Source organism: Nomascus leucogenys, chromosome 22a (assembly GCF_006542625.1).
Source record: "Nomascus leucogenys isolate Asia chromosome 22a, Asia_NLE_v1, whole genome shotgun sequence".
In the NCBI taxonomy this organism is placed as follows: domain Eukaryota; kingdom Metazoa; phylum Chordata; class Mammalia; order Primates; family Hylobatidae; genus Nomascus; species Nomascus leucogenys.
Window position 1 is genome coordinate 120,234,534 of NC_044402.1, and position 68,595 is coordinate 120,303,128.

The 68,595-nt window shown below is 51.9% G+C and overlaps 2 protein-coding genes and 1 long non-coding RNA gene across 6 annotated transcripts; 2 read left to right on the plus strand and 1 right to left on the minus strand.

Annotated features, from left to right (window-relative positions):
- Positions 1-5,503: 5,503 nt before the first annotated feature.
- On the minus strand, positions 5,504-19,177 carry LOC115832434. The gene is made up of 2 exons (XR_004027932.1): positions 19,132-19,177; positions 5,504-5,597 (listed from the first exon to the last, which is right to left on the minus strand). It is a non-coding gene; the product is annotated as an uncharacterized LOC115832434 (long non-coding RNA).
- Positions 13,243-32,507, plus strand: STK11IP (serine/threonine kinase 11 interacting protein). 3 transcript variants are annotated; one of them, XM_030803414.1, is made up of 25 exons: positions 13,243-13,315; positions 13,484-13,571; positions 16,598-16,803; positions 17,005-17,079; positions 17,352-17,447; positions 17,832-17,939; positions 18,069-18,140; positions 20,974-21,100; positions 21,322-21,425; positions 21,560-21,655; positions 21,846-21,887; positions 22,082-22,228; positions 22,423-22,507; positions 23,414-23,797; positions 23,950-24,155; positions 24,463-24,579; positions 24,729-24,906; positions 26,970-27,200; positions 27,321-27,424; positions 28,498-28,595; positions 29,827-30,005; positions 30,220-30,301; positions 30,534-30,604; positions 31,147-31,394; positions 32,100-32,507. In XM_030803414.1, exons 2-25 carry the CDS (start codon positions 13,511-13,513, stop codon positions 32,247-32,249), a joined length of 3,267 nt encoding a protein of 1,088 aa, XP_030659274.1. In that variant the 5' UTR covers positions 13,243-13,315; positions 13,484-13,510; the 3' UTR covers positions 32,250-32,507. The 3 variants fall into 3 exon arrangements, 2 of the variants coding, with proteins under 2 accessions (XP_030659274.1, XP_030659275.1); XM_030803415.1 differs by having other exon boundaries at positions 13,269-13,289; XR_004027931.1 differs by lacking the exon at positions 30,220-30,301 and having other exon boundaries at positions 32,100-32,505.
- Positions 32,508-42,790: 10,283 nt separating this feature from the next.
- On the plus strand, positions 42,791-57,011 carry SLC4A3 (solute carrier family 4 member 3). Of its 2 annotated transcripts, XM_030803368.1 has the most exons (23): positions 42,791-43,007; positions 43,162-43,305; positions 43,667-43,832; positions 44,406-44,683; positions 44,842-44,957; positions 45,412-45,611; positions 47,233-47,381; positions 47,526-47,706; positions 48,129-48,264; positions 48,529-48,712; positions 49,123-49,222; positions 49,663-49,847; positions 50,516-50,741; positions 50,918-51,136; positions 51,547-51,695; positions 52,008-52,202; positions 52,887-53,117; positions 53,470-53,559; positions 53,999-54,165; positions 54,775-55,028; positions 55,477-55,646; positions 55,832-56,005; positions 56,693-57,011. In XM_030803368.1, exons 2-23 carry the CDS (start codon positions 43,255-43,257, stop codon positions 56,768-56,770), a joined length of 3,699 nt encoding a protein of 1,232 aa, XP_030659228.1. In that variant the 5' UTR covers positions 42,791-43,007; positions 43,162-43,254; the 3' UTR covers positions 56,771-57,011. The 2 variants fall into 2 exon arrangements, with proteins under 2 accessions (XP_030659228.1, XP_030659229.1); XM_030803369.1 differs by lacking the exons at positions 42,791-43,007; positions 43,162-43,305; positions 43,667-43,832 and adding an exon at positions 43,869-44,028 and having other exon boundaries at positions 56,693-57,006.
- The last annotated feature ends 11,584 nt before the right edge of the window (positions 57,012-68,595 follow it).

The following is a 68,595-nucleotide window of genomic DNA, read 5'->3' on the forward strand; positions in this document are numbered from 1 at the left end:
TACTTAGGATGGCTTAAAAAATTGTCTCCACAAAGTTCAACCTCCTTCATGTGGTCGGAAAGCCCTTGATAACCAACTCTAACCCTTTCCTTGCAGCCTGATCTACCCAGTCCTCCTTTCCTCTCCCCACCCAACCACATCACCCAAACTCTGGTGACACAAATTCCAGATACATAATGTTCTTCTCAAGTGCCCATGTCTTTAGCAACACCTCCTTTTTTTGCTGTTTTGTTTTGTTTCAAGACAGGGTCTGGCTCTGTCACCTAGGCTGCAATGCAGTGGCATGATCTGGGCTCACTGCAGCCCTGACCTCCTGGAACTCAAGCAATCTTCACACCTCGACTCCCGAAGCACTGGGATTACAGGCATGAGCAGCTGTGCCCCTACCTCAGTGCTTCCTTTAAGATCCAATTCTGATGTCATGTTTTCTGTCATCCTCCCCTTCACTCCCAGATGGCAAAGCTCTTCACCCCTTCTTCACTACTTCCTGGGCACTTTGTTTTTTAATTTTTTTTTTTTGAGACAGAGTCTCACTCTGTCACCCAGGCTGGAGTACAATGGCACAATCGTGGCTCACTGCAACCTCCGCTTCCCAGGTCAAGTGATTTTCCTGCCTCAGCCCCTTGAGTAGCTGGGATTACAGGTGTGTGACATCACGCCCGGCTAAGTTTTGTATTTTTAATAGAGATGAGGTTTCACCATGTTGGTCAGGCTGGTCTCGAACTCCTGACCTCGTGATCCGCCCGCCTCGGCCTCCCAAAGTGCTGGGATTACAGATCTGAGCCACCGCACCTGGCCTGTTTAAAAATTTGTATTTTAAAAAATTAGTTGTTCTTGATTTCATAAGCCACAAAGAGATACATTCTCACAGTAGATATTCAAATATTAAATATAAAACTGAAGTTCCCCTTGATCGTTATTCCCAATTCTAGTCCCCTCCACAGAGGCAGGTATCCTTCTAGACACATTTCCATGAGTTGACACACATGAGCGTATCTGGTAGAAAAAGTCTATTTTCCCCCCACAAATTGTGTTATGCCATGTGTAGGGGGTTGCCACTATTTTACTTTATATTCTACAAGTTTGTTTTGACCTTATTTTCCAGTCTATTAGCTTTATTTTCTTAGCAACTATATTCCTCCCCTTGAAAGAAATAAGATTCTATTATTTAATTTTATTTATTATTTTTATTTTTTTTGTAGAGATGGGCTTGTTACATTGCCCAGGCTGGTCTTGAATTCATAGTCTCAAATGATGCTCCTTCCTTGACCTCCCAAAGTTCTGAGATTACAGGCGTGAGTCACCAAACCCAGCCAAAAATAAGACCCTTTTGTTAATTTTATTATTATTATTATTATTATTATTATTATTATTTGAGATGGAGTCTCACTCTGTCATGCAGGCTGGAGTGCAGTGGCGCGAGCTCGGCTCACTGCAACCTCCGCCTCCCAGGTTCAAGTGATTCTCCTGCCTCAGCTTCCTGAGTAGCTGGGATTACAGGCACGCGCCACCAGGCCCGGCTAATTTTTGTAGTTTTAGTAGAGACAGGGTTTCGCCATATTGGTCAGGCTGGTCTCGATCTCCTGACCTCGTGATCTGCCTGCCTCGGCCTCCCAAAGTGCTGGGATTACAGGTGTGAGCCACCGTGCCCAGCAGTTTTATTATTTATATACTGAACACTTATACAGCACTATGTGCCTCATACATGTTAGAACTAAAAGCTCATGCAATCTTTGTAACAACCATTTGAGGTAGGCACTCATATTATACCTATTGCACAGTAGAGGAAACTGAGGCACAGAGAGATAAAATAACTCAGCTGGGCGCGGTGGCTCACTCCTATAATCCCAGCACTTTGGGAGGCTGAGGTGGGCAGATCATGAGGTCAGGAGATCGAGACCATCCTGGCCAACATGGTGAACCTTGTCTCTACTAAAAATACAAAAATTAGCTGGGCATGGTGTCACGTGCCTGTAATCCCAGCTACTCAGGAGGTTGAGGCAGGAGAATAGCTTGGACCAGGGAGTCAGAGGTTGCAGTGAGCCAAGATCGCACCATTGCACTCCAGCCTGGGCGACAGGGCGAGACTCCATCTCAAAAACAAAAACGAAAACAAAAAAACCTATCCAGAGTCACATCCCTAGTAAGTGATGGAGCCAGGATTTGGACTCCAGAAGTCTGGTATAAGAATCCATGTATCCACCACTATATCATATTACCTCTCTTCCACTCCTCAAGCATACTTCCTGAGGAGACAAAATTATTTCTGTTGGCCAAGTGCAGTAGCTCACACCTATAATCCCAGCATTTGGGGGAGGCTAAGGAGAGAGGTTTGCTTGAGCCCAGGAGTTCAAGACCAGTCTGGGCAACCTGCCAAGATCTTGTTTCTACAAAAAAAATTTGGAAAATTAGCCAGGCATGGTGGTCCATGCCTGTAGTCCCAGTTACTTGGGAGGCTGAGGTGGGATGATTGCTTGAGCCAGGGAGGTTGAGACTACAATGAGCCTTATGGCACCACTGCACTCCAGCCTGATTACATTGTTGAGGTGGCAGCCATCCTGTATCATGGGTTCCAGTCTGGTGGTGACTATTACTGCACCTTTCAAAACATAGAGGCATGGCTGGGTGCGGTGGCTCATGCCTGTAATCCCAGCACTTTGGGAGGCTGAGGCAGGTGGATCATGAGGTCAGGAGATCAAGACCATCCTGGCTAACACGGCGAAACCCTGTCTCTACTGAAAATACAAAAAATTAGCCGGGTGTGGTGGCATGCGCCTGTAGTTCCAGCTACTTGGGAGGCTGAGGCAGGAGAATGGCTTGAACCCAGGAGGTGGAGGTTGCAGTGAGCCAAGATCGTGCCACTGCACTCCAGCCTGGGCGACAGAGTGAAACTCTATCTCAAAAACAAACAAACAAACAAACAAACAAAAAACACATAGGCACTTTGCCCAATACCTGTACTTGAACAGCTGTCATTTGCCCAAGTTCATCATGTATAGCATAACCTAAAGTTGGGATGGAGTTTAGCTGTTTTCTAATTAGATTAAAAAGGTGCCTTCTTGTCTCTCCACAGGAGGGGAAGGGGCTACGGCCTGTGTGGCTATGATACATGGGAAAAGAGGGACTACGTTTATAATATTCAGTTTCCCAATCATAATAAAATCTCCATAAATTTTGGTTGGCCGGTTGAATATGCCAGGGCAATCTGGAAGCGGAGGGAAGTGGCAATTCTCCACGTACCCAACAGTTGGTCTGATTATGTAGAGGCTAAAGCCTGTGCCCACTCAATAAATAAGTTACTCTGCATGATTCCAACTTGTACTCAAAAGCAGAATGCCAGTCCATATCCTTACGTTACCCAGCCCTTTCTTTTCTTCTGAACAGGAGCCAGAGGTCACTGGTTGGCTCACGGGAATAAGTGGGATCAGTGTCTTGTGTTCTGTCAGCCTGTGGGACTTTATAAGAGACAGGTTTAATTTGAGATAAATGGCCCCAGCTGTTTATTCCCAGAAATTCAACTGCAGTAGGGGTACTGAGGAGAACTTGATAGGGTCCCTTCCATTTTGGGAAAAGTTGATCTGCTGGGGAGCCTTCCTTCCAAGGGTTTATAGAACCCAATCTCCCGGCTGGGTTGTAACCAGATTATCTTCCTTAGTGGGGGAAGGGAGTCTTTGATTTCCATATTCAAGGAGTGCATTTTGCACTTGTCCTAAGTTGATTACATAATTTTGTAGCTTTAAAGTATCTATGTCTATTAGGAGGTCTGTAGTTAAGAAAGGCCTTCTATACATTATTTCAACATGGCTGAGCTGCAGCTTTCCCTTGGGGGCTGCTGGAATCTGTAACAAGGCTACGGGCAATAAAGATAGCCAGGTTTATGATATTTCTTGGCATAGTTTAGGAAGAGTCCTTTTTAGAGTTTGATTGGCTCTTTCTACTGTCCCTGAAGATTGCAGCCTCCATGCCAAGTGAAGGTGGTACTGAATTACTAGGGCTGAAGATATGTTTTGGGTAATCGTTGCTGTGAAAGATGGGTCATTATCCCTCTGCAAGCTCTTAGGCAGCCCAAATCTAGGAATTATTTCCTTTAATAGGAATTTAGAACCCTCAATTGCCTTTTTGGACCCCATAGGAAAAGCCTCGATCCAACCAGTAAAGGTGTCAACGAATACTAATAAATATTTAAACCTTTTACATGGGGGTGTCTGAGTATAATCTATTTGCCAATCTTCACCAGGGTACCTTCCCTTATGCTGAACAGGCCTTACTAAAGAAGGAGGTAAAGATTTGTTATTTGGGTTATTCCAGGCATATAGTTCGCATGCCTCAGTTACCTGCTTTACTGTTTTAAGTAAGCCTTTTCCAGGGGTATGGGACACCAGGCCTAAGTTGGATGTAAACTGGGGGAACATTTAACGTTTTGCCTGGAATCTTATTGTCTCATACTATAGGATTTACTTGGGAGGTTACTTCAATAGGTAAAGTAGGTAAGTCCCCTATTGCTTTTCCTCCTTTATCACAGGAAAGGAGGATAGGGTTAGGGTTAGGGTCAGGGTTAGGGTTAGGGTGGTGTCTGCCTGGTGGTTTCCAAAAGATACCACTGTGGCTGGGCATGGTGGCTCATGCCTGTAATCCCAGCACTTTGGGAGGCCGAGGTGGGTGGATCACCTGAGGTCAGGAGTTTGAGACCAGCTTGGCCAACATGGTGAAACCCTGCCTCTACTAAAAGTATAAAAATTAGCCAGACATGGTGGTGCTCACCTGTAGTCCCAGCTACTTGGGTGGCCTAGGCAGGCGGATCACTTGAGGTCAGGAATTCAAGACCAGCCTGGCTAACATGGTGAAGCCCCATCTCTACTAAAAATCCAAAATTAGCCGGGCGTGGTGGTGCACGCCTGTAATCCCAGCTACTCAGGAGGCTGAGGCAGGAGAATTGCTTGAACCCGGGAGGCACTCCAGCCTGGGCAACAGAGTGACACTGTGTGTCCAAAAAAAAAAAAAAACCAGAGAAATTTTTTTTAAAGTTCATCAATTATTGTTAGTGTATTTTATGTGTGGCCCAAGACAATTCTTCTTTCAATGTGGCCCAGGGAAGCCAAAAGATTGGACACCTTGGTGTAGGGAAAACATGGTATATAGAGAGTTTGGTAATATCTGCGGTTTCAGGCACCAACTGGCGGTGGAGGAGGTCTTAGAAAGTAACCCTCTGAGGGTAAGGTGGGACTACTATTTCTAGGCATTTGGGATGGGAGGGAGAGGCTCTGACAGGTATTCAGCTTGCAGTCTTGGACTGGAACCATCTCCTATAGTGCTATCTCTACCATAACTTGCCCCATGTTTGTGATAGGCAGGAAAATGGCTCCCCTCCCAAAGATGCCTATATCCACATCTCCAGAGCCTTTGAATATGTTATGTTACTTGGCAATGGAGAATTACAGATGGAATTAGGGCTGCTAATCAGCTGACCTTAAAATCATTTTCTTTCTTTCTTTTTTTTTTCGTTAGATAAGGTCTTACTCTGTTGCCCAGGTTGGATGCAATGGTGCAGTCGTGGCTCACTTTAGCCTCGACCTCCCAGGCTCAAGCCATCCTTCCACCTCAGCCTCCCAAGTAGCTGGGACTGTAGGTGCATACCACCATGCTTGGCTAATTTTTGTAGTTTTCGTAGAGATGGGGTTTCCCCATGTTGCCCAGGCCGGTCTCAAACTCCTGGGCTCAGGTGATCCACCTGCCTTGGCCTCCCAAAGCACTGAGATTACAGACCTGAGCTGCTGCACCTGGCCTGACCGTAAACTAGGGACATTATCCTGGATTATCCAGGTGGGTCCAGTGTAATCACAAGGGTCCTTAAATGTTGAGCGGGGCAAGAGAGTTAGTGTCAGAGTGATGTGATGTGAGAAAGACTCAGGCAGCCATTGCTGGCTTTGGAGATGGAAGGGGGTCACAGGCAAGGGAAGACGGCAGCCTCTTGAAGCTGGAAAAGACAAGAATACAGATTCTCTGGCCAGGCATGGTGGCTCACACCTGTAATCTCAGCACTTTGAAAGCCTGAGACAGGTGGATCACTTGAGGCCAGGAGTTCAACACCAGCATAGGCAGCATAGCAAGAATTCATCTCTACAAAAGATCAAAGGATAAAAAATTAGCTGGGCATGGTGGTGCACACCTGTAGTTCTAGCTACTTGGGAGCTTGTTTGGAGGTTCTAGCAGGGGTGCACAGTACTCGTATACCCTTGACCAAAGACCAGTCCTCCTCTATCAGGGATGGTCATCTTCTTCAACTGAGCACACAGCTTCAGGAGGGACACACATGGAGAGGTGAGGGAGGAAGGAGACACCCGCCTAGCCAGCCAGATTAGCCGAATCAACCTTGGTGATCAATGGGGTGACAGAAGTTGCAGTCATATCACCCTTACATCCAGTCCTAGCTGCTTGGGAGGCTGAGGCAGGAGGATCTCTTGAGACTGGGAGACTGGGGCTGCAGTGGGCGGTGATCACACTACTGCACTCTAGCCTAGCCAACAAAACGAGACCCTGTCTTAAAAAAAAAAAAGAGTACAGGTTCTCCCCTGGCAAGAAAGGAACACTGCCCTGCTGACACCTTAATTTTAACCCAGTGCGACCCATTTTGGACTTCTGACCTTCAGAACTGTAAAGATAATAAATTTTGTCATTTTAAGCAACCAAATCTGGGGTACCCTGTTGCAGCAGCAGAAGGAAGCTGATACAATGTAACGTGACTGGTGGTGTCTGCTCTTCCACCACTTGGCTAGCTTCTTAAGAACGAGAACACCTTTGTATCCTGTATTTACCTCGAATCCTTTTTTTTTTTTTTTTGAGACAGAATTTCGCTTTTGTCACCCAGGCTGCAGTGTAATGGCGTGATCTCGGCTCACTGCAACCTCCACCTCCTGGGATGAAGTGATTCTCCTGCCTCAGCCTCCTGAGTAGCTGGGATTACAGGCGTGCACCACCATGTCCGGCTAATTTTGTATTTTTAGTAGAGATGGGCTTTCATCACGTTGGCCAGGCTGGACTCGAACTCCTGACCTCAGGTGATCTGCCCTCCTTGACCTCCCAAAAGTGCTGGGATTACAGGCATGAGCCACCACACCTGGCCTCTTCACCCAGAATCTAACACAGGATCTGGCACACAGTCAAGGCTTAGTAAATACCTGTTGAATGAACAAAAGAACGAAATACAGCTCCAGCTTTGTGGTTCTCCAGAGGTTGTGAGAGTCCAAAGCAGCCTCTACGCTTACCCTAGTCCTGGAGACCCTAAGCCATGTGATCTCAGTTTTCTCGTTTCCTTTTCCCCATTGGCCCATGCTTAACACTGCAAGGCTGGCTGCTATTCTTCTGTTTGTTTGTTCTGAGACAGAGTCTTGCTCTGTCGCCAGGCTGGAGTGCAGTGGCATGATCTCAGCTCACTGCAACATCTGCCTCCCGGGTTCAAGTGATTCTCCTGCGTCAGCCTCCCAAGTAGCTGGGACTACAGGCGTGCACCACCATGCCCAGCTAATTTTTGTATTTTTAGTAGAGACGGAGTTTCACCATGTTGGCCAGGATGGTCTCAATCTCTTGACCTTGTGATCTGCCCACCTTGGCCTCCCAAAGTGCTGGGATTATAGGCGTGAGCCACTGCGCTCTGCTAACTGCTATTCTATGTGCAGTTTCCTACCTTGCTGTGGATCATTCCCCTCCTCTTTCTGGCCATGTGTGTAGGGAGCACTGAGATGGAAGACACTTGTCACATACTATAGGTGATTTTGCCAACCAGCCTTCTGCGAGTTATGCCTGAAACAGCAGGTTGCGTTTTCCTTCCTGTCTCGGATTCTTTCCGCTTTCCTCTCTTCTCCATATCCACCTCTATCCATATTTTCTATCAGGTTTCTGTCCTTTGAAGACCATTTTTTTTTTTTTTTTTACTTATTTACATATTCTTGGGGTCTTCATCTCTCCATTTCCTGTGTCCCGAATGAAGCGCATAGTTCTGGTCTTTCTTATAGCCCTTCTTAACCCCCTTCTCAAATGGTTCCATGGCTTTCCGGGATAGACAATGAATATAATTAAAGGCACTCTCATATAACCTCGAGTTTACTGCAGAGCTCCTCATGGAAGCACTCAGTTTATTTTGTGCAGAATGGTCAAGTCCTCTCATGAGGGGAGAGCGGAGCGGCTGCCGGGTCACTGGAATATTGTTATTCTGTTGCTTTCTTTTCAGTCAGTCATTCTCAGGCCCCAGCTTCTCTGATTTCTCAGTGAGCTTAGTTTCTGCCTCCCCAGCTTTCCCTCTGTGTGCCTCAAATTAAATCTCTTCCGGAACCAGGCTCTGATGAGCGTGCCTGGTCACGGTCTAACTCGGAGTTCTCATGCCAGACCTCCTCCAGTGTGGCTGATGTGTCCTGTATGTTTTTGACTTTGGTAACTGAGTTAATTCCTGGGCCAGTCTTTTGTGGCCAAGTCTAGTAGCAGAGCCAAGGTTACTTATAGAAAGAACTACCTCCGGCCACTCAATCCTGGGGCTGTGGCTACTAGGCATACGGATTCCTCTCTGGTACTCTTTTAACCAAAGCTATATTTGGAGGTAATAGTCATACCTTTTCATTCTCTTCCATCCTTCCCCCTTTCCTACTCCACAAAGATAGCAAGTTTTTTCACCCTGTTGCCCAGGCTGGAGTGCAGTGGTGTGATCACAACTCACTGCAACCTTGAACTCCTGGGCTCAAGCAATCCTCTCGCCTCAGCCTCCGGAATAGCTGGGACTACATACACACACCACCATGCCCAGCTAAAGATACCAAGTTGATGAAACAGATAGATCATCCAATTGCACCCCCCTTCACCCCCAACCCAAGTATAACATTTTCATTTTGGTGGAACCTGTAGGTCTCAGTTATCTGATCTTCTGTTGGAGGCTGCAGCATCAAAGCAGGGAGGTCTAGACCCAGGACAATGGCGTGTATCCTAAAGGTGAACTATGACTTCTGTTCCCCTGTAGGCAAGGATCCTGGGTCTCGCATGGTTCAAGGTATCAGAAATTAGCAGGATCTGAGATCTGTATTATGTGGCTGGCTGTCATTCTTCATTCTTGTATGAAGATACTCTCTTCTCCCTTCTTTTCTTTTCTTTTTCTTTCTTTTTTTTTTTTGAGATGGAGTCTCACTCTGTCTCCCAGGCTGGAGTGCAGTGGTGTGATCTCAGCTCACTGCAACCTCCACCTCCTGGGTTCAAGCGATTCTCCTGCCTCAGCCTCCTAAATAGCTGGGACTACAGGTGCACACTACCATGCCTGGCTAATTTTTGTAGAGATAGGGTTTTGCCAGGTTGGCCAGGCTGGTCTTGAGCTCCTGACCTCAAGTGATCCACCCGCCTTGGCCTCTCAAAGTGCTGGGATTAGAGCCATGAGCCATCACGCCCGGCCTTCTCCCTTCTTTTCATCCCCGAAACCTAAGCTAGTAACCAGCACACCTTTCCTTACCCTCTCTAATCATCAGCACTTTGCAGAGCCTACACCAGGAAACTCAGGGGTGGCAGGGAAGCTACCAGCAGCAGCTCTCTCTCCACACAATAACATGGGGGTGGAGCCCCAGGCAGATGAGTAGTGCCTCTCTAGTACCAGAGTGCTAGGAGTTCTTTGTCATGTGCGGCTGGTGTTGGTGCTTGGAAGAACCAACTAGACATTTCTGATTTTAGGTGGAGTACTAGTCCTGGGGACTAAAACTTAGAAGAGTGTTTGCAAGTTAACAGAGTGATATCATCGCATGTCTTTGAGAAACGCAGACTCATTGATGATAGTATGAAATTATGTAATAGCAGCCCATACATGTTATGCTACTTTCCAGCAACATGAATTTTTGAAATGGCATTGCAACTTTTTTTTTTTTTTTTTTTGAGACGGGGTCTTGCTCTGTCACCCAGGCTGGAGTGCAGTGGTGCGATCTCGGCTCACTGCAAGCTCCGCTTCCTGGGTTCACACCATTCTCCTGTCTCAGCCTCCCGAGTAGCTGGGACTACAGGTGCCCGCCACCACACCTGGCTAAATTTTTGTATTTTTAGTAGAGACGGGGTTTCACCGTGTTAGCCAGGATGGTCTTGATCTCCTGACCTTGTGATCTGCCCGCCTTGGCCTTCCAAAGTACTGGGATTACAGGCGTGAGCCACCGTGCCAGGCCACACGTCATTTTAATAAAGAGATTTTTTTTTTTTTTTTTTTTTTTGAGAAGGAGTTTTGATTTTGCTGCCCGGGCTGGAGTGCAATGGCGCCATCTCAGTTCACTGCAACCTCCGCCTCCCGGATTCAAGTGATTCTCCTGCTTCAGCCTCCAGAGTAGCTGCGATTACAGGCGCCTGCGACCACGCCTGGCTAATTTTTGTACTTTTAGTAGAAACAGGGTTTCACCATGATGGCCAGGCTGATCTCGAACTCCTAACCTCAAGTGATTCACTTGCCTTGGCCTCCCAAAGTGCTGGGATTTTGGGTGTGAGCCACTGTGCCTGGCTGGGTCATTTTTAACGTCCTAAAGTTCTCTTGTTCTCTTCACATAGATCTGGCATATTTCTCAAAATATTATAAGCATGTATTTGTATTTATATCTATAATTTTTTTTTTTTTTTTGCCTGCTATGATGAATAGGAATTTTTTTCCCTTTTAGACTTCGTTTTGTAAAGGTTTTGTCTTAGTTGAGGTTCTTATGGTAGCAATTTACAGAAATACATTCAGATTAACTTAGGCCAAAAAAAAAAAAAAGAAAAGAAAAAGCAGGGGAGAATTCTCTGGAAGGCAGCCAAGGCCTCCCCTACAGGCCAAGGGCAGAAAGGAGAGTGGGCCTCACAAGGGGGAGGGAAACAAGAACTACTGAGTCTCCTGTTGCTTTCCCTTAGTAGATCTATTTTTCTCTCCCTCTGTAGTTCAGCTTTCTTTGCTTCTCCCTTTGTCCCACTTCCACGTTTCTGAGAAGCAAAGGGATACAGAGCAAACCTGGCTACAGGGGCTACCCATGTGGGTGTAGCAATTCTCAGAAAATAACTATGGGTTGAAAAGGCACGGCTGAAACAGATTTCAAGACACTGCAATGTCAGGGACTTCAAAATAATCTATTTCTTGCCTAAGATGGGTAGAGTTGGCAGTTACTGTTTGGGAGAATCTGTCCTTCTAAGTTCCAGATGATTAATAAACAGGGACTGACAGTCGTCAGGTTATGGGATTAATAATTCAACAAAATATACTGAGCTCTTACTCTGACTTTATATTTGCATACTAGTTAGCTGTTGTAGGGGCTGAAAAGGCGTGATGCCTTTCTTCCTCATCATAAGGGTCAGAGCTGACACTCGTATAACAAAAGACAGGTTAAGAGAAAAATCTAAAATAAACTAAGAAGTTTATTTAATCAAAGTTTTACATGACGTGGGAGCCTTCAGAAATGGCTACCCAAAGAGCCAGGGAAAACTTGTTTTTAATGCTTAGATTCTATGAAAAATGGACAGCCTGGAGTAATGTGGTTGGGCAAAAGTGTGCCACTTAATAGTAACAGACAGTAGGGGGAAACCCAACAAGGCTTTTCTGTGTAGCATTCCTTCCTCCCAGGTATGAGGCAGAATCTCTTCCAGAATGAGGGTCTTATGGCCTACTATCAGACAAGCTAGGCCAGAGAAGTTCTTTACGGCCAGCTTGTTTTTTGGACTGAGTTTCCCTCTTGTTGCCCAGGCTGGAGTGCAATGGCGTGATCTCAGCTCACAGCAACCTCTGTCTCCCGAGTTCAAGCGATTCTCCTGCCTCAGCCTCCTGAGTAGCTGGCATTACAGGCATGCACTACCACGCCCGGCTAATTTTGTATTTTTAGAAGAGACAGGGTTTCTCCATATTGGTTGGGCTGGTCTCGAACTCTCGACCTCTGGTGATCCGCTGGCCTCGGCCTCCCAAAGTGCTGGGATTAACAGACGTGAGCCACCGCGCCTGGCCACGGCCAGCTCTTACATAGAAAGGTGGGGGAAGTTTAGGTTTTATGGCTGGCTTTGGGGGAGAGGGCTTCTAGTTTCTGTGACTATCTTGGGGAAGAGGAATTCTGGTTTCTATGGCTTGCCTTGGGGAACAAAGAAGGCTGGGAGACAGGAGGGCAGGAGAAAGTCGGAGAGACTGTGCCTGAGGCCTTCCAGTCTTTTAGTTCAAAATAGTCAGCATGTCAAAGCGCCATATTTTGGGGTATTGTTTTTCTGAGCTCAGGATGTATCTCCACTTACTTTATTTAACCTAAGAGGCTTTCAGCTCAGAACACAAGTAGTATGCCATGAATGCGAAATTGTGTGGTTCAAATATTCAAAATATTTGAAATATTTGCCATTTCAAATATTATGTCTTTAGAAAATAAAATCTTTCAAATCAGGCAACTTGGGATAAAGATGACTATGACCCTATTCCTCAACTGGCTTATGATTCATTTTGATTTACCTCTGTAGAAATGGGGCATTTCATGAAAGAAACTCTCCGTGAAAACCAGGAATTCTGTTAAAAGACCTTTTTGCTAATCTAGTTCAGTAGCTGACGTTAGCATTTGACGGGGAGCCTGGTGAAAGCTACCATGAGAATTCGGAAGCAAGAAACTGGCAGTCCTGGCGCTACTGGTTACTAATTGAACGACCTTCGCAAGTAACCTAGCCTCTGTGAACCTGTTTTCTCATTTTCAAACGCGGTTGAATAACTACTTTTCAACTAGGATGTTATGAAAGGTAATAGGGTAAAGACAAAGGACTAGGTTCGCGTGGAGCCCAGTACTGCTGAAGGAAAGATACATGAATTTGGAGGGAGTCTAAGGAAAAGGAGGCAAAGGACCCCAGAGGTTATATCCTCGGTAGCCTCAGCTTTTACACGATCTAAGTCCATCCTACGGCGGATGCACTCTCCTTTCACTGGAAAATGACTGTTTGCTTTGAAAGAATTTTTCTCTAATAAAAAGCTCCATTTCTCTAAACTTTGCTTCCCCGCCCAGTTTGCAAACCAGTCAGTTTCCTCACTGGCGCGGTAGGCTCGCCGAAAGCCAAGCGGGAGCCCCAAGCTGCGCAGGGCGGGGGAATAATGAGAGCCCAGCTCCGGGCCAGGAAGCCCAGGGGACCAAGGCAGTCACCACCGCGATCAGGAGCCAGCCCCCGCACCGCCCCTTTTCGATTCGTTTGCATGACCTAGGGCGCGGTTTCCGGCGGCAGAGGCGTGTTTTCCGGTCGTCCCTTGGCTCGATTTTCTTCCGGGGCGGGACTTCCTTTCCATCATTGATAGGCGTCGGGCAGCTGAGCTGGTAGGAGGACCAGAGGGGGAGGGTCGGTATGTCTGACCAGGACTTATGTTCCTCGAAAGGGCGGCCAGGAGGATGCTCTTCCTCTCTCTTCTTTCTCGCCTTTTTCTCCACATGACGCCTCGGTTTGCGCGGACGCCCTGGGCTTTGGGCACTACCGCCCACCTGAGGCTCTTCCGCTTCCTCTTCCCCCCCAGGCTCCGCCCCCCCAGCGTCCCGTGGCCATGACGACCGCTCAGCGGGATTCCCTGGTGTGCAAGCTCGCCGGGCTGCTGCGGGAGTCCGGTGAGTGGACTTCCGGTTGGGCTGGGCCTCGGACCTCGGACGAGGTGGGGGTGGTGCCTTCTGGAGACACGCCCTGAGAGTCATGGAGTTACGACTGGTAGGGTCATCAGGTGTCAGAGTTCAATTTCTTTACTTTTCCCAGGTTTGTACGCCCTTACAGTGTCCTTTGCCTGTGATAGCCTAAACTCTAGCCGTCCTTTGAGGCCAAACTCCGGTATCCCTCCCTCCGTGCCTTCTCTGACACTGTCAGAAGGAAGTGATCATTACCTGACTAAAAGCCCCTCAGGACCAGGGACTGATCTCCATCATAATCATTATTGTGTAGCAAGGTACTAAGTACAGTAGATAGAAGCACGAGATTTGGAGTCGGACCCACCTGGGTTGGAATAAAAACCCTCTTTCAAACTTGCCATACTGTTTCCTGAGGCTCAGTTTTCCTCACAGATTGGCATAATGATTGTACGTAACATTTGTGGGGATTCGTTTTAATTCATGTGTTTAGTACAATGCCTGCAAGTATAGTAACTGCTTACAGTTGGGAGCTATTGTTATTGTAATGATTTCCCTGATGCTTGGCACTGTGCCTGGGCACAGTGGAGCCACAGTAGTTGTTGAGTACTTGGTTGGCATTAGTTGTGGTAGAAAAAGCCTTGGCTTTGAGATCAGATAGGAGAAGTAACTTCCTACCAATTATATGATCTCAGTCAAGATTTTTCACTTTTTTGAACCTCAATTTTCATATATGTAAGATGGTGTTAATAGTGCTTCTCTTTGAGAGATTCTGAGAAGGTTTGAATGAGATATCAAAGTCATCTGGTACATACTACAGTTAATGTTAGCTGTCCTCCATCACTCCATGCTCCTACTGATGATATCTGTGGAAGCTCTCTTTATAGCAGTTTTCTTTTCTTTCTTTTCATTTTTTTGAGACAGAGTCTTGCTGTGTCACCCAGGCTGGAGTGCAGTGGCGCAATCTCAGCTCACTGCAACCTCCACCTCCCGGGACGAAGTGATTCTCCTGCCTCAGCCTCCTGAGTAGCTGGGACTACAGGTGTGCACCATCATGACTGGCTAATTTTTGTATTTTTAGTAGAGATGGGGTTTCACTATGTCGGCCAGGTTGGTCTTGAACTCCTGACCTCAAGTGATTAACCTGCCTTGGCCTCCCAAAGTGCTAGGATTAAAGTCGTGAGCCACGGCACCTGGCCAGTAGCAGTTTTATTTCCTGGCTTGGATTGATAACTTCGCAAATGTTTTATATCCTTCTCTGGGAGGAGACAACTAGGGGGCCCTTTGAGCGTGGGAAGAGTCCTTGAACCATGTCTGTACATACAGAATCCTTCATGTCAGGTTGTAGGACTTGTTAATTTATTCAGTGATGAATGGTGGGTGTGTAAATGTGTGACTACAAGGAGGTAGCAGGAGAAGAGCTTTGTGGCAGCAGAATAGTTTTGTATCTTGATTGCGTGGCTGCAGGCATTTACATAAACAGCGTATAGCTATATATACATATTGTACCAACATCAGTGTCCTGATATATATTTTTTTTTTTTTTTAAGACGGAGTCTTGCTCTGTCACCCAGGCTGGAGTGCAGTGGTACGATCTCGGCTCACTGTAACCCCCGCCTCCCAGGTTCAAGTGATTCTTCTGCCTCAGCCTCCCGAGTAGCTGGGACTACAGGTGTACACCACCATGCCCTGCTAATTTTTGTATGTTTAGTAGAGTTATGGGGTTTCACCATATTGGCCAGGCTGGTCTTTAACTCCGGACCTCGTGATCCACCCGCCTTGGCCTCCCAAAGTGCTGGGATTACAGGCGTGAGCCGCCGTGCCTGCCCTTTGTGGTTTTTTTTTTTTTTTTGAGACGGAGTCTACCTCTGTCGCCCAGGCTGGAGTGCGATGGCTCAATCTCGGCTCGCTGCAACCTCTGCCTCCTGGCTTCCAGCTGTTCTCTTGCCTCAGCCCCTCGAGTAGCTGGGATTACAGGCGCATGTCACCATGCCCAGCTTAGAATATTTGTATTTTTAGTAGAGACGAGGTTAGAGTCATAGAATAATTTTTTGTGTTTTTAGTGGAGACGGGGTTTCACCATGTTGGCCAGGTTGGTCCTGAACTCCTGACCTCAAGTGATTAACCTGCCTTGGCCTCCCAAAGTGCTGGGATTACAGGCCTGAGCCACGGCGCCCAGCTCAGTGTCCTGACTTTGATATTGTACTATAGCTATATAAAATGTAACGATTAGGGAAAACTGAGTAAAGGATATAGGGGACCTTTCTGTACTATTTCTGCAACATTCTTTGACTCTATACTTATTATATTTTTTAAGCCAAAAAAACATTCCTTCATGCCTAGCTTGTAGCTGCACTCTTTTAGGTGCAGTGATGAATACCAGAGTGATCAAAAGGTGCCCTCAAGGATGAAAGTCTCATTAGAGAGAGCAGTTTTAACAGACAGCAATAACAATGCCTTAGTGCTATAACGAATAGTTATTCTATGACATACTTTTTAGTATTGTTTGAAAGTTTCTACAGATGTGCTTTGCAATCAGAAAAAGAAATAAAGATAAAACTTCCAATTAACTTTTATGTAATAATGAGTGACTGCAATGTGAAAATTCAGCAGTATTACTTCTTGAGGTGGCTTCCTGGAGGAGGCTGGTCTCAAGCTGGGCAGTGCAAGGGGGTGTCTCATAACATGAGAGAACTGTGAACCAAGCTGGCTGTATTTCCAGCACTGTCAGTAGATGAGGGTCTTTTGAGCAGAAGGTGAAAGAAAATTTGGAAGAGTTGGTTGGAGTTGTGTAGCCAAGCAGTCTCATCAGGCTGAATGAAATGTTAGGACTTTTTTTGAAGATGAGGGGAGCCACTGAATGCTTTTGAGCTGAGAAGGAGATAGAAAATTTGATCCTGCAATAGAAGATCTACAATGTGGATTGGAGTGGGTATATTTTGGCATAATAGAGCCTTAGAATAAAGAGAAAAATCTTTTCACTGTGTCTTCCCTCCTGTCTGCCCCTCTTTCTGCAGGGGATGTGGTCCTGTCTGGCTGTAGCACCCTGAGCCTGCTGACCCCCACACTGCAACAGCTGAACCACGTATTTGAGCTGCACCTGGGGCCATGGGGCCCTGGCCAGACAGGCTTTGTGGCTCTGCCCTCCCATCCTGCCGACTCCCCTGTCATTCTTCAGCTTCAGTTTCTCTTCGATGTGCTGCAGAAAACGCTTTCGCTCAAGGTTCTGGGTGTGGGGAAGAGGCAGGATGTGCAAGGAGCCCAAGAGAATGATGGAAGTTGGGGGTAGGGTAGGGGTGCAGAAGTCTGCAGTGCCAGGATCCAGAGGGTGTCAGAGGTGCCAGTGGTTGTGCTAAGGAAGGAATGTTGAGGACAGGGAGATCTGCTGTGCCTCAGTAGATGGAGTTATTTTTTTTTTTTCTAGCTTGTCCATGTTGCTGGTCCTGGCCCCCCAGGGCCCATCAAGATTTTCCCCTTCAAATCCCTTCGGCACCTGGAGGTATGGGGACATGGGGGGATGTTGGTGCACAGCACCCAACTTGAGGCAGCCCCTTGGGGATGGGAAAGACAAGGGCCTCTTTGGTGAGGAGGCCAGGCCTGAGTATACCCATTGCTCTGCAGTCATGTGATATCCACTGTCTTTCCATTTACTGCTTCCCTAAACCACAGCTGGGCTTTGTGGTCTTCTCCCTCCTCCCAACTAGGGGATGGGGATGAGGTCTTTGTCTTCTGTGAGGTTCTGCCTTCCTCCCTCCCCTTTCCTTGTCCCAGCTCCGAGGTGTTCCCCTCCACTGTCTGCATGGCCTCCGAGGCATCTACTCCCAGCTGGAGACCCTGATTTGCAGCAGGAGCCTCCAGGCATTAGAGGTAAGGAGAGTGAGGGGTGAGCTCAGACGCCTCAACCTGAGAGATGTAGAAGACCAAGCTCTGATGTTCTCCCCTCTCTGCAGCTCTCCCTGCCTCCTGCTTCCCTGTAGACAGTGTCCTCACTCCCTCTCTGTGTTCCCGCAGCACTCTGTAACTGCCTATATGTTTATAGTCATACCTACCATATTGTATTACATATTCTAGTATCTACCTTCCCACTGTCCCCACAGTGAGTTCTTGGGTCAGGGACCTGGGCTTTAAGCCTGTATCTTCAGATGGAGTTCAGCGTATGAAAAATGAATGAGTGACTGGGCGGTAGAGCTTGGCCTTGGCATGGGAAGGAAGGGGAGGGTGGGGTAATGAAGCACCGATCTGTCTGCTCAGGAGCTCCTCTCAGCCTGCGGCGGCGACTTCTGCTCTGCCCTCCCTTGGCTGGCTCTGCTTTCTGCCAACTTCAGCTACAATGCACTGACCGCCTTAGACAGCTCCCTGGTGAGTGCCTCAGAGGGAAGAGGGTTTCAAGGAAGGGCAAGGCCAGGCCTTTGGGGAGGAGGGCCAGCTGGTTGACCAGATAGTACTGTAGTGAACATCGATTCTCTGCCTCCTCCCCGTCTCTCTCAGCGCCTCTTGTCAGCTCTGCGTTTCTTGAACCTAAGCCACAATCAAGTCCAGGACTGCCAGGGATTCCTGATGGTGAGTATGGGCAGTTTGGCAGCTGGCACACCATGGGTCTCTGATTGCTCTGCTCTCACTCTCTCTCCTTGACCAGCTTTTACTCCCACCTTGCTCTTGCCATGAGGGTGGAGCTGCATTCTGGGAGATAGCACTGCTTAAACACTAGCATCAGACAAACCAGCGTTCAAATCTCAACTTCTAATACCTGTGCAACTTGGAGCAAGTTAGTTACCTCTTGGTTTCTTTACCTGTAAAGTAGGAATCACAAGAGTACCCGCTTTTTTTTTTTTTGAGACGGAGTCTCGCTCTGTCACCCAGGCTGGAGTGCAATGGTGCAATCTCAGCTCACTGCAACCTCTGCCTCCCAGGTTCAAGCAATTCTCCTGCTTCAGCCTCCCAAGTAGCTGGGATTACAGGCATGTGCCAACACACCTGGCTAATTTTTGTATTTTTACTAGAGACGGGGTTTCACCATGTTGGTCAGGCTGGTCTTGAACTGCTGACCTCAAGCAATTCACCTGTCTTGGCCTCCCAAAATGCTGAGATTACAGGCGTGAGCCACCACGCCCGGCCAAATACCTGCTTTTATAGTATTAAAATGATTGTGAAGAAGTACCCAATGTTGCTTAGTCTCGTGCCTAGCTCAGAAACTGGTAGCTTTTGTGATCATGACAAAGAACCTTTCTTCTGGGTCCTCCCATCCACCTGTCAGAGATAAAGCCAAACTAGTTAAAGTGGTAAGTACAGATTTTTTTTTTTCTTTTTTTTTTTTTTTTTTTGAGGCAGAGTCTTGCTCTGTCACCCAGGCTAAAGTGCAGTGGCGCAATCTTGGCTCACTGCAAACTCCGCCTCCTGGGTTCAAGCAATTCTCCTGCCTCAGTCTCCCGAGTAGCTGGGATTACAGGTGCCCGCCACCGTGCCCAGCTAATTTTTGTATTTTTTAGTAGAGATGGGGTTTCACCATCTTGGCCAGGCTGGTCTTGAACTCCTGACCTCATGATCCACCCACCTCGGCCTCCCAAAGTGCTGGGATTACAGGCGTGAGCCACCGTGCCCGACCAAGTAAGGACAGATTTTTTATCAGTGATAAACTATCGCAGTGGGGAAGAGGGTGCAACCTGAACTGAACGCCACTTCAATTTGTGCAGAGGTGACTGGGCATTTTAAAAGGAGAGCAAGGGAATAGGAAGGGGAACTGTGAGGGCTTGAGCAGAGTAAGGGAAGTGGAAATGTACGAAAAGCAGAAGTGGAGGTTGGTTCACATGAAGCCCTTCTGGGTTTGCTAAAAGTTAGGCTCCTACCTTCCCACAGAGACTGGGAGACGGGAGCCCTGTCATCAGGTGTTGGCTGGAACAAATGGGAAATTCTTTTGGCAGCCTTGACTTTTCCCAGGCAGGAACTTAAGGGAGCTAGAGTCACCATTCTAGGGATGCATCCTTGAGATGTTAGAACTTTGCTGTTTTTGTTCAAGTTTTTTACTGTGGGGGTTGGAGGAGTCAACAAAAATAATTTGTGTTGAATTTTGTTGAACTTGTGCTGAACAAGTCTGCAGTTGTTAACAGGCCAAAGTTGAGGCCTAGTCAAAAAGAAGGCCCAGAGGAGCCTGAGTAGGGTTTGATCAAGGTGAGAACCTCCCCTAATTCAGGGAAAGAAGAGACACTCCTCTTTCCCCTGAATTTCTTCCTTGATCACCTTTTGTTCACTAAAAACCAACTGAGCCATTTATTGGGACTTGGTAGTGGATGAGTTTTGCTGGATGGTGAGAGTGACCAGGATTTAATAGGGGACATTTCTACAGAAACAAAAAGGGAAACAAAGATGAATGGTTGGAGCAGACTATAAATCCATTTTCCGAGTCCAGAGGGCAGCCAGTTGAGATTTCTAGGTGTCAAACTCTATGTTTCTTTAGATGGTGGAACGAGGATAGCAGTGGCAACTGATGGATTTCTTGGTTTGTAGTTTGAATGTTTGTGGTGACGGCACAGACAGTGTTGCAGTCACAGTTATTTCCCTGAACAGAGCCTGGAAGATACAGAAGTGTCAGTGCACTTTCTTTTTTTCCTTTTTTTTTTTTTTTAATGAGACGGAGTTTCGCTCTTGTTGCCCAGGCTGGAGTGCAATGGCATGATCTTGGCTCACGTAACCTCTGCCTCCTGGGTTCAAGTGATTCTCCTGCCTCAGCCTCCCGAGTAGCTGGGATTACAAGTGTGCGCCACCACGCCCAGCTAATTTTTGTATTTTTAGTAGAGATGGGGTTTCACCATGTTGGCTAGGTGAGTCTCGAACTCCTGGCCTCAAGTGATCCGCCCTCTTTGGCCTCCCAGAGTGCTAGGATAACAGGCGTGAGCCACTGCGCCTGGCTGGCTGGGCATTTTAAAAGGGGGCCGGGGGGGAGTGGGGGGGAGTGGGCAGGGGAATGGTAGGGCCTTGAGCAGAGCTGGGGGAGTGGAAATCAGGTTGGTCCACATGAAACCCACCTGAGTTTGCTAACTAACTGGCACTTACCAAAATAAGGCCCTTACCCTTTCACAGACACTGGGAGACGGGACCCTATCTTCAGGAGTTGGCTGAAACAAATGGGAAATTCTTTTGGCAGCTTTGACTTTTCCCAGGCAGGAATTTAAGGGGGTTGGAGTCACCATGCTCAGGGTGTGGCCTTGAACTGTTAGGAACAGTGCTGGTGTTGTTCAAGTCTTTTAACGTGGGAGTAGGGGTGGATGAAATCATTCGTGCTGAGCGTGTGCAGTTTTATATAGGCCAAGGTCGAGGCCTAGTCCAGAAGAGGTCTCAGAGGACCCTGGCTAGAGTTTGGTCAACGAGAGAATCTTTTTCTCCCCCATACCCCTGCCAGGATTTGTGTGAGCTCCACCATCTGGACATCTCCTATAATCGCCTGCATTTGGTGCCAAGAATGGGGCCCTCAGGGGCTGCTCTGGGGGTCCTGATACTGCGAGGCAACGAGCTTCGGAGCCTGCATGGTGAGTGGGGGTGTGTGATGGGGCCAGCATGGAGGGGAAGGGGGAGAGTGAGGCTGGGGCTGGCCTGGGGACCATGTGCCTCTAGAGCCTTGAGAGGGCTTAGGGGGAGTGCAGGGGTGCTCCGGCCGGTCTTTCTGCTGCACCCTCCCCCAGCGTACGCACCACACTCACTTGCGTGTACTCATCCGCATGCTCTTCCTTCCTTCTTGCCTCCACCCCAGGCCTGGAGCAGCTGAGGAATCTGCGGCACCTGGATTTGGCATACAACCTGCTGGAAGGACACCGGGAGCTGTCACCACTGTGGCTGCTGGCTGAGCTCCGCAAGGTGAGATGGGAGTGCATTAGGGGCCTGGGAACCACCCTTGCGCCTACCCCCCATGCTGGTTTGGTCAGTGCCTTCTTCACACAGGGAGGGCCAGGGCCCTAGGCCCTCCTCATTCTCCCCTTCCTGCCCCTCAGCTCTACCTGGAGGGGAACCCTCTTTGGTTCCACCCTGAGCACCGAGCAGCCACTGCCCAGTACTTGTCACCCCGGGCCAGGGATGCTGCTACTGGCGTGAGTGATCGTCGTGTGTCCACTCTGCTTCCCCTTTCCTGCCCAGTCCTCCCCCACCTTGCACCCTCTTGCCATCCCTGGGTGGGGGGCGGAGGACCTGGACCCTGCTTACTGTGTTGTTAATACCTGGAACTCAGCATGATGGGCCCACCACATACTCCCTCCCCCACCACTTTTTGTCTTTGCTCAGTTCCTTCTCGATGGCAAGGTCTTGTTGCTGACAGATTTTCAGGTCAGTGTGGTCGGGGGGCGAGGACTGTTGGGGGAAGACATGAAGGGAGGGCACTGGGGAGAGAACAGAGGGCTGGCTGGTGACAGGGTCTTCCTGGTCAGTGGAAAGTAGGGTCCCGCCTTTTGGCTGGCTTGGGCAAGGCAGAGGTGCTCCCAGGCTCCAACCTCTCTCTCCTTCCTGTCGTCATGTGCCAGACTCACACATCCTTGGGGCTCAGCCCCACGGGCCCACCTTTGCCCTGGCCAGTGGGGAGTACTCCTGAAACCTCAGGTGGCCCTGACCTGAGTGACAGCCTCTCCTCAGGGGGTGTTGTGGCCCAGCCCCTGCTTCATAAGGTTAAGGTAAGCAGCGTCCTCCGCTGCCTCGTGCCTGGGGTTGGGTGTCTCTCTGGGGACTCTGGGCTACAGTGGGCAGGGAATGGTAGGAACTGTGCTTGCACGTGGTCGGGGTTTCTTTGATAGGTTGGATGGCCAGCCGTGGATGGCAGGGCTGGAGGCTTGGCTTTCACAGAACTTCTTCCCTCCACCAACCTCAGAGCCGAGTCCGTGTGAGGCGGGCAAGCATCTCTGAACCCAGTGATACGGACCCGGAGCCCCGAACTCTGAACCCCTCTCCGGCTGGTAAGTCAGCTTCACCCCACTAACCTCTCTCGTCCCCATCCAGCTCACTCTAATTTTTAAGTTACGGTGAAGATCTGCTGGAAGAAATGTTATTTTTTGTTGGGGTAGAGTATTATAGAGGGCTTCTTAGTCTTTCTTCTTTTAGTTTAGGGAAAGGAGAAGACTGCTTCTGGGAGCATTTTGAAAACTTTTCGAGGAACATTAATTTTGTGGGGTGTCAAGAGATCATGTAGGCCAGGTGCAGTGGCTTGCATCTGTAATCCCAGCACTTTGGGAGGCCGAGGTGGGAGGATTGCCTGAGCCCAGGAGTTTGAGACCAGCCTGGGCAACATAGAGAGACATCCATTTCTACAAAAAAATTTTTAAATTAGCCTGACGTGGTGGTGTGCGCCTGTAGTCCTAGCTACTTGGGAGGCTGAGGCGGGAGGATCGCCAGAGCCTGATAGTTCAAAGTTGCAGTGAGTGATGATCATGCCGCTGCACTCTAACCTGGTGACAGCATAAGACCTTATCTCTTAAAAAAAAAAGTAAAAAACCCCAAAACAAGAGAAAGTATATATATATATATATATAAAATAATAGGATTGTGGCCAGAGAAGTTTGGGAAATGTGAGGTTGAAGAGAAATAGGTGTGTCAGCTGCCGGCTGTCTCGGGCCCTTCAGGATGCTGTCATGCATGCTGAGTTTTCAGAAGTAGCATAGGATGCGCAGCTTGGATTGCATGTGACCACAGTGTTCCATAGGACACGCTTTAGTATATGCCGTGGAGGGGATGCCTGTAGCCTCCCTTGCCCCTGTCCCCATACACAGCCCATCGCCCCCTCATTGCTGAGGAGCACCATTGAAGGAATTGGGGCCATCTGTGTGGGGTAGGCTTGCTCACTTCCGGGTTCCCTTCCTGCCCAGGATGGTTCGTGCAGCAGCACCGGGAGCTGGAGCTCCTGAGCAGCTTCCGGGAACGGTTCGGCTGCAACTGGCTGCAGTACAGGAGTCACCTGGAGCCCTCCGGAAACCCTCTGCCGGACACCCCCACCACTCCTGCCCCCAGTGCACCTCCAGCCAGCTCCCAGGGCCCCGACACTGCACCCAGACCTTCACCCCCGCAGGAGGAAGCCAGAGGCCCCCGGGAGTCACCACAGAAAATGTCAGAGGAGGTCAGGGCAGAGCCACAGGAGGAGGAGGAGAAGAAGGAGGGGGAGGAGGAGAAGGAGGAGGGAGAGATGGTGGAACAGGGAGAAGAGGAGGCAAGAGAGGAGGAAGAAGAGGAGCAGGACCAGAAGGAAGTGGAAGGTGAGCCCTCTGTGGGCTGGGGCGAGCTGAGGCCAGGGGCCCTTGGGATGTTTGTGAGTGGTGGGGTCTGGCGGGTGGAGGGCCAGTTCGGGGGAGGGTGGAGTGTGGGTACTTTCCCTCCCTGCAGGCCTTCTCTCTTGGTCTCTCCACAGTGGAACTCTGTCGCCCCATGTTGGTGTGTCCCCTGGAGGGGCCTGAGGGCGTGCTGGGCAGGGAATGCTTTCTCAGGGTCACTTCTGCCCACGTGTTTGAGGTGGAACTCCAAGCAGCTCGCACCCTGGAGCGACTGGAGCTCCAGAGTCTGGAGGCAGCTGAGATAGAGCTGGAGGCCCAGGCCCAGAGGTCGCCTGGGCCCACGGTGAGTGGGGGGTGGCAGGGGCTCTGGAGGAGCCAGTTATGGGAACATGGCTGTTGTGTGCCCTGCACTGGGCTGGGCATTTCCTGCAGTCTCTCCTTGGCACTAGGAGCCGAGGAGGGGAGCCTCAGAGGTTGCAAGCACTGGGGAAGCTGGGCTGAGGAGCAGGGATTCTGTGCTGGAGCCTGGACGTCAGCATAGGCCTTTGACAGTCTTCAGAGCTCCTGCCATCCTCCATGCTCTCAGCATCCCCTCATCCCTCTGATCACCGCCCCTGCTGTTTTTCACCTGGTCCCCTCTTCCTGCGCAGGGCTCAGATCTGCTCCCTGGAGCCCCCATCCTTAGTCTGCGCTTCTCCTACATCTGCCCTGACCGGCAGTTGCGTCGCTATTTGGTGCTGGAGCCTGATGCCCACGCAGCTGTCCAGGTGATGGCGCCTAGAGTGGGGTCCCAGGAGGCTGTGGGAATTAAGAGAGCCAGAGGGGAGTGGCAGCAGGCCTGAGGGCCAGGGGCCTGTGGGAGGTGTCTGTCTGGGGTCCGCCTGTTCACAGCTGCCTCTGATCCACCCTCTGTCAGGAGCTGCTTGCCGTGTTGACCCCAGTCACCAATGTGGCTCGGGAACAGCTTGGGGAGGCCAGGGACCTCCTGCTGGGTAGATTCCAGTGTCTACGCTGTGGCCATGAGTTCAAGCCAGAGGAGCCCAGGCTGGGACTGGACAGTGAGGAAGGCTGGAGGCCTCTGTTCCAAAAGACAGGTACAAGTCCTGCCCTTGACCTCTCTGCCCACGCACCTCCCCTGTTCCAGGGAAAGTGGCTCTGTGTAGGGGAGTGTGAAGGGGGAGCCCCAGGGAGAAGGGGCTAGAGTAGAGACCAGTTGTTGTGCCTGGAGGAAAAAGAAAACCGCCTGCCTGCTGCATTTACAAAAAGGAAAACAGAAAAAAAGAAGAAACTATATCCTGTGTTTTTTTTTTTTAACTCTAAAAGTCAGGAAATGCAATCTCTGTAACTGCGCTTAAACATACTCATTATTTTTTCATAACTTGAAGGCTTGTTGTGTTGGGGTTTTTTTGGCTGATATTTCAGACACTACATAAAACCTAATGAGCCCTCACTGCAGTATCGGATTGTGGTGCTGCCTCTGCCAGCAAGTGTAGCTGTTGAGTGAGATGCTCGGGGAGTTGGCTTGGTTTATCCTTCCCGGCTGACCTTGGAAGGTACATAATGTCCTGTGGCATTTCTTCATGCGCTAGTCCTTAAAACAAGAATTGTTTCCATTGTAGACCAGTCAGCACTACCTTTGAAGAAGACATTGAAGAAGAAATAAATATTCTTGATAACAGCTCTGTGGAAATGCCAGAATTTTATTAGACGGTTTTCTCTTCTTGGCGGCAGCTGGAGCAGGGGTTTACATTTTATTCAGAAAATGGATGCTGCATTCCCCACTGTGAACTGGCCTAGGCATGCGGCCTTAGCGACACAGCGCAAACAGAAACAGCCCCCAGCCCCTCCCGGACCCTGGCTGTACACCATGAGGTGCTGTGACCTCTGGAGCCTCTTCCATGGTGGCGTTATTAATGAACATTACTGTGGGTTCTGTTCTCCTTTAATTTTTTTTTTCTTTTTTTTTTGAGATGGAGTCTCGCTCTGTCGCCCAGGCTGGAGTGCAGTGGCACAACCTCGGCTCACTGCAAGCTCTGCCTCCCGGGTTCACGCCATTCTCCTGCCTCAGCCTCCCAAGTAGCTGGGACTACAGGCGCCCGCCACCACACCCAGCTAATTTTTTGTATTTTTAGTAGAGACGGGGTTTCACCATGTTAGCCAGGATGGTCTCAATCTCCTGACCTCGTGATCTGCCCGCCTCAGCCTCCCAAAGTGCTGCGATTACAGGCGTGAGCCACCGCGCCTGGCCAACCGTTCCCCTTTCACTTGCACCTCAGTTACCTCCTCTGAACAAAGAAGGGAATGAACTCACCCCGTGGTGCTGTTACGCTATTTAAATGTGACATTAAGGCACCAAGCAGAGGGCCTGGTACAACACAAAGGTCCCCTGTAAATGGTAGCTGCTGCCGTTGCCCCCAGCTATATGGTCCTGGGCAGTGTGTGTAAATGATTTAATCTTTTCTTTCTTCTTTGCAAAATGGGATAGGGAGAGTTTCTCTGGTGATGAAATGTGATCATACTGGCATAGGAGGTAGCACATGCCCAGCACAGTATAGCTGCTCAGAGTGCTGCCTCCCTCATTGCTGATCCGTGTCCTGATTCCATTCCAGCTTCCTGACACTAAGGATGAGTATAAGATAGATGCTATTGTCATCCCTATTTTATAGACGAGGAACCAGGCTCACAGAGCTTAGATGACTTGCCCATGATTACAGAGCCATTAATTGATGGAGCCTGGAATTGGGCCCAAATTTGGCAACAGAGTTCTCTCTGCCTTTCCAGACTTGTTGATTTTGGTCTTTCAGACGTTGCTAGGAGAGCCCTGAAGTACTTGATCAGCCCAAGTCTGTAGGAGGGCATAAGAGCAGGTCCTGGTTGTGTTTGGTCCAGTCTGAGAGGGCCTAGAGTTAGAAGGTAGAGTGCACTTTGAGGAGGTTGTGGGCCAGGGTTAGCTCATCCCTCCCTGGGGTGGGGAGTGATCAGTTGGCAGCTGTGCTGGGAGAGGGAGCTGGTGGCCTGGGGCGCGGTGGTTGTGTATGAAGCTGGAGACTTGGGCTCAGGGGAGACCTGAGCGTGGGGAAGGAGCATTGTGAGCATGGTGGGAGTTGTGGCACTGTGTGGGGGAGGCTCATGGGGACTGTGTCCATCCTCCCTCCAGAATCTCCTGCTGTGTGTCCTAACTGTGGTAGTGACCACGTGGTTCTCCTCGCTGTGTCTCGGGGAACCCCCAACAGGGAGCGGAAACAGGGAGAGCAGTCTCTGGCTCCCTCTCCGTCTGCCAGCCCTGTCTGCGACCCTCCTGGCCATGGTGACCACCTTGACAGGGCCAAGAACAGCCCACCTCAGGCACCGAGCACCCGTGACCACAGTAGTTGGAGCCTCAGTCCCCGTGAGTATAGGCAAAACAAGACATAGATGAGTTTGGGGAAGGGAAGGGGCACTGATGGGGAGGTGGAGATGGAGCCCAGGGGCTGCTACGGGCAGGCTGATGCCCCCTCATTGCCCTCAGCCCCTGAGCGCTGTGGCCTCCGCTCTGTGGACCACCGACTCCGGCTCTTCCTGGATGTTGAGGTGTTCAGCGATGCCCAGGAAGAGTTCCAGTGCTGCCTCAAGGTCTGTGCTCCCTGACACTGCCCATACCCCCAGCTGGCCAGGGTGCCCACTCGTTTCCATCACAGCCAACTGAGTCAGATCAAGCACTCCGGAGTCACCTGATCTGGCTTCTGGTTTCAACCCCAGCAGCTTCTTGCTGTGTGGCCGGGGACACATTCCCTGGTATTTGAGTCCCAGTTGTTGCCTGTCTGCAATGGAGATAACGATGCCTCCCTTACACGGTGGTGTGCGTCAGAGCTCATGTTGAAGCTGCCCAGCCCAGCACCTGGCACTCATCAATGGGGCCTCCTAGCATTATTATAAACATGTGATGTTGTGAGGCCTTTGTTGAGCACCTGTTGTGCTAGACACTGAGGATCTACAGATCAATCTTGCCCTTGATCCCTTACGGTCTGGTGTGAGAAATTGACAATGATTGTGCAATATGCAAATGCTGTAATCGGGCTAAGGCCCTTGAAGGGGTGTCTAGTCCAGCTTGAGTGGGTCAAGGAGCCTTCCTGGGAGGTGATGTCTAAGCTAAGTCTTGAAGGATAAGTTAAGGAGTAGAGAGGAAAAGAATGTCTTAGGTAAAGGAAGCAGCAAATGCATGGAGTCCCCAGAGTGTCGCTGGTGGGGAGAACTGCCCAGGATGAGGGCACCTGGACGTGCAGGGTGAGGGGCAGCCGTCCTGAAAGGACTCTGGGGGGCCGGCAGGGGCCAGGTCAGGAGCTGCCTCCTGTGTCTGCCAAGGAGTTTGGACTTGGTTCTGAGGGCCACTGGGAGCCACTGAAGGATTTGAAATGGGGCAGTGATGGTCAGTTTTGTGCCTTAGAACAATTAGTCTGGTGGAGTGTGGAGGGGGTGAGGCGACAGGCAGGGAAGCCAGCTGCCGAGGCTCTGAGTGGGCAGGGGCTGCAAGGCAGAGAGCAGTGGTGGATGAAGAGGCTGTCGAGTGTGAGGGAAGCTCCATAGACTGGTGGGTGGGCAGCGGGAGGGTCAGGCCGAGGGTGTTGTCACCAGGAACTCGGCTTTCAGACTGACCCCACCTCCCCAGGCCTCTCATCAGGTTTCTCACCAACTTCCTCTTCCCTCAGGTGCCAGTGGCATTGGCAGGCCACACTGGGGAGTTCATGTGCCTTGTGGTTGTGTCTGACCACAGGCTGTACCTGTTGAAGGTGACTGGGGAGATGCGGTGAGTGAGAGGGGAGATGGAGTGAGTGAGTGGGGAGATGGGGTGAGTTGGGGGGAGATGGGGGAGTGAGGGGGGAGATGGGGGAGTGAGGGGGGAGATGGGGGAGTGAGGGGGGAGATGGGGTGAGTGAGGGGGGAGATGGGGTGAGTAAGAGGGGAGATGGGGTGAGGGGGGAGATGGGGTGAGTGAGGGGGGAGATGGGGTGAGTGAGGGGGGAGATGGGGTGAGTGAGGGGGGAGATGGGGTGAGGTGGGGAGATGGGGCGAGTGGGGGAGATGGAGTGAGGGGGAGATGGGGTGCGTGAGGTGGGGAGATGGGGTGAGTGGGGGGGAGATGGAGTGAGGGGGAGATGGGGTGAGTGAGGTGGGGAGATGGGGTGAGTTGGGGGGAGATGGGGGAGTGAGGGGGGAGATGGAGTGAGGGGGGAGATGGGGTGAGTGAGGGGGGAGATGGGGTGAGTGGGGGGAGATGGGGTGAGTGAGGGGGGAGATGGGGTGAGTGAGGTGGGGAGATGGGGTGAGTCAGGTGGGGAGATGAGGTGAGTGGGGGGAGATGGAGTGAGGGGGGAGATGGGGTGAGTGAGGGGGGAGATGGGGTGAGGGGGGAGATGGGGTGAGTGAGGTGGGGAGATGGGGTGAGTGGGGGGGAGATGGAGTGAGGGGGGAGATGGGGTGAGTGAGAGGGGAGATGGGGTGAGTTGGGGGAGATGGGGGAGTGGGGGAGTGGGGAGGGGGGAGATGGGGTGAGTGAGGGGGGAGATGGGGTGTTGAGGGGGAGATGGGGTGAGTGAGGGGGGAGATGGGGTGAGTGGGGGGGAGATGGGGTGAGTGAGGGGGAGATGGGGTGAGTGAGGTGGGGAGATGGGGTGAGTCAGGTGGGGAGATGAGGTGAGTGGGGGGAGATGGAGTGGGGGGAGATGGGGTGAGTGAGGGGGGAGATGGGGTGATTGGGGGGAGATGGAGTGAGGGGGGAGATGGGGTAGTGGGGGGATGGGGTGAGTGATGGGGAGAGATGGGGTGAGTGAGGGGGGAGATGGGGTGAGAGGGGGGAGATGGAGTGAATGAGGCGGAGAGATGGGGTGAGTGAGGAGATGGAATGAGGGGGAAGATGGGGTGCGGTGAGCGCACGGGGGTGATGCAGTGAGTGAGGCAGGTGCAGCTGGGGCAGGGCCTCTCTGGGATTCTCACTCCACTCTCACGCTTCTCCATCGCTCTGTCCTCTCTCTCCACAGTGAGCCTCCAGCTAGCTGGCTGCAGCTGACCCTGGCCGTTCCCCTGCAGGATCTGAGTGGCATAGAGCTGGGCCTGGCAGGCCAGAGCCTGCGGCTAGAGTGGGCAGCTGGGGCGGGCTGCTGTGTGCTGCTGCCCCGAGATGCCAGGCGTTGCCGGGCCTTCCTAGAGGAGCTCCTTGGTGAGAGGGGAGGGGAAGGCAGGAGGGTGGGCAGGGCCCTGGGGCCGAGCTCCCCACCTGGTACCCAGTAGCGGAGACAGAGGTAACAGGACTTGTCCCTTGTAGAAGTTTCTGAAATCCAGAAATGTGGAGAATAAGAAGGGATTGAGAGGTGGTGAGTTTAGGCTGGAGAAGAGCAGAGCCTTCTAAAGTTCCCTGGCCTGGCTCTGTCTAGATGTCCTGCAGTCTCTGCCCCCTGCCTGGAGGAACTGTGTCAGTGCCACAGAGGAGGAGGTCACCCCCCAGCACCGGCTCTGGTGAGTCGATAGGAGGCAGAGGCTGGGGTTGCTGCCCAGTCCTCTTTCCGCAGAGCCCCAGACATGGCCCTGTGCTGAGTAGGTCCTGGGCAGCCACCTGTCCTCATGCCATGCCCCTTATGGGCCCCTAGTGTCTCCTCCCAACCCCCTGCAGGGCTTTCTTCCCACTCCCCTCTCTCCAAGTCCTTCCCATCCCCTAGCTGATCTTCCTGTGCCTGCCATTTTCCCCCAGGCCATTGCTGGAAAAAGACTCATCCTTGGAGGCTCCCCAGTTCTTCTACCTTCGGGCATTCCTGGTTGAAGGTGAGGCCTCTGTGCAGCTGATGCTTCCCTGGTCTCTGTACCCCACCTTGTCCACTGGCCCACGCCCAGCACCTGTACAGTACCCTTGTAGCAACTGTCAGTTCCTGGAACCTGGAGAACCTCTCACTCGAGGGCATAGCTGAGTAACAGCCTCAGTGTGCCCTGACCCTCTGGGTGGGGTCAGGAGGCACCCAGGATCCTCAGTTACCCAGAGCCTTTGCTCTCAGGCCCAGGCTTTCTATGAAGTGGAGCAGCGTGGCTGAGTCGGCCCTGCCTCATCAGTCAGAGAAGGAGAGGGTGGAGCCTTGTTTCTGAGTAGGGTGGGTGTGGGGCAGTGGGGGGCGGTAGGCCTCGGAGGTGTTCCAGACTAGAGATTCCTGGAACTTGGGAAAGGGAGGGTCTTGGCCCCAGGGGCACAGGCTGCTTTGTGACCCACCTCAGAGTGTGGTTCACACCTCTTCTCCCCAGCAGCACTGGGATGCTGGCCCCAGGGATCTGGGCCCTTCCACGACCTTCCACACTGGCTGCCTCTTTCCCTACAGGCCCTTCCACCTGCCTCGTATCCCTGTTGCTGACTCCATCCACCCTGTTCCTGTTAGAGGAGGATGCTGCGGGGTCCCCGGCAGAGCCCCCTCCTCCAGCAGCATCTGGTGAAGCCTCTGAGAAGGTGCCTCCCTCAGGGCTGGGCCCTGCTGTGCGTGTCAGGGAGCAGCAGCCACTCAGCAGCCTGAGCTCCGTGCTGCTCTACCGCTCAGCCCCTGAGGACTTGCGGCTGCTCTTCTACGATGAGGTGTGTGTGTGTGTCTCCAGTGAGAGGGGGGAGGGGAGATGGTGAGCACAGGTTGGGGCCATGAGGGCAGGGTGGGAAATGGGTCTAGGAACCCTGGGCATTGGTGGCAGGATGGCACTTACAGATGAGAGAACTAGGGTTGGAGAAACTGGGGGACTCTAGGCTTGGATGAGTACCAAGTCAGAGAGGGAGGGAGCTGTAGGCCGGGGAGACACCTGGACTGGGAGCCCAGCCATTTAGCTGGGCCACAAGGCTTTCAGTGAGGTTTCCGGCAGCTTTGAGTTGGCAGGATTGGGCCGGTTATATGCCAGTCGTTTGGCCTTTGTGACCACCACCTGAGGAGATACTGTTACTGGTCCCATTTACAGGTGAGGAAGCTGAGGCTTGGGGATGTTCATCAGTTTGCCCAGGCCTAAGTGGTGGAGCCGGGAGTTGAATCCACAGTTCCCTGAAATTGAGTCTGCATTTTCTGTACAACAGGGAAGATGAAAAAGACAGGTCCTCTGGAGGCTTTCAGTAAACGTTGACTGGATTCTGTTTACAAAGCTCAGAGTCAGGATCTTTTATGGGGAGTGACACGGGCCTGGAGAAGGGGAGAGGCACTGAGCCAAGGTGGAGACAGTGAGGCCTTCCCGGAGACCTCCCCTGTACCCACCCTGGTGTGGTCCCCATGAGCCTCGCCTTGCTAACTGCTCGATCTGCCAGGTGTCCCGGCTGGAGAGCTTTTGGGCACTCCGTGTGGTGTGTCAGGAGCAGCTGACAGCCCTGCTTGCCTGGATCCGGGAACCGTGGGAGGAGCTGTTTTCCATCGGACTCCGGACTGTGATCCAAGAGGCGCTGGCCCTTGACCGATGAGGGTCCCACGCTGACCTTGGCCCTGACCTCAGGAGCCACTCTGTAGACGTTCCCTCTCCTGGTCTCTGGGTCTGGCTTCCAGGCTCTGGCTGTGGACATCTTCAGCCTCTGGGTGCTGGCCAGTGAGGCCCCAAATGACCCAGGGCTTAAGGGAGAGGCGAGAGAATGATCTGGCCTCAGGGGACAGGCCACCTGGTCAGGAGGAATATTTTTCCTGCACTTTTTCTCAGGTATCAATAAAGTTGTTTCCAACTCATAGGTCATGTGTGGTACTTAGAGTCACTCGTAAGGCCTGCAGTTCCCCTAACCTCTTCTGACAGAAGCTATCCCACCCATCACCTTTCCTGAATGGGCAGCTCCAAGCAGCCTTGTTTGCGCCATGAGACCCCATCTCCAACCCAACTGTGGTCCCAGCATGGGGGATCAAGTAGCGCTCCTGACCCACAGGCACACAGCGCCAAGCTGGCAGTGACTTGTCATGTGGCCTGGCATGGAACTGCTGCCAAACAAATAGCCGGGCCAGATACGGTCCTGCTCTCTTGAACTTTACATGGGAAGTAGTGAGGACTTCAGGCCATCGCAGAGGGTGTCTGGGGAGAGGGTGTGTGGAGTTGAGTGGTGACCTCTGATGCTTCCTGCCGTTGCCTTCTCAGCACCGCCTCACTCAGCCTGGAGGCCTGGATGGTCAGCCCCACTCCCTCACCTCTAGTCTCCAAGTCTGGCCCCAGTGATTGGTTCAGGAATCCTCATGTGAATTGGTTTGGCTTATGAAGGCCCAGCGCAGGCATTTGACTAGAGCAACCAAGAAAGAGGCAAGTTGCCTCTCAGGGTGGCTGAGAGGATAAGCCTGGAGCTGCTGGCTGTGGGGAGGCGCTTTCCTAAAGTGGAACCATGAGAGAGAAGAAGATGGCCTGGGTGGAGAGAGCAGGGCCAGACCCTGGGGATATCTTTGGAGCCCCGGGGTCTAGTGCCCGAAGACAGAAACCCCTGTGACTTTAGGTAACATGATCTAAAAAGGAAGCCCTCCCCTCCCTGTTTCTATGGCTTAAGCTAATTCAAAGCAAGTATGAGCCACCAAGAGTCCCAACTAAACAAACCCCGACTCCAACTTGAGCTGGCCTGAGATCTGTTTCTTGTACCCAAGAATGAACACATGGAAATCATTACAGCCACGCAGTTGTGCAGAGAGGCCCAGGTTCTTGGTTCTGATTCTGAAGTGAGGCAGAATGATTAATCCAGCTCACTTTTTGTGTCAGGCCTATGGCCTTGACCACTTTGTGACAGCAGGACTGGGGCTGTGTCACTGGGGCCTTCCACCTGGAAAGGATGTGGGAAGGGTTGCCTGGCCTAACCAGCCCACTACACCTCTAAATCCATGGGGCAAACTTTTTAAAAATGAAAAAAGGTCATTGAAAATCCTGTACTTTTACATTTATTTAAAATTATTTAAAATTTATTTAAAAGAACGTATACAGGAAAAAAATGTACACTGTACTTAAGAACGTAGAGTGAGTTGCTCTCGTATATGCCTGACCCCCTAACTCTAGATTCAAGCATTCTTACCCATTTTTTGTGTGTCTGCTCAGAAATCTCAATGCATGTACACAATTTTCCCCAGAAAAAGGTAATTAAGCCACTGAATTCCATTAAAAAAAAAAAAGATTGGCCAGGCGCGGTGGCTCACGCCTGTAATCCCAGCACTTTGGGAGGCTGAGGCGGGCGGATCACAAGGTCAGGAGATCGAGACCTTCCTGGCTAACACGGCGAAACTCCGCCTCTACTAAAAATACAGAAAATTGGTGGTGGTGGGCGCCTGTAGTTCCAGCTACTCTGGAGGCTAAGGCAGGAGAATGGTGTGAACCCGGGATGCAGAGTTTGCAGTGAGCCGAGATCGTGCCACTGCACTCCAGCCTGGGCGATAGGGCAAGACTCCGTCTCAAAGAAAAAAAAAAGATGATTTCTAAGATTAGTTTCTCCCTGGCAGGTCTGGCCTGCTTTGGCGGGAGAGTGGGGGGGAAATAGTAGGAGTTATGGAACCGGCTAGTTGGGAAATGGTGGCTGGGGTAGAGGCCCCTTGGAAACACCTGCAGAGGCTGAGGGCCCAGAGAGATCTGTGCAGAGGCCCAGAAAATAAATTCACCTACTTCTGTTTTGCTCAGAACTGCCCTCAATTTTTAATTGAAACAAATTAAAACTTCCCAAAAATATTAGTCCACTTTCTTGACAACATGCACACCCCCTTCTCGATGAGTGATTTTGGACCATCTGCAAACAGGAGCTGGTACTGGTCCTGAGGAAGGCCTTTCCCTGGCCAGAGGCTGCCCTTCACACCAGGCCTGTTGGCAGGCACTTCCCCAGAAGCCGGGTCAAATCAGGCCATGGTGCAGATGGGGCAGAATAATCTCCAGTCATTCAGGGTGATTGGTAGAGAAGTGCGAGGCAGGGAGTTGGAAGAGGAGTTCCTTCCATTTCTTTGTGCTTACCATCTCTGTGAACACCTTGTTTTCTAGAACAGTGCAGTGGAGTCTTCTGCAGTCTTTATGCAAAAGTGTTCTTTTTTTGGTGACGCAGAAGACAGAGGTCAAGGGTGAGGTCATCACCACTCCTGGAGGTGTCTATCCCTTTAGTTCTGCACCTCACTAGGAGCAGGTGCCCCAGGTGCACCTGCCCCTCTGACCCTTCCGTCCTCTGAGCAAAGGTGACTGCTTTCCCACTGGCGCTCAGCACAGGTGTCAGTAGGAGGCCCTCGACCCTGGACAACTCCCAGAGATCGATTCCTCCATTCAGTCTGGCCTTTTCCCTCCAACAAGTGCTTATTGATCGTCTGGCCTCTGTTTGGCCTTGGGCTTGCTGGCATGAAGGACGCAGACCTTTGGCTCCTGGAAAGCAGTGGAGAGAAGGGATCCTCTCACCTGAAACTAAATCCAAAGGAGAAGCAGGAAATCAGTGGTGGTGAATGAAGATGAGGATGAGGAGGGAGGGGCACAGAGGTGGTATTGAGGGGTTTTTTTTTGTACTTAGAAAAATTAAAAACCCTCTGCATTACAAATTCAAAAATTATATTTAAAAATTTATATAAGACCCTATGGGGGTTAGTGACTTAACTAAGTGATAGAAAAATCAATGATTAAGACTTCAGAAGCAGGGAGCAGGCCAGCTCGACAGACCCGTCTCTTTTTCTCTGTAGGAGACGGTCCGTCTTTGCCACGTGGAGGTGACATCCTCCACCCTTGTCAAGATGCTGCGGTAGCTTCTGAAGAGACCCTACCCAGATTGCTTGGCTTTGGTTGAAAATTCAGCCATGGTTCTGTGTTATGTTTTGCCCATCACTGAGTACATGCACTATTTCACATCTATCTATTCATCTACTCAAGGGGTGGTGTGGTGTGGTTGTGGTATAGGAAAAGACATGGTGGATTTAGCTCTAAAACATCCAGGGTTATGCCTTAGTTTTGTGGCTCCATATTTAATCACAAAAGTGCTTACCCTTGTTCCCTCATCTACTGCATGGGGATGAGACTGATCAGTAACTTACCTAGTTCACAAAACTGTTGTGTGTAATCATGTATATGGAAGTACTATGTGGTCCATAAAACATGAAATAAGTGCTGGTTAAAAACCTGCCTAGGCGGGGCGCGGTGGCTCATGCCTGTAATCCTAGCACTTTGGGAGGGTGAGGCGGGTGGATTGCCTGAGGTCAGGAGTTCAAGACCAGCCTGGCCAACATGGTGAAACCCTGTCTCTACTAAAAATACAAAAAATTAGCTGGGCATGGTGATGGGTGCCTGTAATCCCAGCTACTTGGGAGGCTGAGGCAGGGAGAATTGCTTGAACCTGGGAGGCAGAGGTTGCAGCAAGCTGAGATCGCGCCATTGCGCTCCAACATGGACAACAGAGCGAGACTCCGTCTCAAAAAACAAAGAAACAAACAAAAACCTGCCTATTACTTATCACAAGCTGCTTTGTTGCCTGGAAATACTATTTGTAACCAAAAGAGGGAAGGGCCAGGCACGGTGGCTCACGCCTGTAATCCCAGCACTTTGGGAGGCTGAGGCAGGTGAATCACCTGAGGTCAGGAGTTTGAGACCAGCCTGACCAAGATGGTGAAACCCCATCTCTAAAAATACAAAAATTAGCCGGGCATGGTGGCGGGTGCCTGAAATCCCAGCTACTCAAGAGGCTGAGGCAGGAGAATTGCTTGAACCTGGGAAGTGGGTTGCAGTGAGCTGAGATTATGCCATTGCACTCCAGCCTGGGCAATAGAGCAAGACTCCGTCTCAAAAAAGAAAAGAAAAGAAAAAAAAAAAAGCCTGCATTTTATTGCCCATGTGTTTATAAGTAGATATGTCTTCAGACGCTTCTGGGGACAGGAGTGAACCATAGCATAGTTGTTGTTCTTTTGGCCCATCTTTGTCATTTGATTGTTTTGGACTCAGTGACTTCTCCATTCTCCACAAAAACATTCTTCAGTTTATTAGTTACTATAATTACTTGTACACTTGCTTTCAATTCCACAGACATTTATTGAGCTCTTAAAATGTGCCAGGCTGGGCTGGGCGCGGTGGCTCACGTTTGTAATCCCAGCACTTTGGGAGGCCGAGGCGGGCGGATCACGAGGTCAGGAGATGGAGACCACGGTGAAACCCCGTCTCTACTAAAAATAACAAAAAAAATTAGCCGGGCGTGGTGGCGGGCGCCTGTAGTCCCAGCTACTCGGAGAGGCTGAGGCAGGAGAATGGCGTAAACCCGGGAGGCGGAGCTTGCAGTGAGCCGAGATTGCGCCACTGCACTCCAGCCTGGGCAACAGAGCGAGACTCCGTCTCAAAAAAAAAAAAAAAAAAAAAAAAAAAAAAAAAAAAATGTGCCAGGCTGTATGTGAAAAGATGGGGGCAGGGATCCAAGGATGAATCAGACATGCTCCTGCCTTCAAGGAGCTTATGGTCCAGGGAGAGAATGGGGAAAGGTGCCCTGGAGGTGGTCGCGAAGGCTGGGTAAGGTTACAATAGGAGAATACTGTGATGGTGACTGTTTCTGATCACCTGCTCTAATAATTTTGTTCACGTTATTTCACTCAGTATGACCACCCCGAATGAAAAGCGTGATCTCTATTTCACAGGTGAGGAAGCTGAGGCTCAGGTTAAATACAGGGAATCTCACCAAGGGGATACTAGATGTCAAGCTTGGGCCATCTGTCTGGAATCTGTGCCCTTTCCTCTCAACTGTGTTGCCTCTCAGGCCTTCCAGAGTGCCCACCCTACTTCACCCTTCAGTCCCTTTCCTTTTTTTTGACTGGAGTCTCATTCTGTTCCCCAGGCTGGAGTGTAGCGGCACAACCTTGGCTCACTGCAACCTCCGCTTCCCGGGTTCAAGAGATTCTCCTGCCTCAGCCTCCCAAGTAGCTGGAATTATAGGCGTGTGCCCCAGGCCCAGCTAATTTTTGTATTTTTAGTAGAGATGGGGTTTCACCATGTTGGTCAGGCTGGTCTTGAATTCCTGACCTCAGGTGATCCACCTGCCTTGGCCTGCCAAAGTGGTGGGATTATAGGCGTGAGCCACCGTACCTGACCTTCAGTCCTTTTCTATTCATCTCCTTGTGGCACCAACTTCCAGGGAAACCACATTCTTCCAGGAAAACACAAACCAGATCATCTAAATATCCAGGCAGACTGTTCTTTCCTGCCATAGGGCCTTTCCGGGCTCTTCCTTCTGCCTAGAATGTTCTTCTCTCCCCACTTCTCCAACTCACCCTTCATAGCATGGCCAGTTCTTTCATTCCCTTCAGGTTTTTCCTCCTTGTCACCTTCTTACAGAGGATGTCCCTAATCCTACTTCCTGAATGTTCACTGTAACTGGCCTTTCCCTTCATGGCCTTTGCCATGTTTCTTAATTACAAATTGTGTTTGCTTCTTTGTTGTCTTTAAGGTGCCCAAGAACAGGGACCAGGATTTTTTCACCAATATATACGCAACATGGCATGGAGTTCTGAGTGAGTGTGTGAGCTTCAGTTTACACACTGGGTGCGTGAAATGTTACTTTACAACATTTGCAAAACAGCCTAATTTTATTTCAAGCCCCCATCCCACAGGGTTAGCAGGACACACCGACTTCACTTTCTCCCCTCTCTGCATCTTGGGGACCCTCCTGCTTTGCTGATGGGGGAGGTCAAAGGGTCTGCTCCTCCACTCCTTCCCCATCTTCCAGCCAAGACACTGTCTCTCTTGCTAACCCTCTTCCTCTTTCTTCCTTCACAAACCTCCCTTGGTTTCCTAAAGCATTGGCCCTGGAAGAACAAAAGGCAGAAGGGCTCGTAGGCGATTTCTGCTTTCTGTCTCACCCATTCGCCCCAAATAACAAAACTTAAAACAGGTTACCTGCTTGGGTAGGGGCAGAAGAGGAGCATGCAAGGACATAGATCCATATTTCAAAATTCTATGTTAGCCAAATACATCAGTGAAGACGAGAGCTGGAAGGTGGATTCTGCAGGGGTGGGAGAAACTTCAGGGACATTGGTGCTGTCCTGAGATTGGGTTTATTTCAAAGCTGAGTCCAAATTTACCAAGCAACCCATGAATTATGATGGGATAAACCACCGCAGAGTAACAACAATAGTAAATAATAAGAATGTCATTTACTGAGCACCTATTTTGTGCCAAGCATTGAACTGGCATTTTATATATAGCATCTGTAACTCCAGAGTCTGGGCTCTTTCTCAATGCCATGTTATGTCTTGTGTAAAAATAAGATCTTACTCACCACCAGGCCAGTCAGCAGCAAATGGTACTGGGTGCTGTGCTCTGGTGAGCGGGGAGATACTTTTGGCAAGAGTCTAAGTGAAACTGGGGCTAGCTCAACCCATACCCTGCTCTATTCCAGAAACTCTCCAGCCTGCCAAGTTAGGGTTTCCAAGGCAAAGATTGGTCCATGACCAAAGAGTGTCACAATCTACCCTGGTGGGGATAAAAGTCATTCTGGGTCTCCCCACCTTCTTAGAGTTTGCAACTGTCATCTTTAATATGGCCCTTAGAATTATTACTCTGGTAAGGACAAGCTTTTGCTTATTTTACATGTGTACATGTCACCATTTTTCACAATGCAAGTTATTTGAGGACTTTTTGGTACTTTTGTCTCTTAGATTTGTAGTAGTATTGAAACTAGCTAACAGTGCTGAGCACTTACTATAGGCCAGTCACCCTTTTATACAAATGAACTCATTTCATCCTCTCGACAACCCTGTTATTATAGCCATTTTACAGATAGGCAATCTGAGTCCCAGAGAGGGCAAATAACTTGATCAAAGTCACACAACTGTCAGGTGGCAGAACTGTGCTATGAACTCAGGCAGCTTGGCTCTAGAGGTCTCACATTTAATTATTCCCCTATACAGACGCTAGTCACATAGATGCAGTCTCCTTGAAAAGTCGATCTGGGAAGTTAGTGGTCTATTTCAGTTTGTGCCCATGGCATGGAAGGTCTAACAGTTGTGGGAGGGCATCAAGACATGGTGGGGGAGGCTGGGTATGGTGGCTCACGCTTGTAATCACAGCACTCTGGGAGGTCGAGATGGGTGGATCACTTGAGGTCAGGAGCTCGAGACCAGCCTGGCCAACATGGTGAAACCCCATCTCTACTAAAATTGCAAAAATTAGCTGGGTGTGGTGCCTGTCTGTAGTCCCAGATCCTCGGGAGGCTGAGGCAGGAGAATCGCTTGAGCCCGGGAGGCAGAGGTTGCAGTGCCATTGCACTCCAGCCTAGGTGACAGAGTGAGACTCTGTCTCAAAAAAAAAAAAAACAAAAAAAAGACATGGTGCGGGGAGGTACTGTGGTATGTGATATAGGAGGATAAATATAAGACATAAAGCCAGAAGCCCTTGCATCTGCTTCTGGCCATGTTGCCTATAAGCCTTAGACCTTGGGCAAGCCAATTAAACTTAACAAGCCTCATTTTTTCTCACTTGTCAAATGGGGTTAAGATGCTCTACCACAGAGAGTTGTTGTGAGGAACCAATGAGAATATGAATATTAAAGTGGCTTGTAAGCCAGAAAGCACTACCTGCATTTAAAATAATGAAGTTATCATTGTTGTTATCCTTAAGAGTACTGGATGGAGATGATGGCGAATGACATAGTAATCATAAGACAGGCAGGGGCTACCCAGGCCTGTTAACAGGAGGGCCATTCCCTCAAATCCTCTCTGCCAGCTCCTTGATGTTGGCATCGCTAATGTCTGGTGCCTGCTCATCCCATGACCTAGACTTAGAGCCCATTCCCCTGATTCTAGCAGTCAGGATGTCAAGTTGCAAATAACAGCCACTTTAAGCTGGAAAGGAATTTACTAAAAAATAGTGAGGATTAGAGTGTATTCTTGGGAGGAATAGAGAGCAAGGACTAATGACCAGCTACAACATGAGAACTTCTCTGCCTTCCATGCCTGCAGAAGTCTGAGTCTCCTGTGCACATTGCTCACTTCTAAATTCAGGTCTTACACAGGTGAGTCTGACTGGTGGAACTGAGGTCAGTATCTGTGCCCTGGCTGCGAGGGTTTTCTGGCTTCTATCTTGGCAAGAGAGGACTTATGAGAAATGATCAAAATGTAAAAGTGGGTTTTCAAAGATTTGGGTGGCCACAGACGACAAATATCTGCCATACTGGTCTAGTTCCCAGCATGCTGGACCCACAGAGTGATTTCAGGGAATAGCATGAGAGGAATCCACCCGAGGGCTTCTGGCCCATTCATGGGGAGCCCAGAGAACGGTGTGCTTTGCCTCCAAATCTGAGTGGTGTGGCGGGATGGCTCCTGCTCCCTCGGACTTAAGGGACAGGCTGTGGTGCTGCTGCATGTGCAGACAAGTGTCCTGGGGTGCCAGCATGCAGGGTGGGGACGTTCCTGTGAGACTGGACTGTGGGGAAGGGTGTGACAGTTGGCTAATGCTCTGAGCTGGCCTGTCGCTGGCTTCAGCCTTTGCTGTCACCTTTCCTGCCACCATTTCAATGTCTACAGGCTGCAAGCTAGAAGCTGACACATACCCAGAGTGGCCATCCTTTGTGCATGCAAGGAGTGCTCTTTTGTCACAGAAATGAAGACCCTATCGGGAACACACTGTACGGGACTGACAATTACAGGTGCGCCGCAGGCAGGATGTCAAAGACAAGAGCGGGCCTAATGAAAGCATGCGTTTATGTCGAATAGGATGAGTTGGTACGAAATACCAACTCATCAAATGAGTTGGTGGGTGTCAGCATCATCTTACTCCCCCCAGCCTGGAAAGAAAGAGATAAACATGGGCGTCTAAAGGCTCTTCAAGGGGAGATTTTACTCCATCATCTCAGAGGGGTGGAGGAGACAGGAAGGTCTGTAAGGGTAGAGAACGAAGCTTCAGACTCTGGGTGGGGTGTGGGTCTCCAACTGAAAGGATGGGGGTCTGGGGCTCCCAAAAGTTGAGGACCTGTGCTCAGCATCCTCTCTGGGGTGGGTAGAACCTCAGAGGGACAAGTCTTGTGATACCCTAGGAATTCCCACCTTGGGACTCACCCTGTGAGACTTAGGAGAACGGCACATCTCTTTCAGTTAAAAATTTTGTTTGTGGCTTGGAAAGTCACTTCAATACATGGATAATGATGCCCAAACCTGTCGGCAGCCTGCTTTCCAGCTGTGACCATGGCAGGTAACAAGCCTCCCTGAGTCTCCACTGTCCTCTGCTGACCAAATGGGAATCATAACATCTCCTCTTATTATTATGCCTGAGACGAGGCAGCCAGTCTGGAGAGGGCCTACCTAGCACAGGACTGTGAGCACACACAAGACAATGTGGGAGTCCAACAGATCCTAGTTCCCTTCCCCTTGGAAGGCTATGCACACAGAAAATCTTTCCTTGGGTTGAGCTGAGATCTAGATGAGGCCAGGGGTCAGACAGGGTGAAGTACCAAGGTCACAGGGCTGTTATGGGCATCGCACTGTGTAGAAGTCCAGTTTCATTGATCTCGGGATAGGGGCCGATTGGGGTCCGGTAGCTCCTTCGAAAGACCTTTTACCCTTGGAAAATGAGATGTGACCGCAGGGATAGGGGGAGAAGGGAGGAAATGTGGAAGCGGAGCCACACAGTCTTAGAGTTGGATAGAACTTTGGAACACCCCTATTGCAGGCCCCTCTCGCTACAGCTGGGGAAGCTGAGGCGGGAGGAGGGGAGGTACTGTGTCAAGGTCAAACGTTGGGTGGTGCCAGGCGACAGAAGCCAGGCCTTTGAGGGGCAAGGCTGTGGTGGACATGAAAGGGGAGGTGGTGGGTGCTTCCAGGGGTCTGTGAGCTCCGTTCCCAAGACTGGAGGGGCCTGTGTCTGCGGAGGGGGTTGCTTCCTGGGCTCTGGAGGGTAGGGGAGGCTAAAAGCAGGGTGGGGGAGCGAATCTGGGGGGTTGTGGGAATTTTGGGCCGCGCCCCCGCCCCCAGCCATGCGTGGGGCACCTGGAGAAGGCACACGGGCAGGTAGGGTGCTGCGGGGCCCGCGCGTGGGGGCCGCGCCGGCCGGGGCGGGGTGAGTCACGGCCCGCCCGCTCCCATTGTGCGGCCCGGCGGCGGCGGAGGTGCGGAGCGGAGCGCGAGGAGGTGGAGCCGCGGGCTGCGGGCTCCGGCGCCTGCGTCCGCCCGGCCAGCCCGGCTCTGCGCTGCGAGAGGCCGGACTGCAGTCGCGGCTGCGCTCCGGAGCGAGCGCGGGGGACATGGGGCGCGGCGGCCCGCCTGGGCCTCGCAGGCTCCGGAGCCCCGAGGTACCGCGGGGCGGGGCGCGCCGGGCAGGGCGGGGGACCCGGGCTGTCCCGGGCGTGGCTGGGCCTCGGAGGGGAGCTTGGGCCGGGAGCGTGAATCCGGCTCCCGGGTGGGGGGCGCCAGCGCAAGGAACCTGACCCCGCCCTCCTCCCCCAGGGCTCCCCGCTAGGCCTCCTCAGTGGTCCCTCCTTCTCACCCGGTTCTCGGGTCCCTTAATGAGAGAGAGCGTCCCCAGCCGCCTACCTGGCGATGGCCAACGGAGTGATCCCGCCGCCCGGGGGCGCCTCCCCCCTACCCCAGGTGATCGGCGCGCGCGGGGGCGGCGGAGAGATGGGGGAGGAGAGGGGAGGGACTTTTGGGTGGGCAGAGGAGTCCTCTGGCCGACCTCGGGACCCCCCAGATCCAGGGATGAGCTGGGCTGGGGGTTATGGAGAAAGAGGGGGGTTTTTGGTATTTTCCAGATCCATAGCCCTCTCTCTTTACAAGCTCTGGGAGCCCAGAGAGGGTGGTTTCTGGGATGCTGACACAGGCCTGGGAGCAAGGGGAGGGGGCCCGATGGTGCGAGAGCCTGCTGAGCTCTCCAAACTAGGGCTTGGAGTTGGGGTGGGTGTGGGGCCTTCATGGGTCAGGGGTCCTTAGCAGAGGCTGTCTGGGCCTGCAGGTCCGGGTGCCCTTGGAGGAGCCCCCTCTAAGTCCAGACGTGGAGGAGGAGGACGATGACTTGGGCAAGACCTTGGCTGTGAGCAGGTTTGGGGACCTCATCAGCAAGCCCCCGGCCTGGGACCCCGAGAAGCCCAGCCGCAGCTACAGCGAGCGGGACTTTGAGTGTGGGTAGCCTGGGGACCCCTAGTGCGGCCGCCCTCGCCACCATCACCTTCATCGCCACCATCACCGCGCTCACCTCCGGCTTGGTCACCCAGTGCCATCCTGTGCCGGACACTGTGCTGGACTCTGTGCTGGGCCACATGCCGTGTTCAGTCATCCTGCCTCCCCCACCCATCGCCTGTCCGCCTGCCAGGGGAGGTGGGCCCCAGACCAGGGGAGATCTAGGGAGCTGGGCCTGGGCCCTTCCACGGTGACCTTCCCCTTCCCCTTCGTCCCCACTCACTCCCTCCTTGTCCCACCTCGGCTAGTCCAACTCCGCCTTTCCCCTCCTTGCTGTATCACGTCTCCCCTCCCAGCCCCCTTCATGACCTTCCCTGTCCATCCACCCTCTCCTCCCACACCACCAGACCTCATCAATGACAGGCACGTGGACACAGGTGTTGGGGGGTCATGGCCCTGGAGGAAGGACTAGGGTGCCCTTCTTTGTGGCCTTGAGCTGGAAGGTGTCTGCCCTCGGGTGGGGAGGGCCCCTGTTTCTGCTGTGGGGGCCTCAACCGGATCTCCTGCACCCCCAGTTCACCGGCACACATCCCACCACACCCACCACCCGCTCTCAGCGCGCCTGCCTCCACCCCACAAGCTGCGGCGGCTGCCCCCCACCTCTGCCCGGCACACCAGGAGAAAGAGGAAGAAGGAGAAAACCTCTGCTCCCCCCTCCGAGGGGACCCCTCCCATCCAGGAGGAGGGAGGAGCCGGAGTGGATGAGGAAGAGGAGGAAGAGGAGGAAGAGGAGGGAGAATCTGAGGCAGAACCTGTGGAACCCCCACCCTCAGGGACCCCACAGAAGGCAAAGGTAGGGGCTTCCCTTTGGAGGGGTGGCAGGTCAGGGGTCAGGGAGGGGTGCAGAGAGGAGGAGATGAGTGCGTGTTGGGGGCCTGTGTGAAGCTGGATGGGGTTGGGGGCTGCATGGTAGGTCGGGGCAAGGCCCCAGGGCACATTCTATGTCTGCAGTTCTCCATTGGAAGTGACGAGGATGACAGTCCAGGCCTCCGCGGGAGGGCTGCTGTCACCAAGCCCCTGCCCTCGGTGGGCCCACACACTGACAAGAGCCCCCAGCACTCCAGCAGGTACTGGCTGCAGCCTCTACTCAGCAGGGCCCAGCCCAGAGCCGCAAGGTCCAGAGCTCCTGGCAGTCACCTCCTTCCTGACCCTGGGGAGTGTCCCCAGCTCTGACCCTGAGAAAAGAGGAGCAGGGTGTGGGAGGGGGGTGGGGATCCTTCTCTGTCCTCGTGATTTACAAGGAGGAGAGAACAAGGGGGGAGAAAAACAGAGAAGAGCAGAGTGAAGAGGTTAGGAGTTCCCCGGGAGAGAGTGACAGAGTAGAGAGGGTGAGGAGAAAGGTGGAGGAAAGGGGGAGCCACGCGATGGGGAAGGGGGCCTGGGTCAGCATCCTTTTCTGCCCAGGAGGGGCCTGGATCTCATGCTCAGGGTCTACTCCAGGCCCTGCTCTGAGCTGAGGGACGGTGATGGAACCACCGACCTGGCCCTGTCAAGTCCAAGGCTGCTGTGTTGCCTCCCCAGCTCCCCCAGCCCCCTGGCCCGGGCCTCCCGACTCACTGGGGAGAAAAGCCGGCCCTGGAGCCCATCAGCCAGTTATGACCTGCGGGAGCGACTGTGCCCAGGCAGTGCCCTGGGAAACCCAGGTGGTCCAGAGCAGCAGGTGCCCACAGATGAGGCGGAGGCCCAGATGCTGGGTTCTGCAGACCTGGACGACATGAAGAGTGAGTGAGACCTTGTGGCAGCCCCCATGGTCCACTGCGATGTACTCCCAGCCTGCGAGTGACCTTGGAGAGGCTCTGAGCTGTCCCCTGCTCAGGGCTGAGTCCTCTCTGAATCCCTGTCTGCTGGGATGTGGCCAGTGATGGGGACCTCACTACCTCACCCAGCCACCCCTTCTGATGGCCAGAGCTGAGATTTCCTTTCCTGACACCTCACGCCTCAGTCCTGATTCTGTCCTCTGAGTCACCCCTAGAAAAAGGCAGCTCTCTTTTTCACATCATTGTATCCCTCCCCAAGGGCCCTCTTCTCAGGGTGAACTCTTTGTCTCCTAGCTCTTTGATCCCTTCCAAACCAGGCCCTGAGTCTGAGCCATTGCTCCAGACCCCTGCCTCTCCCTGTGTCAGGACCCCTCACTCCCATCCCACTACCCTTGGTGGGGGGGCCTGGCTGTGATCTCGGCACATTCCTTCCGTCTTATCAGTGCCCTGGTTTCTGTGCCACCTGTCATCACCCATGGGGCTCTGTGCCCAGGCCAGGGGCATCACTGATCCCTCCCCCTCCTCTGAGCCACAGTGTGTGGGCGGGGTTGGGGGAAGGGTAGGGCTTTGAGCTCAATACGTCATGGAAAGTTGCCAGGGCCTGAGGACAGGGACAGGAACAATCCGATGGCAGCAGTAGCAGCAGGATGGGGGGTGGGGGAGGGCGTGTTTACAGACCCAGGGTGGGGGCTGGATGTCGCAGGGAGCAGGCTTGTGGACGTGGGGAGTTGGGGTCGGGAGGCTGTGCCACCTTCAGCTCTGGTTGGACAGAAGCCACCCCGTCCAGGCTCCCACCTTGTAGGAGAGCCAAGGGGTCTGGTAGGGAGCGGGGGCTGAGGTCTCGGCCACCGGGAGAATGACAAGCCCACTGGAGGAGGACCCTGAGCCCAATGGGGCACTGAGCCCTGGGTCTGGGGATACCAATAGCCGGGGCTTTGGGAGGGATCCAGCCCCCAGTCCGCGAGACTCACTGGCCCCAGAAGACTTAGAGATGTTTGTGCTGGACTTTGAGGATGGTGACCTGTGGGAGTCCATCAGGGGCCAGCTGGGCCCCATGGCAGGGCCACCAACTTGTGAGTAACGGGGCTGCTGGCCTTTCCCCGACTGCTGCTGGCCTGGGTGGGGCAGACAGGAGGAAGGGAGCGAAGCCCTGCCTGAGTCTACTGGGCTGTGTACCTTTGGGGAGGAGACGCGGGTGTTGAGATAGAGTGCACGGAAAGTGTTGGGGGCTCAGTGCCTGGGGACTCTGACTCAGTGCCTGTCATGGGACCCAGACGAAGAGGGAGGGGCAGTGGCCATGGCAGGGGCTGGAGGGTCTGGCTGGGGCTGTGGACTGAGCTGGGTCTACCTTTGGATTGCACCTTGGCCAGTGGTCCCAGGTGACCATGGAGAGGTCCTTCCCTCTTTCTGAGCTTCAGTCTTCTTATCAATGAAATGGCCACATGGGATTATGTGGTTTCCGTCGGCATGGCCTATTGGTGACTATAGAGCTCACCAAGTAGTTGGGTTGGGCAGAAGGAGCTGGGCCGTGACCCCGAGGCCCCCAGCTGGACCTGTGGGACCCTCAAGCCCATCTTCTCTGCAGGTCACCGACTGGAGGACAACCCTGGTGTGCGGCGACACTTAGTGAAAAAGCCGTCCCGGACGCAGGGCGGGAGGGGCAGTCCCAGCGGCCTGGCCCCCATCCTTCGAAGGAAGAAGAAGAAGAAAAAGCTGGACCGGAGGCCTCATGAGGTCACAATGCTGAGTGGGTGGGCCTGTGGCTTCCTCATGCCCCTCGGCCCCGGAGCCCTCCTCTCTTTGCCCCCCTGCCTTGCCCCATCGCGGTGTTCCCCACACCTGTTGGCCCCCGGGCCCTCACCTTTGGCACACCCCCAGGTGTTTGTGGAGCTGAACGAGCTGATGCTGGACCGCAGCCAGGAGCCCCACTGGCGGGAGACGGCCCGCTGGATCAAGTTTGAGGAGGACGTGGAGGAGGAGACGGAGCGCTGGGGGAAGCCCCATGTTGCCTCGCTCTCCTTCCGTAGCCTTCTGGAGCTCAGAAGGACCATCGCCCATGGTAGGGACCCCCAGGCCTGGCCCGAGGCTGCATGTCCTCTTCAGTCTGTGCCAGGCTGCTCAGCTCCCAGGAACACTCTCTAGAGTCCTGGGCACAGGCAAGATCAGCTGCCACCTGGGACTATGGGGTCCATTTGCCTGGGCGGCCCGTGAGCCCCGAGGGGCAGGGCTGTATCTGGTGCATGCGGTCAGTCAACAAATGGCTTCCCCTTCCTTGGTGGGGAGGGGCCTTGCCCTCGTTTCCATGCTCCATTTTCACGGCCCCTCTCTGACTGGCCTGTGGCAATATGGAGCTGTGTATCCACCTGGGTACATTGGGCCCTTCCAGCACATTTGCACGCTTTTGGGGGGCAAGGCAGAGTGGGAGGAGATTTCTCCTGTCTGATGGGACTGTGCCCTCTCTGTGCCTGACTGTCCCCCTAGGAGCTGCCCTCCTGGACCTGGAGCAAACCACCCTGCCAGGCATTGCACACCTTGTGGTGGAGACCATGATTGTGTCCGACCAGATCCGGCCGGAGGACAGGGCCAGCGTCCTACGTACCCTGCTACTGAAGCACAGGTGCCGGGGTGGGTCCCTGGGAGGGGCCTGTCCGGCTCAGCTGCCCTTCCGGGAGCACAGCCTCTTCCTAGTGGCTCCCAGCCTCTGCTTGAATACCACAAGTGACGGAGAGCTCATTTCTATCTTTTGACACTTTCAATCATTAGAAAGTTTCTTTTTACACTGAGGCAGAGGGATGGAGGCCCTGACCCTCCACTACTCACTTCATGACCTCAGTCTACCATGAGCCTCTCCTCCTCACCTGCCTCACCCTGCCCCTTCCAGCCATCCCAACGATGACAAGGACAGTGGCTTCTTTCCCCGAAACCCATCGAGCTCCAGCATGAACTCAGTTCTGGGGAATCATCACCCAACTCCCAGCCATGGCCCTGATGGGGCGGTGCCTACCATGGCTGATGACCTGGGGGAGCCAGCCCCACTCTGGCCACATGACCCTGACGCCAAGGAGGTCAGTGCCCTTGCTTTGGCTTGGGCCAGGGGACTGAGAGGGTATCTAGTTTCAGTCGAGGTCATCGACGACTTCACTGAGCGGGTTGGGAAGGTTGGATTGCTGGCATCATGCTGGGCACTGGGGGACCTAGAGGAGACCCGCATGAGGGGTCCCTGCCCTGAGACGCAGGAGGTTTGAATGTGATGATTTGGCAGACCCACAGGAGCTGTTTAAACAAGATAAGGCTGAGGTGGTAGTTGGGGACGTCGAGGCAGGGTCCACATCCCAGCTGGTGGGGCCACAGTGCAGTACCTGCCTACTCTGGGAGGGAGAAGGAGGTCTCAGAGCCAGGGCTGGAGCCAGGGCTGGGAGGGCCTGCCATGGCCTCCGGTCTGGGTCCCAGCCCTATTCCAGTTCTGCGTCCTCAGAAGCCCCTCCACATGGCTGGGGGAGATGGTCACCGGGGGAAAAGCCTGAAGCTGCTGGAGAAGATCCCTGAAGATGCTGAGGCCACTGTTGTGCTTGTGGGTGAGGAGGGCCGGGCGCTGGGGGCAGGGTCTGCAGCGTGTGTGTGCCTCTCCTGGGGGCCTGCTTGTCTGAGCTCTGGCCTGGAGGCCACCTCTTCCATCTCCCTCCAGGCTCCCACCTGGTCCCTACTCTTCCTCACAACGTGTCTTAGCCCAGCCCTTTCTTTTGTAGTCCCCTGCCTGCTTCCTGTCCAGTTTTCTGCTATCTTGGAGTTGGAGTTAGAAAAAAAAGCAACACTTCTTTAATACCCTGAGTTTCCATCTGTTGGCGAATTGTACTCAATGTGTAGACACATAAGCGAATAGTGCCCTTTTAGACTGGGGTTTCTTTGCACAGTTTACAACCTGCTCAACTGTCCATGATAGCCCTAGATAGCTGCCCCAAGGCCCGCTTTGACTGCTCCTCTTTGCCCAGCGCCCTGTGCTTTCCTCTTGCCCTAGGTTGTGTGCCTTTCTTGGAGCAGCCTGCAGCAGCCTTCGTGCGGCTGAATGAGGCTGTACTCCTGGAGTCTGTGCTTGAGGTCCCTGTCCCAGTCCGCTTCCTCTTCGTGATGCTGGGGCCCAGCCACACCAGCACTGACTACCACGAGCTTGGGCGCTCCATTGCCACCCTTATGTCTGACAAGGTTGGGCGCATGCTGGCTCTCAAGGCCTCTTCTCCTAGGCCCTGCTTACCCCTGTCCCTCTCGTTGTCCACAGTGGTGCCCATAGAGGCAAGGGTGCTAGAGGCCCCTGGGTGGAGGCCGTGCCCTGGAGGGTGGTGGGGGGAGCTGTTGGCTCAGGGGAGAAGAGAGAGCCCTGGGCTGTGGCTGTGGGAGGGGATGGTGACATAAGGGGAAAAGCCCAGACCCCAGAGCTTTGGATGTGACATGAGACTTGATCAGGAGGGCTGGATGCGCTGGTCTTTGCTGTGGCTTCTCCTGGGATTAGATAGGAGCATCCTTTAGCCAGGGGCAACATTCACAATATTTATCAGCCTGTAAGGTGTAGCTGATCCAATTGGAATGGCTCTGGAAGCCCCTGCTCTGCCAGGCATTATCCCTTTAGTTGCTGCATGTGGAAGTCTGGCATCTCCTGGGGGAATAGAGGGCACCTGGGGCTTTGGGGCAGTGGCTTGCTGGCCTGCAGGGATGGGTTTCAGTGTTCCAACAGCCAACACTGTTGGACTGGCCCAATATCTACGACTGAATGTCCACCCTGCCTGTAGCTCAGTGACCCAACACCCGCCTCAAGTCTCCCTCCTGGAGGTTCCCTTGGCCGTCCCTGAGGGTCCTGGCCCTCTCATTGCCCCCAGCTGTTTCATGAGGCTGCCTACCAGGCAGATGACCGGCAAGACCTCCTGAGCGCCATCAGCGAGTTCCTAGATGGCAGCATTGTGATCCCCCCGTCCGAGGTGGAGGGCCGTGACCTGCTGCGCTCCGTGGCTGCTTTCCAGCGAGAGCTGCTTAGGAAGCGGCGAGAGCGTGAACAGACCAAAGTCGAGATGACCACACGGGGTGGCTACACGGCCCCTGGGAAAGGTCAGACCCTTGGGGGCTGAGTGCCCACAATACACACTCCCCCATCCCAGGGCCCTAAGGCTGTGACCCCAGCCCCGTCCTGACTCCTGGAGTCCTTTGCATTCCTGATCCCAAAAGCCCGGGGCCTCCAAGCCAGAGGGAGTGGTCTGTGCCCCAGCAGCCCCTTGTTCCCCCAGAACTGTCTTTGGAGTTGGGGGGCTCTGAGGCAACCCCTGAAGATGACCCCTTGCTGCGGACGGGCTTGGTATTTGGGGGGCTTGTGCGGGATGTGAGGCGCCGGTACCCGCACTACCCCAGTGACCTGCGAGATGCACTGCACTCCCAGTGTGTGGCCGCTGTGCTCTTCATCTACTTCGCAGCCCTCAGCCCTGCCATCACCTTCGGGGGACTGCTGGGTAAGGGCCTGGGGCTTGGGGAGTTGAGGGGCTCCTCTAGTCACTTCTGGTCCCAGTGTCACTTGCAGGATTCTGGGTCTGGGTGTGATCACATTAGGGGGCCAATGGTTAGACGTGCTAGCAAAGGTGTAAGCACCTTACAGAGATGCTGGATCAGGGAATCCCAGAGATCACCTTTGGGGGGCTATAAAGTGAGGGTGTGGGAGAGGTGTAAGGGATGGGGGATCCTGTGATCACCATTGGGGGCTAGTGGGGAGGGTCTGGGAGCAATGGGGTATGGAAGGGGCCCTGTGTGTCGCTCTAAGGGGCTGCTCTGCTTTTGTTGGGGGCCCCAGTTTAGGACAAGCTAGACGAGGAAGGGGGCAGATAGACAGAGCCAGGCTAGGGCCATCCTGCCCGTGCTGCCGCAGGAGAGAAGACCGAGGGACTGATGGGCGTGTCCGAGCTAATCGTGTCCACTGCTGTGCTCGGCGTCCTCTTCTCTCTGCTGGGGGCTCAGCCGCTGCTCGTGGTTGGCTTCTCTGGGCCGCTGCTCGTGTTTGAGGAAGCCTTCTTCAAGGTGAGGCGAAGCCTTGCCCTGCTCCATCCATCCTGCCCCACACTCTTCCTTACCTACATCCTGCCCCACACTCTTCCTTACCTACATCCTGCCCCACACTCTTCCTTACCTACATCCTGCCCCACACTCTTCCTTACCTACATCCTGCCCCACACTCTTCCTTACCTACATCCTGCCCCACACTCTCCTTACCTAGGGGATGGGTCCCTGCATTCTCCCTCTTCCTTGGAGTTCATCCACTGCCTATTCCAGGGGGCAGTGACACCCAGGGCAGGCAACCTGTGGGTAACGACTGCTCCCACCCCCGCCTAGTTCTGCCGAGCCCAGGACCTGGAGTACCTCACTGGCCGGGTGTGGGTTGGCCTCTGGCTGGTGGTCTTCGTCCTTGCCCTGGTGGCCGCCGAAGGCAGCTTCCTGGTCCGCTACATCTCGCCTTTCACCCAGGAGATCTTTGCCTTTCTCATCTCACTCATTTTCATCTATGAGACCTTCTACAAGCTCTACAAGGTGGAGGTCCAGAGAGGTCTTGGGGGTGGCAGAGATGGAGGTGGACATTGCCCTGGGGAGGACAGCATGGGAGGGGGAGGTATGGAGAACTGGGGGACAAGGAGAGGGACTGTGTTGGGAGTGAGGGGTTCTAGGGACACCCTAGGCTAGGTCTGAGCTGAAGGGGAGGGAGTCAGACCCAGGGGGTGGGTGCCAGGTTACGACGACTCCAGGCACCTGGTTGGAGGCTTAGTAATAAGGACTCTCCTGCACAGGTATGTGATGGGGAGGGAGCTATCAGTGCTAAGGGGCTGGGTGTCCTTGGGTCACCTTTTGTAGAGGAGTGTGTGTGTGTGTTGTGAGTATGGTGTGTTGTGTGTGTGATGTGTGTGTTGTATGTTGTGTGTGGTGTGTGTGTGCATGTGTGTGCGTGTGTGTGCATGTTGTGTGTGTGTTGTGTGTATATATGTTGTGTGGTGTGTATGTGGTATGTTGTGTTTTTTGTGTTGTGCGTGTTGTGTGTGTATGTGTTGTGTGTGTTGTATGTGTGTTGTGTGTTGTGTGTGTGGTGCAGCTGGATGTCTGTGCATTACTGTTGTCTGACCAGGTATTGAGGGGCCACCCTCTCTCACAGGTGTGCTGATGATGATGAAATCAGGTCACCTGCCAGGTGAGTGACAAGGCGTCCTTGTTATCCACACACAGGTATTCACAGAGCACCCACTGCTGCCGTTCTACCCCCCTGAGGGGGCCCTGGAGGGGTCCCTGGATGCTGGTCTGGAGCCGAATGGCAGTGCACTGCCCCCCACCGAGGGCCCACCCAGCCCGAGGAACCAGCCCAATACGGCACTGCTCTCACTCATCCTCATGCTCGGGACCTTCTTCATCGCCTTCTTCCTGCGCAAGTTCAGGAACAGCCGCTTCCTGGGGGGCAAGGTGCATGGCTGCTGGGTGTGGAGCCCCCAAGAGTCCCACAATTCCTGTTGTGGGAGCTCCCCAGAGAGGCTGCACCCCTTCCCCGGTCAGCCCATGGGCCAAAACCCAGCCCGGGCAGCCCCTCACCCCTTTGGAAGCCTCTTCCCTGGGTGTTTTCTTGCCCTTTGCTCAGAGAAGTCTAATCAAGACAACAGCCTCCCAGGCTGCGCTGGCACTTGTGGGGTTGAGAGGCAGTTGGGGGGCCTTCTGGCTCCAGCTTGGACCCAGGCAGGGCCAGAGATGGCAAGCCCCGTGTTAGCCTGCTGACCTTGCCTCCACCTTTTGCTCCCTTCCCCGACCGGCCCCTCTCAAGGCTCGTCGCATCATCGGGGACTTTGGCATCCCCATCTCCATCCTGGTGATGGTCCTGGTGGATTACTCCATCACAGACACCTACACGCAGGTGAGGGAGCCCCAGCCTTGTGGCAGCTGCTCTCACCCCCAGGCCAGGAGAGGGAGCCCACGACACACCTCCATGGGCCCTGGGATTGGGATCAGGCCTGAACTCAGCTTTCCCAGTGGAGTGGCCGCCCTGGGGGCTGAGGGCCTTCCCCGGGGAGCCTGAGTGATGAATCCGAGAGAAGCAGGTGTGGGGCTGGGAGCAGAATGACAGGTATCCCACACAGGTCCCCTGAAGCTCTGGGGCTCAGGGAGGAGGCGCTTCGTTTCCCTGCCCTCTATTGGATCCTTGAAAGGACAGTGACTTTTGGAGGATGCAAAACTAATTTCCCCCTAACCTGTTCACACCCCAGCTCCCTGAAGTCCTGAAATGGGGACGCAGCTTGGTGGGCTTCCTAGCATGGGGAGGCTGTGTCCCTGAACCCTGTTTTCCTGCCACGCAGAAGCTGACGGTGCCTACAGGGCTCTCAGTGACCTCTCCCGATAAGCGCTCCTGGTTCATTCCACCCCTGGGCAGTGCCCGTCCTTTCCCGCCCTGGATGATGGTGGCAGCTGCTGTCCCCGCCCTCCTCGTCCTCATCCTGATCTTCATGGAGACACAGATCACAGCGTGAGAGAGATGGGAGGAGGAGGTGGGAGGGACGAGGCCAAGCTCCTTGGCTCCTTGGCTTGGTTTCAGGGTTATGGCAGGGACATCATTATCAGTATCGGGGTGCTGGGTGGGTGGGAGCTGGTGGCAAGCCTTGAGGAAGAGAGTGTGTGTGGAGGAGCTGGCAGGGGTGGGGAGGAGGTGGGGGAGGAGCAGACAGCAGTGGCATCCGGGGCAGGGGCATGGTTTCCCCGTGATGGTTTGACATGACATCTGTTGCCACCACTGTTTGCAGGGTGGCACTTGACAGTGCTCAGAACACTCTAGCAGTCTAAGCTTGCACCCAGAGATGCTCACATGTATCTAATTTTGGTTAAACCACAATAACGTGGTAAGATCTGGCATCTGGCTTTTGTGGTGTTTTAAATATTCACAGTATGAGAATTTGGCTCACATTTGCTTCAATGTGAGAACTTCAATTTGGGAATTTGAAAGAAGAAGCTGGCAGTCCTGGGGAGAACTGTTGTCTGCACGTCCTCCCCCCACCATCTCGTCTCTGTGTGCGTGCCCGTCTTTGTCCCCTGCCCCTGCCAGGCCAGCCACACCCCGCTCCCCACCTTCTCCCTGCAGGCTTATCGTCAGCCAGAAGGCGCGGAGGCTGCTCAAGGGCTCCGGTTTCCACCTGGACCTGCTCCTCATTGGCTCCTTAGGGGGGCTCTGTGGGCTGTTTGGGTTGCCCTGGCTCACAGCTGCCACGGTGCGCTCTGTCACCCATGTCAATGCGTTGACAGTGATGCGTACTGCCATCGCGCCTGGTGACAAGCCCCAGATCCAGGAGGTGCGGGAGCAGCGGGTCACTGGTGTGCTCATCGCCAGCCTCGTGGGTGAGAGCCTGCCTCCACCCTGCACACCCCCTTCCTTGGGCCCCATGGCCTTACATCTTCACTATCCCAGGCTTGACCCTGAATCTCCCAATGTGCTGTGTGTTGCCCTCGATCTGACCCCCAAACCTGCTTCCCAACACTCCTCTAGCCCCTTACCCCTTACTCCCGGAGTCCTTTCCTGGCTCTCTGTCCTGCCCCCTCTTCTCTGGGTTTCACCATGTTAGCCATGATGGTCTTATCTCCTGACCTCGTGATCCACCCACCTCGGCCTCCCAAAGTGCTGGGATTACAGGCGTGAGCCAATGCGCCCGCCCCCCCCCCCCTTCTCTTGTTCATGGTGATAAGGCCAAGTTGATTGGTCCTGTGGGTCCATGTCGCCTCCCCCCAGGCCTGTCCATCCTCCCGGGGGCTGTCTGAGGGTCAGGCTGGTCTGTGTCACCTCCTCCAGGCCTGTCCATCGTCATGGGGGCTGTGCTGCGTCGGATCCCATTGGCTGTGCTCTTTGGGATCTTCCTGTACATGGGGGTCACGTCCCTGTCTGGTATCCAGCTGTCCCAGCGTTTGTTGCTCATCCTCATGCCGGCAAAACACCATCCTGAGCAGCCCTATGTGACCAAGGTAGGGCCGGGAAGCATGGGGGTAGGGCAGTGGGGTGATGGGAAGGGGATCCAGAGGGATCTCGGAGCATCGATGGACGGGATGAATATGAAGGAGAAGTTGGGACCTGGGAGCCAAATTCCCCACGATGTGGGTGGGAGCAGGCCAGGACGCTGTGCACTGAGGCCCACTGGCTGCTCCCCTAGGTAAAGACGTGGCGGATGCATCTGTTCACCTGCATCCAGCTGGGCTGCATCGCACTGCTCTGGGTGGTCAAGTCCACGGCGGCCTCACTCGCCTTTCCCTTCCTGCTGCTGCTCACGGTGCCTCTGAGGCATTGCCTTCTGCCCCGGCTCTTCCAGGACAGGGAGCTGCAGGCGGTAAGGGGGTGGTGGTCTGGGGAAACAGTATTAGGGCAAATGGGCACTGGGTTCCAATCTCTGTTTGGCCACCCACTAGTTGTGTTAGTTGTGAAACTTGTGTAACTTGTGTTGCAAGTTATCTCACCTTCCAAAATCTTATTTTCACCTGTATCATAGGGGTAATCATAGACCCTACCTTATAGGACTGTTGGGAGGGTCAAGTGCAAGTCCAGATAAAGGCCTTAGGATGGTGGTTTTGTAAGGGAGTTGGCACGGGGCTGCTGCACACAGCTGTGCAGGTGGTGCCTGACCAAAAACACCCAGCTGAGAGGCTACAGGGTTGATGTGGCACTGGTGTCCACCCTGAGCCCTGTTTTTGTCAACTAGAGGAAAAGACATCTTTTTGCAATTTATCCATACTCAAACGTGGTGTACAAAGGTACCACAGCAACTAGAAGTGGCCTCAGGAAAGAGCTTCATAATAATAATCATTATTATTATCACCAGGAGGGGCCAGGTATCTGGTCTGGGAGGTGACCTAAGGCTTTGGCCAAGGGTAATGCTGCTACCCAGGGTCATGGTACTTGCAGAGAGGCCCAGGAAAGGTCAGGGAGCAGGGAGGGCTGCAGGTTGGAGGAGGAGTTGGAGAATGGGAGGGGACGAGCCTGCTTCCCTGCCTTCCCCAACCTTCTGTTCCCTCTGCAGCTGGACTCGGAAGATGCTGAACCAAACTTCGATGAGGATGGCCAGGATGAGTACAATGAGCTGCACATGCCAGTGTGACCCTTGAAGACAGTGCCCCTCAGAGACCCCAAGACCTTAGGGATTGACACCTGGGCCTCAGGCAGAGCCCAGCCCTGGGCTGGGGGGCTCCTTAGGACCCAGAGATGTGCCTGGAACCACTCCTGATGCCATGACTAGAGTGGCCCCCATGACTTCTGCCCGGGGTGTTGACCTCGCCTCACCTTTCACAGACCAGACCGGCACAGGCCTTGAGCTCATTATAACCACACTCCTTGTCTCGTGTCTGCCTCACTTTCTTGATTCCATCTTTGGTTTCTCAGGTCGTACTTATCCATTTGGAATTGGAAGAATTCTATTTTCAGGGTTATCAAAACCAGGGAGAGGTTTGAGTCAAGGAGAGTCCTTGGGAGAAAAAGAGAGAATCAAGACTACAGAAGGCCAGAGCTGGGCCTTATCATCATCCCCCAGGCCCCCTCAAGTGCAGCAGAGGAGCGGGCGGTGGGGGTGGGGGCACTCAAGGTCACATGCCCATGAATCCAGCCCCTGCTTAGCAAGACGGAGAACAGGGGAGGGGAGAGGGAGAAAGTTGCTCCATTGTAGCCACTGAAGAAATCAGAGGCTGTGGGGCCACAGAGGGAATGGAAAATGTCTCTCTTCTTTTCTTGATCTCTGGCTTTCCGAGGAGCAGAGATAGCAACCCAATCCGTTAGACGCCAGGGTGATGCCGGATTTGGGGACCCTGGACCATTTTAGATTCTGCTGGCTTAGAGAGGCAGTTCTGGGATTCCTGAGGCCACTCCTTGTGCAACAGTCTCAGTTTTGCCAGAAATAACCTGGGGGACTTGAGGGGAGCGGGAGCCCATTGCGTCATAGTTGCTAGGCAACCCCCAGCCTGAAGGAGCGCATCGTCCCCCATTGCCCTCCGGTGGCCGCTCTCGCATGCTGCAGGCTCTGTCCTGACTGAGGAGTAGCAGCACTGCCACCTGGTGGATCCGCGGCGCTCAGAGAGCCCATTCAGTTCTTCCCGGGGAGACCACGCCCGGTCAGGCAGGTTCCGTGTTCTGCAGCTCTGGGCAGCTCAGAGCTTCTGAGGCTGGGGATCCCTCAGCCCCACGTTAGCGGTTTCCTCCGGAGCTGGTGCTGCTGCTTTCTTCTCTTTTTCCAATTTTGCTCCCCGATGTGCCGAACTCCTATCAACTCCAGTGGGGAAGGCACCAGACTCAAGAGGTGGAAGAAGAGACCCAGACTAGCAAACGAGACATGGGGTTTTACTGGGGCTTACATACAGGGGAGAGAGTCCAGTGGTGGTGAGTGGGAGCAGGAGAAACCACAACCGCTTGCAAAAAGCAGTTTCTATAGCATTTCCACTTAGCACCTTCCCCCTAACACCCTCCACCTGGGGATCTTCATTTAACCCAGACTTGGGCCTGGAGCTTTCCCTTTATGGCCCGTGTTTCACAGCCTGGGGGCTCAGATGTTTCTCATAGACAAGGAAGGACTCTCCAGGTTGGCGACTCCTGGCTTCCCTAGCTTGGAAGATACATTCAGGTGTGCCTGCCACACATGGCCATTCTCAGCCTGTGCTTAAATTCCTGCGATCAGGTGCAGTTACCATACACTCCCAGGTGTTCAGGCCAACAGCTGGTGCCCCGAAACTGGTCAGGAGAGAAGGGACAGGCCATCGTGAGGCTGTTTGTTGTGTTCCTAAGGAAGAGAAGAGCCCTCCAGCTGCCCTGGATTATTGTCCAGGTGTAAGCATTTTATTCCAGTCCACCTCGGCTCCCTGGGTCTCTGGTTCCATGTGGCCTCTTAACTACATTTAGCCTCTCCTTTGTATGTGTATGTGAGGACAAGATTCCTTTTCTTTTAGATTGGCCAAGGCTGGGTGGAATTTCAAAAGAACTTTGCCAAGGAACAAAGTCAAGGTCAAACGCAAAACCTAGAAGGGACATGTGCAGAGGAGCTTCCAAACACAGATGGCAGGGGCCACTCAGACAAGTTTGGTTGAGAGGCTTTGCACATGAAAACCCTGGTTCCTTCCTAGAGTCCTGCTTCTCCTTGCGGGCCTGGATGCCAGCAGGCTCCCCTGTTTGGTTTTGGGGATTCCTAGACCCCACAGGAAGGAACTGCACTTTTTCCAGCCCCTGCAAGGAAATGCCAGTATGGGCCCAGAAAGGTGGATTCCTCATTGGACACAGTTGGTGTCAGTCATGTCTGCTTGGCAAATAGCTGCGAACTGTGGGTGTTCCTCCACTGCAAAATGAAAAGAGGGGCGGGGCCTTCTGACGTGGGGAATGAGTCCTGGTCGCGGTTGGTGGGTCAGGGTGGACTCCAGCAAAGCTAGGCCTTGAGGCCTCAGAGCAGTAGGCGAAAAAGCTTCAGTGACAGCCAGTGATAACCGCTTGTCACCCTGGCAGCCTTACTCATTTAAAGACGACCCCATCCATGCCAAGGGAGGGCAGCCGTAGTTTAGGAAGGGCAGGAGGCCAGGGTTAGCTAACACTCTGAGCTCACCCAACACACCCAACACACTCAGGGGGACCATGGAGGGTTGAGAAGACCCAGGACGCTGCAGCAACCAAAATGGCTGCCAGGGATGGAGACCCAGGGGGATAGGAGAGGAAAGAGAGACCCAGCTTGGGTGTGTGACACAGTGGATGACAAGATACACGGCAAACCCATAGAAAGGCAACCAGGCCTGGCCTGGGGCCTGGCTGGTCAGACAGCATGTCATTTGGGGACATTCAGAGTTTGTCCTGAAGCCCTTTGTAGCCCCAGTGTTTCCTCTGACTTTCTCTTCACTGGGCTTCTGACCTTCTCCTCTTGGAGTGCTGGGGCCCTCAACTCAGGTCCTCTTCAAGGTGCAGAGGAGAGTTAGTGGAGGGGAGCCCCAGCCGGCCCAGCTCTGGGGGGTAGGACAGGACAGTTACTAAAAAGGGGACAAAGACCATTGTATTTTTGAACATCCGGCCTCTCTGCCATCTGCTCTGGACTGGAAGCGGCTTTGGGAACGTGCACGTGCACTGGCCCTTCAGTAAGGACATCCGGCCTGTCGCCATTTCCCCCGCCCCTTCCTGCTTTCTGAGTGGGGTTATGGCCACATCTTGGGCAGCTGCCCAAAGCTTTCATTATCCCCGGACAAGTTCAGGCCCACTTCAGGCCCTGAGGAGTGCTAGCTCATTCTTTTACTTTGGGCAAAGAGGGCGGCTGTCACTTTCTTGTTCATGGTGAGGATTCAGCTCACTCAAGATATCTGATGCCCTTGTGACAGCGTCTGGCTGTCAGAGCTCGTAGACCATCTGCTGGGATTGCCCTAGGCCCCTCCTTTAGGGCACAGAACGTGGCAATAATGTGTCCCATTTGGCAGCCTGTGTGACATTTCTTCTTGTATCTTATCAGGTGACTCAAATAATGATCATGCCTTGTTGACACTTGGAGCTCTCAAAGGGAATTCTGAGCAGCAAAGGAAAGGTGACACAGGACTCAAGGGCACTTGCGCTGAGCGCTGCCCATGCAGCTGGTGATTAAGCCATTGCCGAAAACAACAATAAAACAGATTTTGGGCAAGCAGGGAATGGTGGATTGAATCCAGTGTGGCAAAAAAGGAAATGCAAAGTGAGGAATGTGGTTTCCAGATAAATAAATTATATAATTGTGATTCACCACTTGTGCAAAGTGCAGACTCCAGTGTTTGTAGGATTTATGTTCTGGAAGGAAGATTTAATATTTGAGCCTGCTGCTGAGATTATTTTTAATTTTGCTGGAAATGCTTCTTTTTACTGAACAATGCTTTATTAAGTGCTGACTAAGCGGACAGCCACTGGGTTGTTCTCTGGATGGTGGATGAGTCACAGTTGGGTTTGGGAGATGAGGCGAGGAGCAGGGAGCTCTTTAATGCCTGCAATTCCAGGGACAGGGCTTAGGACCGTGGGAGAGGAGGGACAAAGAGGGGGTGGGGCACAGCTGGAGATGAGGAAGGGGCTGGGAGCAAGGGCTCAGAGCTGGTGGGAAGGTGGGAGTGAGGGGAGCATGGAGGAGGGTGCAAAACCAGACTTTCATTTGTGAGTCCCTAAGCATCCCCTGCCACGCCTCCTTTCTCACTGTACATGCATTGTGTGTTCTTGTCTGTCTCCCTATAGGCTGTGAGATGGGCAGAGACCTGGTCTGAGTCTCCTTTGTACTCCTAATGCCTCCCACAGTGCCTGGCCACAGGGGTGCATGGAGGGTAAGGGGGTGAGCAGGTGGCAGAGAAAGAAGGACTAAGAGGTCACAGACTCCACCACATTTAGATCCAGTGAGCAGTGCATCCTTGTCTGTGTTAACTGGTTATCATAAGAGAGACCATAGCGGTCCTTGGCTCCAGGGCCACCAGGGAGCTCATGCAGCTTTTCTAGGCTTGGGAGAGAGAAGGTGGGTCGGGGGAGCTTAGGAAGGACACACTCTCAGGAAGTGGTGTCTCTTCCAGGGACAACCAGCCTAGACTATAAGGTCCGGAGCAGCTGGTCAGGATATCAGGCTCTTGAGATAGTGGATTTTTTCTACGAATGTGGCCCACACAGCAAACAACATTTTAAATTTAATTTTAAAAATTATTTTTATTTCAATAGGTTTTGGGGGAACAGGTGGTGTTTGGTTACATGGATAACTTCCTGAGTGGTGATTCCTGAGCTTTTGGTGCACCCATCACCCGAGCAGTATACACTGTACCCAATCAGCAAACAACATTTTAAAATAACCAAGTTGTGTCAACGAATACAAAGCAGCAAGTCCTCAAAACTACTGAAAAGAGCCCAGAAGTGGGGAACATTTCTCTGAGATCAGAGGAGTCCTTAGGCAATGTTTCCCCAAGTGGGGAAGGATACCAGTAGTGGCGCGTGAGATGATTTTAGATGTGGTTTTGATAGTTTAGCTGTCACAGTTATATATTTTCATGTGTTTTAGAAAAAAATACAATGAGTACTTGAGCCCCATAATCTTGCAGACAGTATTGTGTAGGATAAGTCTAAATACATATGTTAAAAACAGTGAATTGATTTAAAGGAAAAATGCTAAGTTTATAACTGTACAGTTAGTAGGCATATAATATGGTTTGGATCTGTGTTCCTGCCCATATCTCATGTTGAATTGCAATCCCCAGTGTTGGAGGTGGGGCCTAGTGAGAGGTGATTGGATGATGGGGACAGATTCCCCCTTGGTGCTCTTGTGATAGTGAGTGAGGTTTCATGAGATCTGGTCATTTAAAAGTGTGTCGCACCTCCCCCCTCTCTCTCTTGCCCCTGCTCTGGCCATCTAAGACATGTCTGCTTCTCCTTCACCTTCTGCTATGATTGTAAATTTCCTGAGGTCTCCCCAGAAGCAGAGCCACTGTGTTTCCTGTACAACCTGCAGAACCATGAGCCAATTAAACCTCTTTTCTTTATAAATTACCCAGTTCCAGGTATTTCTTTCTTTTTTTTCTTTTCTTCTCTTTTCTTTTTTTTTTCAAGACAGAGTCTCACTCTGTCACCCAGGCTGGAGTGCAGTGGTGCCATCTCGGCTCACTGCAACCTCTACCTCTGGGTTCAAGCAATTCTCATGTCTCAGCCTCCAGAGTAGCTGGGATTACAGGTGTGCGCCACCATGCCAGGCTAATTTTTGTATTTTTAGTAGAGATGGGGTTTCGCCATGTTGGCCAGGCTGGTTTTGAACTCCTGACCTCAAGTGATCCACCCACCTCGGCCTCCCAAAGTGCTAGGATTACAGGCATGAGCCACTGCACCTGGCCCCAGTTTCAGGTATTTCTTTATAGCCGTGCAAAAATGGACTAATACAGCATACACAGCAAGAAATTGTGACAATGCCAGGGAAAGGACTAAAATGTCAGAAATCATTGCTTCAAGCCAGAGGATCTTAGCTCTGGTTAAGCGCTGGAATCACCTGGAGTGTTTCAAAACATATCAGTGTCTGAGCCTCATCTCTACAGGTTCACACTGGCATTAAATTACATTAATTAATTTTTATTTTTTGTAGAAATAGGGTCTCGCTATGTTGTCCAGGCTGGTCTTGAACTGAGCTCAACTGATTCTCCAGCCTTGGCCTCCCAAAGTGCAGGGATTACAGGTGTGAGCCACCATGTCAGGCTCACACTGGTATTTTATTAAACATTCCCCTCCCCCTGACATCCCCTCAAAACCCCAGAGATTCAAATATGGAGTCAGGTTTGAGAACCATTGTCCTAAACCAGTATATTCTTTCCTATGGTTGATTTCCACTACACTTTCCACTGTGGTTGAAAGTTATTTCTTATTATTGCTTCTCCTTGGTATGGAAATGCAAATACACAATATGCATATTTATTTTAGAAAGTAAGCTTGAGGGCAGGACCCATGCCTATTTCTATTCTGTTATCAAGCAACAGAAAGGGCCACACATAAATGCATGGTCTCAGGAATGGGAACAATACACACCGGGGCCTGTTGGGCTGGTGGTGGGTGAGGGGAGGGAGAGCATCAGGACAAATAGCTAATGCATTAGGTAACGGGTTGACAGGTGCAGCAGACCACCATGACACATGTATACCTATGTAACAAACCTGCATGTTCTGCACATGTATTCTGAAACTTAAAGTAAAAAAAAAAAAAAGAAAGGGCTGAACGTAGCACATTCTAATGTTTAGGCTGCTTGGTTGGGGCTGTGATCTGTGAGCACCTCTCTTGCTCTGCTGGCTTTGCTGTTGTTGATGGCACTGCAGTTGAGTGGCCAGAACATGGGGACTGGCAGTCGGGAATCTTCGGTTCTGGCCTCACCTCAGGCACTAGATGGACTTTGGTTAAGTTGCCTCATCTTTCTGAGAGATTAGGAATTTGGCTCCAGCACCTCCTTCATAGACTGCGTTCTTTCAACAGACCCTGATCACTGCAGTGCTTGCTCAGGAAGCAGGGGGTTCAGGAGGGGGGAAGCAGTGGCCGTAGTGCTATAGGAATCCCTACATAATCTCTCAGCAGAGTTACTAGGCTCAGGAAATTTCTCCTTTAGTTTCGCCAGTTCAAAAGGTGTGTAGATCCTGGGGGAGTCCATTTTTGCATTCCTAGGGGAATCAGAAACTCAGAGACCACAGAGGGTGGGATGGGCAGGGTGAGGGGGTGGGGGTGAGCAGTGACTTGGAGAATGATCTCAAGATATTGGACAAAGCTGTGAGAGATCACTAGAATTCAATTAGGTGACGTTTAAACATCTGTAAGAGGTGTGTGGTCCTATGAGATAAGAAGCACATGAAAAGGATGCAGGATTCTGTAGAGATAGATGGACAAATATATAGTTATAAGCCTTAATGGCCACATAAATACACAGTCAGGTATAGAACCTGGATAGGGAGTTATGGACTCCACTCTGGCTTGACCTTTAGTAACTGATCACTTGTAATCAAGGGACTAGTCTACTCAGCCACCTCCATCTTTAAGTTAGAAAGTTAGAAACTGGAAATAGGGCTTGATAGGTCCATAGAGTCAGCAGCTAGGATGCAGTCAGCATCCCACCCAGAATCTCTGGTTGATTAGCAACCTCAGGTGGATGAGAAGGGAATACCTCTCTTGTGGATAGACATTTTAGTAACCCTGGGAAAATTTATTTTCATCCCATTTAATTTTTTTAGCCCTGGGAAAATTTAAAATTAAGCACACAAATGTTTAGGGGAATCAAAACTATAGTTTTCATATTTTCAAGTTAAAGAATTTGTGCATATATAATATTTGTGTAGGCATAATTTTAGAGAATTTGGCCTATTGGAATATTAGACCACCTTCAACATTTCATTTTAATATATGTACTTGAATAATTGATTGAAATTTGTGATAAGTTGAAATATTTCCAAGTTTGCATATAGTTTGGACATTTAAGAGAATTTAAGGTTCACTCTGTCTTGTATGCTGAATTTATTAAATCTGTAAGAATTACTTTTGTACTTGGGAAGGTTTGTCAGTCAGATGAAATACTTAAAAAGGAATTGAATTTATTAAATTTATTAAGTGCCATTTAAAATGTTAAAGACGTTTAATTAACTAAGTGTGTAAATGGGGCTAAGCATTAATCAAAACCCTCTCAAAGTGATTGTTAATATTTGCTAGACTTATAAATAGGATAATAAGATTCCTAAGGTGATTTTAAAAGCGTAAGGAAGAGCTATAAATTTCTAAATCTATAAATTTAATAAATTGAATACTGATTTTCAAAACCCAAGTAAATCTCAGAGTGGTCTTTTCAGTGCACAAAAGCCACCCTCAAGGATGTAAAATACTTTCCTAACCAGTGAGTCTTCAGCAGTGCAGGAGGAGAGAGCGGAATGGGAAAGGGAGAAAGGAAAGTAAGATTTTAGTGTCTTTGGATTGTCTTGTTCCCAAGGTCAGGCTAGATGGTATATTCTGCACCATGCCAAATTGCTCATCTCACAAGAGACTGTAATTAAACACACGCTCACTGTGCGGGGGATCAGAATTGCTGAGGAGGGTATTTGGCAACTAAGAAAGCAGGTTAAGTCGTGATGGCTTTGGGGTCTTCGCAGTCCCTCTCAGTAAGCCCTTCTAAGTTACATTCTACTGTTTTATTTGCTGTTAATTATTCCTCAGATAATTTCCCCTGAGCGAGAATAAAGACATTCTGTGGTAGAGGCTGAGGTTTTTGTTTCCCAGGGGGTTTGCTGCTGAGAGCCAGTGGGAATGTGTATCAGTCAAAATTCTTATTTGCACCAAACAGAAGCCAGCTCCAGCTGATTTAAGCAGAAACAGGGCTGTTGAAAAGCCATTCACAGAATCACTGGGAAGGTAGGAGACTCCAACTCAGAAGCAGTGTTGGTCAGAACCATGGTCACAGACATGCCACAGAAAACATCTGGTGGCCATGCAGCTGTTGCTGTGGAACATGAGAGGCCACAGTTGAGCCCCTGGTGGGGGATATCACCCCTGGAATGGCCACCAGGAGGATTCTGCACTGTCCCTCTTCTCTGCATCCATCACTAATACCTGCATCCATCACAGGGTCTCAGGTGGATGTTCCTGACTGGCTTATGTCATGTGCCTGTGTCCAAGTTGCTAGAAGGCTGGGAAAGAGGCTTGTGGCATTTCAGCTTCTGTGGTGGGAGGCAGCTCTGGCTCTGACACTCAGTAGCGATGTGTTGGAGCTAGTTTACAAGAGCTGCTTGTAAAAATTTCAGGGACTTGCGAACTGGTTGTTAAACATAGTCATTATTAAAAAGTAAATTATAGTAGATATACTGTCTCTATTCCTCTCGCAAAGTATAAAAGAAATATGAGACTCTGAATGGAGGCAAGAAGAAGGCAGACCAGCTAGGGACCTTGGGACCCAAGGAATAATACATTACTGAGTTCCTTGTATTTTCTTTTTGTGTCATATGTCCCAGACTTGGAACTGAAGAAGCTGGCAATGCAGAAATGCCAATAAGTGTAGGCAAAAAGCCCCAACCAAAGTCTGCTCTCTCTAGTCAAAGGGGTAGGAAAGAAGAAACAGAGCAAGACAGAAAACTTTCAGACACTAATAGCCAAATGCAGCAGAAAAATCTGTGATCTCCCCCTCCCAACTCAGGCTAACAAAGGCTAAATTGGCAGCTTATACTTCCAACCTTGAGACACTGTCAAGGCACCTCAATACTCATGATGAAGTCATAGGAGACCAAGTAGAGCCTGGACTTCCAGCCCCACCTCACAGTAATAAGGCACCCTTCCTCCTTCCCACTGTGTTGGGAGCAAACCCCCCAAAATCTGGCCATAAACTGGCCCCAAAACTGGCCATAAATAAAATCTCTGCAGCACTGTAACATGTCCATAATGGCCCTAACGCCCAAGCTGGAAGGTTGTGGGTTTACGGGAATGAGGGCAAGGAACACCTGGCCCGCCCAGGGCGGAAAACCGCTTAAAGGCATTCTTAAGCCACAAACAAAAGCATGAGGGATCTGTGTCTTAAGGTGTGTTCCTGCTGCAATTAATTCCGCCCATCCCTTTGTTTCCCATAAGGGATACTTTTAGTTAATTTAGTATCTATAGAAACAATGCTAATGACTGGTTTGCTGTTAATAAATACGTGGGTAAATCACTGTTCGGGGCTCTCAGCTCTGAAGGCTGTGAGACCCCTGATTTCCCACTTCACACTTCTATATTTCTGTGTGTGTGTCTTTAATTCCTCTAGCACCACTGGGTTAGGGTCTCCCCGACCGAGCTGGTCTCAGCACCACTGGATGGTGTCAGAGGATGCCTAGTGGGGAGTCTGAACCTTTGTAATCATTCAGCAGTAAGAGACAGAGAGGGACGCTATATAACGATAAAATAGTCAATTCACCAAGAAGACATAGCAATCAATCCTAAATGTACATGTACCAAACAACAGAGCTGCAAAATAGGAGAAGCAAAAATCAGTTGAACTGAAAGGAGAAACAGACAAATCACAATTGTAACTGGAGACTTCAACACCCCTCTCTCAACAATTGCTAGAACAATTGATAGCTAAATTCGGCAAGGATATAGAAGAACTCAACGTCAACTGAGAGGATTTAATTGACATTTATAGAACACTAAGGCTAAACCATCAGAATACACATTCTTTTTGCATGGTCATGGAACATATACCAAGATAGACCCTATTCTGGGCTATAAAACAAATTGCAATAAACTTAAGAGAATTAACATAATATAGAGTTTTCTGACCACAATGGAATTAAACTAGAATAACAGAAAAATAATAGGAAAATCTCCAAACACTTGGAAACTAAACCAACATATTTTAAGTAATTAATGATTCAAAAGGGAAAACTCAAGGAAAATTTAAAAAATTATTGAACTACGGCTGGGCGCGGTGGCTCACGCTTGTAATCCCAGCACTTTGGGAGGCCGAGGCGGGCGGATCACGAGGTCAGGAGGTCGAGACTATGGTGAAACCCCATCTCTACTAAAAAATACAAAAAATTAGCCAGGTGTGGTGGTGGGCGCCTGTAGTCCCAGCTACTCGGAGAGGCTGAGGCAGGAGAATGGCATGAACCCGGGAGGCGGAGCTTGCAGTGAGCCGAGATTGCGCCACTGCACTCCAGCCTGGGCGGCAGAGCAAGACTCCGTCTCAAAAAAAAAAAAAAAATTATTGAACTACATGAAAACTAAAATATAGCACATCAAAATTTGTGGGACACAGCCAAAGCAATGCTGAGAGGGAAATATATAGCATTAAATGTGTACATTAGAAAAGAGGAGAAGTTTCAAACTAATAATCTAAGCTCCCACCTCAAGAACCTAGAAAAGATAAGCAAACTAAGCCCAAAGTGAATGGAAGGAAGGAAATAATAAAGATAAGAGTAGATATGAGCAAAATTGAAAGCAGAAAAACAATAGAGAAAATCAATGAAACAAAGAATTTGTTCTTTGAAAAGGTCAATAAAACTGACAAATCTCTAGCAAGACTGACAAAAAGGAAGACACATATTGCCAATATCAAGAATGAAACAGGCCGGCTGCAGTGGCTTATGCCTGTAATCCCAGCACTTTGGGAGGCCAAGGCAGGTGGATCACCTGAGGTTAGGAGTTTGAGACCAGCCTGGCCAATGTGGTGAAACCCCATCTCTACTAACAATACAAAAATTAGCTGGGCATAGTAGTACATGCCTGTAATCCCAGCTACTTGGGAGGCTGAGGCACAAGAATTCCTTAAACCTGGGACACAGAGGTTTCAGTGACAGAGTGAGACTCTGTCTCAAAAAAAAAAAAAAAAAAGAAAGAAATGGGATATCACTAAAGACATTGCAGATATCAAAAGACTGATAAGTGAATACTATGAATAAGTTTGCACACATAAATTTGGCAACCTAGATGAAATAGACCATTTCTCAAAAAACC

Coding starts and splice junctions, on each gene's coding strand:
- STK11IP (XM_030803414.1), top strand. CDS start 13,511: ATGACGACCGCTCAGCGGGATTCCCTGGTGTGCAAGCTCGCCGGGCTG. Junction 17,940..18,068: donor CCGCCTTAGACAGCTCCCTG/GTGAGTGCCTCA, acceptor CGTCTCTCTCAG/CGCCTCTTGTCAGCTCTGCG. Junction 27,201..27,320: donor TAGTTGGAGCCTCAGTCCCC/GTGAGTATAGGC, acceptor CATTGCCCTCAG/CCCCTGAGCGCTGTGGCCTC.
- SLC4A3 (XM_030803368.1), top strand. CDS start 43,255: ATGGCCAACGGAGTGATCCCGCCGCCCGGGGGCGCCTCCCCCCTACCC. Junction 45,612..47,232: donor AGACCTGGACGACATGAAGA/GTGAGTGAGACC, acceptor TCTTCTCTGCAG/GTCACCGACTGGAGGACAAC. Junction 52,203..52,886: donor CCTTCTACAAGCTCTACAAG/GTGGAGGTCCAG, acceptor ATCCACACACAG/GTATTCACAGAGCACCCACT.